The sequence below is a fragment of the Hemitrygon akajei genome, unplaced genomic scaffold (genome assembly GCF_048418815.1).
Source record: "Hemitrygon akajei unplaced genomic scaffold, sHemAka1.3 Scf000092, whole genome shotgun sequence".
Classification (NCBI taxonomy): domain Eukaryota; kingdom Metazoa; phylum Chordata; class Chondrichthyes; order Myliobatiformes; family Dasyatidae; genus Hemitrygon; species Hemitrygon akajei.
Genome location: NW_027331978.1, coordinates 2,023,756 through 2,095,844, shown reverse-complemented (window position 1 = coordinate 2,095,844; position 72,089 = coordinate 2,023,756). Strand labels below are relative to the sequence as shown.

Below are 72,089 nucleotides of genomic sequence, written 5' to 3'. Positions count from 1 at the left end.
ATTTATTATAACTTACTATAAAGTTGCGGATTGTACATTTAGACTGAGATATAACGTAAGGAATTTTGCTCCTTGTGTTTGTGAAGAGTGCAATAAAGTTAAGTCAGTTTAATAAAGAATATTTAATTTTATACCTCCGTTTTAAAATGCTTGATTCATGGAAAACTTGTCATATTTTACAATGTAGTTGTGTTTGGATATAAAGTAGTTACAAATGGACCAGGAGATTTGCACACATGCCCACCGCTCATTGCACAACTGAAAACACTTACAAGTTCTCGGGATCAATACTTTTAACTCAGCACGATCAGAGTGTCTGAGGTGCCTATAAAAGATAGTTCCATTCCCCTGTGGTTGGGCCATATCGCTCGAGGCCTTCCTTACCCATGCCCAGGAATTCTGGTAACCATGGCAGCCAAGGAAAATAGAACTGGAATATGAAAACAAACGTGTGAATCATAAGCAGATGTTGCAAGTGATCGGAAAGAAACTCATAGCAATAAAACACAAATGATTGAAGAGCTGACCGCAAAGTTAAGGCGATGAACTGCTATTCCGTTGTGTTTTACACGCGTGGGTTCGAATCCAATCCTAGTCGAGGCAGGTTTATCTGGGGGATGAAATATTGAAGTTATCACTTATTAGAATTCCGAGCCTTCACCTTTTGTCACATAGAGTGCTTGGCTGGGAATCATGAAAATCAACGTTTTTCTATTAACGTTTGTTAATCATTTGGCCATAATACCGGACGATATAGATGCAAAATTCAGCCATTCCGTCCGTTCCATCATGGCTGATATATTTTCTCTCAATGCCATTCTCCTGCCTTCTCGCAGTCACCTCTGACACGCCTCATAATCAAATACTTGTCTATCTCCGCTTAAGAATAGGATTCGACAGGTAATGTTACAGCTTTATAAGACCCTGGTCTGATCCCACTTGGAGTTCTGTACACAGTTCTGGTCACCTCACTACACGAAGGATGCTGAAACTATTGAAAGGGTGCAGAGGAGATTTACAAGGATGTTGCCTGGATGGGAGTGGATGCCTTATGAGAATAGGTTGAGTGAATTCGGCAATTTCTCCTTGGAGCGATGGAGCAAGACAGGTGACCTGATAGAGGTGTATAAGAGGATGAGAGGCATTGATCATGTGGAGAGTCAGAGGCTCTTTTCCAGGGCTGAAATGGCTAGCACAAGAAGGCACAGTTTCCAGGTGCTTGGGAGTAGGTACAGAGGAGATGTCAGGTTTAGGGTTGTTTTTTCGCAGAGAGTGGTGAGTACGTGGAATGGGTTGCCGGCGACGATGGTGGAGGTGGATATAAAAGGGTATTTTAACAGCCTCCTGGACAGGTACACGAAGCTTAGAAAATTAGAGTGTTATATATAACCACAGGTAATTTCTAAATTATACACATGTTCGGCTCAGGTGTGTGGTGTGATGGGCCTGTATTATGCTGTAGGGCCTGTATTATGCTGTAGGATTTCTAAGTTTCTAAAATATTACCAACTGAGTTGACTCCATAGATATCCCCGCAATGAAATCCACATATCGATAGCCTTCTGGTGACACAACTTCCTCCTCATCCCTGTCCTAAAGGGCGTCCTAATATTCTGAGGTTGTGCTCTGTTGATTCTAAACTCACCCACAATTGGAATCATCCTTACCATGTCCAGTCTACCTGGGCCTTTCAGTATTTGATAGTTTTCAAAGAAAACCCTGACTCCTTTTTCTAATCTCCAACGAGTACAGGGGCAGAGTCATAAAACGATCCTCATACATTAAAGCTTTTGTTCCGGGATCATTCTCGTCACCGTCCTCTGGACTCTTTCCAATGTCAGGGCATCAGTTCTTAGATAAGGGACACAGACTGTTCATCTTGTTCCAGGTGCGGACTGACCAATGCATTATACAGACTCAACATTACAGCCTCACTCTTGTACTCTGGTTCTCTCCAAATGAATGTTGGCATTGCATTTGTCGTCCTTACTACCAGCTCAACCTGTGTTTACCCTTTCGACAATCCTGCACAGGGTCTCCCAGTTGTCTTTGCACCTTCGATATTTGAATTTATTTCCCATTTAGAATCTTGTCTATGCCTTCAACAAAGTGTACAGTCGGAACTCCTTATCCGCGGATTCCGCATTCGCGGATTCAACCAACCGTGGATCGAGAAAACCCAGAAGTTCTCTCTCCAGCACTCGTTGTTTGAGCATGTACAGACTATTTTCTCTCCTCTTATTCCCTAAGCAATGCAGTATACCAACTATTTACATTGTATTAGGTATGAAAAGTAATCTAGAGAGGATTTTAAAGTACAGACAGTTCCTGGGTTATGAGGGAGTTTCGTTCTTGAGTCCGTTTTTAAAACGGGTTTGAAGTCGGAACAGGCATATCGGTTTATTTAGCGTCAGTTAGTCAAACGTTTGTCTTAGTATATGGTATATATTTTACCTTTCTATGCATATAGAACACTTAAAAAATGTTCTATTTTAAATTCATCAGTCCTAGGACTTGTTTCCAAAATGCATCAGGCTTGTTTAGATGTTCCTTTTGAAACGTCTGACGCTGAATTTTGTGGTGAGGACGCAGGAAAGGTTTTCTTCTGATGACTCTTCCATGACGGTCATATTTGTGCAGGTGTCGCTGCAGAGTAGAACAGTGCGCCACCACTCCAGAGGCTGCTACATCTTCCTGAAGGTCTCTTGTAGTCAAACGCGGGTTTTGTTTTGCCTTTCTAGCAATCCTACGAGCAGTTCTCTCGGAAAGTTTTCTTGTTATTCCAGACCGCTCCTGTTAACTGCCATTTATTAATTACATTACGAACTGAGGAAACGGCTACCTGAAAACGCTTTGCTATCGTCTTATAGCCGTCTCTTGTTTTCGGGCATCATTTATTTATTTTCTAAGCAGCTGCCAGGAGGAGCCCATGGCTGCTGATTGTTGGGACAAGGTTTGAGGAGTCAGGGTATTTATGAAGCTTTGAAATGTGCATCCCCTGGCCTTCCCTAACGACGACAGTAAACACGCCAGAGCCCTCACAAGCTCATAACGGTCTGAGACACTGGAAAAGCTTATCTGAGATCTCAAATCTCTTGGGGTGCCCAAGCTTTTGCTTGGTGCTCCTTTTATTCTCTTTCACTCTAAAATTGTACAAAACAAAAATATTACACTAATCTTGCTTAAAATGCAGAAAAAGAATGTTTCATCTTTAACTTTATGACTTTTGGAGATCAGTTCATCTTCTACTCACTGAACTATTCACAGTAACAGAAACTTTGACCAGGGCTGCCCGAACATTTGCGTGCCACTGGACATGAGGCACAAGATCCGGGCCGAAGAAGCACAAAACCTCAAATGTTGCCATGGAATTTTACATGCAAACTCGTGACTGCCGAGCAGGACAAATTACCACTGTCAATACACCATCCATCTGTTCCTTAACGTCCAAAGGCGAGGTGTTATTTTTCAACTGGACTCCACTGATATCCCTGGATACATTTTCATTGATCACTTTTCAGTGGCATACATTTCAAACGTTTCACATCACTGTGGAGATCCTGGAGTCAAGCATCACTGGTCATTACGTTGCCGAAATGTTAAACAATATAATTGTGGCCGGTTTGATCAGAATGACCGGCCGTAAGGTTTTAATAAGGTGATAGAGTTAAGAGTGTAACCGGGGAAAGATCGGGAGTTATTTCGGTGTAATTCTAAACGTTGAGTCAGGAGCGGAGCGTATTCCGAGATAAGTATTTATTCCTGATGTTCACATTGCGGAAGAAGCTCCATGGCCAGTTACTGACCCTTATGCAGGCGCGGGATATTTCGCCCATGCTTTAATTTTACAGGGAATCACAACAAATTCGATATATTGAAAAGTACAGTGATCCCAACTCTGCACCGATATGCGATCACCCACCGCCACCTCGTCTCAAAACTAAACAGTACCCAGTTTTCCTGTTCCACATTACCCTCATTACACAGGAAGGTTTTAACCATACTTTCGGCATTCCCGCAGAACCACGATGTCAGCGTTGTGATCAGTCCTTCCTCGCTGGTCCTTTAACAGGAATGGAATGTGCGATACCAGTGGTAAGATATTTGACCTGTCTGCGCTGCAATATCATCGGAAGATCGCAGATTCGAGTCCTGAAAATTTTAGGTGCTGATGTTACCGACTGTTTCCACCGCGGCTTAAACTGTACGAAGCACAGATATTTGATCGGTTGACGTGGGGTGGCTGTGGTGCTGCTCGCGACAGAGAAAACAAAGAGAAGCAGAGAGATTGAATGTGTGTGTGTGTGTGTGTGTGTGTGTGTGTGTGTGTGTGTGTGTGTGTGTGTGTGTGTGTGTGTGTGTGTGTGTGTGTGTGTGTGTGTGTGTATTTGAGTGTGCGTGTGTGTGAGAGTGGGAGAGATAGAGAGAGATGGAGAGAGAGATGGGGTGAGGCAAACTGAAAAGGTGGAACCTGGAATACTGTGGCGGAGAATTTGATCGGAGAGTCTGTATGGTGGGACTGGGAAAGCGTGGAATACAGGAGGGAGGCAAAATAAAGCGACTTCACATTTTAAAGTAGGTTTGAAATTTTGCAGCACACGGTTATTCTTCCCGATGTTTGTCTGGATGGGAACATTTCAGATGTGAGCTCCGTTGAAACCACAATGCATCCTCATGCGACAATACATGACAATAGGTTTGAAGGCTAATTCTCCCGTTACGCAGTGTACGTTATCCACGAACCTCCTTAGGTTTAAATCCGTTTATGTTCTCCTGTAAATTATATGTAATTTCTATTAATTCTTCTTTCTTTAATTTACCTTTGCCAGGTTTGAAATACAATGCGCTATTGCTAGAAAAGCGAATGTTCATAATATTTGCACCTGGATGCCCATGACAATACACTTGAACACAAACTGAAAAGTTGAGCCTCAAGTTCATTTGAAGCGCTGACGCCCAAACAATGTTTCTGCCCGGAATTGAACTGGGGACCTTTCGCGTGTAAAGCGAATGTGATAACCACTACACCACAGAAACCGTGCAAAGCGCTTAATGCTTTGCGCTCTTGAGCAATGACCCGAGGCACCCCCTCACCGCCCTGCTCTGAAGTACAGCAATAAGTACAAAACATTGCCCACTGTTCCTTTCCGTTTTCAGTAACAAGTATTACATAGGTTAGAGAGAAAGATTCAATAGTTTAGGACTTTATTCCATGGAGCGTAGAAGAATGAGGGGAGACTTGATAGAGGTATATAAAATTATGATGGGTATAGATAGAGTGAATGCAAGCAGGCTTTTTCCACTGAGCCCAGGGGAGAAAAAAAAATCAGAGGACATCGGTTGAGGGTGAAGGGGGAACAGTTTAAAGGGAACATTGGGGGGGTTTCTTCACACAAAGAGTGGTGGGAGGGTGGAATGAGCTGCCAGATGAAGTGGTAAATACTCGCTCACTTTTAACATTTAATTAAACCTTGGACATGTACATGGATGAGAGGTGTATGGAGGGATATGGGCCAGGTGCAGGTCCATAGGACAAGGCAGAAAAATGGTTCGGCACAGCCAAGAAGGGCCGAAAGACCTGATTCTGTACTGTAATGTTCGATGGTTCTATGGTTATGCGCCATATACAGAGATATGCATTAACAATTTCCTGTCGGATGTTGGTTAAGGCGCGACATGTGATAGTTAACTAAACTGTGTTGTATTAATAGGCAAGGAATTAAAACACCTTCTGTACTCTAGCTTCCAGTAGTCTCCACAGGGTGGCGCTCGGGCTCACGTGCGAAATTTAACAGTGCCTTTCAGCTTTCCCACCCTGTCTCTCTCGTCCGTTCTCTTCACCTCAGATTACAAGTTAATTGAAGCAAGTGAGAGAACCATGTGCCGATACACTTATATACAACAGGACGCGTTACGAGCCAGGGTTACTTGTGAGATGATGTCAGCTGTATAGTAACGAATCACGGCTAATCGTCCCACCGAGTCCGCACTGACACCAGACATACCGTCACACTGATATTTCATTAATGGTCACCGTCCAATCTGTTCCGTCGGATCGCAACCAAACCAAGACATCAACGGCCAATTAAACGACCTATCGAAGGGACATTATATCGGTAACAACAGCCTTCAGGAACGGAGCGGCATCGATCAGCTCTGAGGTCGCAGTGGAGTGATCACTCTCCAGCCGGAAGAACGTCAGCAGAATCGAGGGAGGGGTCGTTTCTTGAACAGAGGCTTGGTGATCTCGGGACATGTGAGAATTATTTTATAATTCGGCGCAGAAAGAATGCAGGTTCATGTTGAGAGAGCGGGAGAGTGATATCAGCATCTCGATACCATTTCCGGCAATTGAGGTTACGATTAATATCTCTTTTTTTTCCGCGTGTGCCTGAAGCTTATTGTGGACTTCAGGAAGGAGAGAGAAACCAATCCTCATAGAGGGATCAGAAGTGGAGAGAGTAAGCAGTTTCAGGTTCCTGGGTGTTAAGATCTCTGAGGACTTAACCTGGTCCCGACATATCGATGCAGTTATGAGGAAGGCAAGACAGCGGCTATCCAGTACTTCATTAGCAGATTAACGAATAGACTGAAACAACTTCTGGAGAACATTCTGACAGGCTGCATCACTGTCTGGTTTGGGGGAGGGCGGCGGGAGTGTTGTTACTCTACCGGAAGGAGAGATGGGGAGATGGGGAGCCTTATGATCATGCGGATGAGAACTATGAATGGTGGAGAACAAGTGAGCACTCAGTACTCAGTCGGTGAACTTTCCATGAGCGAAGGTAGCAGCGACAATTACAGTCTGATTCTTAAAGGAACAGTAGCATCTAACCATTCTCCGGCAGAAATCATTGTCGAGACTTGGATGACAGTGTCGCAAAGACGTGGCGGTGGAACGAACCCAAGTGCTGAACACGGGCGCGAAGGCCAAGTCGGGAGGTGTTACCGTCGTAGCGAGAGTGGAATGGGTACCAAAGGAGTGTTTACCCGGAGTCTTGGTTTTAGTAGAGAATTCAGAAACGATGCTAGACTGATAGTCCGAAGAACCATGGAACGAGGTTACTCATACACGAGTCGACTAACAAACTGGCAGCTCCAAGTTGTGGTCACAGGATTTTTACACTGCCTTTGCTGATGGAAAGCAGGTGTTTGTAGGTAGTGGAACCTGGGAATGATTGGAAACTAAACGATATGATTAAGGTACAATTTCTGAGCCTGGTGCCAGAGGGGTCAATGACAGGCATCCTTTGATCTGTTGGAATAATAACGCTGGAACTCTTCCCTGGTTGGGAACAGATTACTTGATGTTAATCTTCATCTTCTCCTGAATCTTTCTTCGTACGTTTGTGTGTCCAGACGCCACATTATGGCTGAAAATTTTAACTTTCATTTCAGTTGATTATCCGCTCGCAGTGCTACATTTTCTCAGGCAGATGATGTGAACGTTCACTTACCTTTCGCACTTGAGGTCCATCCAATAATATATCATCAATGCCGCTAAATCTGGGGCACCAAGTGAGAGACAGCTAGTTATCGAACCGCTAACTATTGGATCGTGACATTCAGTCAGCCTTTGTAAATCTGTCCAGTAATACTGAGAAAGTAATCTTTTCTCAAACTCCACAGTGCTTCTCATTGATAATCGCCTTGTCAATTCCGCTCCATCAAATTCGCAATATCTGATACAGCACAACCAGACAAAAACAGACAGCAGACGTCAGGCAGCAAGACAGACGAGTAGATAGACAGACAGATAGATAGATAGATAGATAGATAGATAGATAGATAGATAGATAGACAGACAGACAGACAGACATATAGATAGATAGATAGATAGATAGATAGATAGATAGATACATACATACATACATACATACATACATACATACATACATACATACATACATACATACATACATAAATACATACATACATACATACATACAAGCACTCAGACAGTTATGCCGACCGGCCCTGTGGTTCAGAAGGAGAGGGAAAGGAAGAGGAAGGCAGGAAGGCAGTAGTAATAGGGGACTCTATAGTCAGGAGTTCAGACAGGCGATTCTGTGGACACAGGAAAGAAACTCGGAAGGCAGTTTGCCTCCCAGGTGCCAGGGTCCGGGATGCTTCTGATCGCGTCCAAGATATCCTGCGGTGGGAGGGAGAATACCAAGAGGTCGTGGAAGATATTGGTACCAATGACATAGGTAGGAAAAGGGAAGAGGTCCTGAAAGAAGACTACAGGGAGTTCGGAAGGGAGTTGAAAAGCAGGACGTCAAAGGTAGTAATCTCGGGATTACCGCCTGTTCCAAGCGACAGTGAGAATAGGAATAGAATGAGGTGGAGGATAAATGCGTGGCTGAGGGATTGGAGCAGCAGGCAGGGATTCAGATTTCTGGATCATTGGGACCTCTTTTGGGGCGGGTGTGACCTGTACAAAACGGGCGGGTTGCACTTGAATCCCAGGGAGACCAATGTCCTGACGGGCAAATTTGATAGAGCTGTTGGGGAGGCTTGAAACTAGTTTGGCAGGGGGAGGGGAGGGAATCAGAATGTGAGTGCAGGGATTATGGTAGAAGGACACGAGCATGATGCTACGAGTTCTGAGTTGATGAGGAAGGGGACAGAAAATAATTGTAGCCAGTTAAAGGGGTTGAAATGTGTCTATTTCAATGCTAGGTGTATTAGGAACAAGGAGGATGAACTTAGAGCATTGAGTAGGATGTGGATCTACGATGTTGTGGTTGTTACTGAAACTTGGTTGGAGGAAGGGCAGGACTGGATGATGCAGGTCCCGGGGTTCAGGTTTTTTAAAAGGAATAGGATGGGAGGTAGAAAAGTGGGGTTGGGTGAGTGGCATTGCAGGTCAGGGATAATATCACGGCTATAGAAAGGGAGAACACTGCAGAAGGAGTGTCCACTGAGTCGGCGTGGCTGGATGTCAGAAATAGGAAGGGATCAATCACTGTGCTGGGAGTAGTCTGTAGGCCCCCAAATAGCCCGCGAGACACCGAGGAGCAGATAAGCAGGCTTATTTTAGAATGATGCTGGAAATACATAGTAGTAGTTATGGGTGACTTCAACTTCCGTCATATTGACTGGCACCTCCTGAGTACAAGGGGGATAGATGGGGCTGAATTTGTCAGGTGTGTTCAAGAAGGATTCCTGACACAGTATGTGGACCGGCCGACGGGAGAAGAGTCTATACTGGATCTAGTTCTGGGGAATGAACCTGGTCAGGTGACAGACTTCTTGGTGAAGGAGCATTTTGGTGAGAGTGACCACAACTCCCTTAGCTTCAGCCGAGCTATGAAAAAGAAATAAAATCAGACTAAATGGTAAAGTGCTTAACTGGGGAAAGGCTAACTTTGAAGGGATGAGGCTGGAACTAGCAACAGTAAATTGGAAACAAATGTTCAAAGGGGAAAGCACAGAAGTAATGTGGGAAATTTTATGGATCACTTGAGCTGGGTTCAGGATTGGTTTGTCCCACTGAGGCAAGGAAAAAATGATAGGAAGAGGGAGCCGTGGCTGACAAAGCATGTGAGGCAACACCTCAAGAGGAAAAAGGTAGCATATATTAGATATAAGAAGCAGGAAGTAGGAGGAGCTTATGAGAAATATTGTGTAGCCAGGAAGGAACTAAAGAAAGGACTTAGGTGAGCTCGAGGGCGGCATGAGAAGGCCTTGGCATGTAGTATTAAGGAGAACCCCAAGGCGTTCTATGCGTATGTGAAGAATAGGAGGATGACGAGAACGAAGGTGGGACCGCTAAAGTATAAAGAGGGCAACATGTGCCTGAAGGCAGAGGAGTTAGGGGAGGTCCTAGATTAATACTTTGCTTCAGTATTCACAAGTGAAAAGGATCTTGATCAGGATGAGGTCGAAGTTGAGAGGGCCTGTGCACTTGACAATGTGGAGATTAAGGAAGAAGAAGTGCTTAAGACTGATAAATCCCCAGGGCCGGATATGATACACCCCAGGTTGTTCTGGGAATTGAGAGAAGAGATCGCAGGACCATTAGCTATGACCTTTGAATCCTCTTTGGCTACAGGGGAAGTGCCGGAGGACTGGAGAATGGCAAATGTAGTTCCCTTGTTTAAAGAAGGCAATAGGGAGAAACTTGTGAACTATAGACCGATGAGTCTTACTTCGGTGGTATGCAAACTACTGGAAAGGATCCTTAAGGTTAGGATCTACGAGCATTTGGCGAAGTACATTCTACTCCTGGATAGTCAACATTACTTTGTGAAGGGAAGATCGTGCCTCAGGAGCCTGATTGATTTTTTTGAAGCGGTAACAAAAGAAATTGATGAGGGTAGGGCAGTGGATGTGGTCTACATGGACTTTAGCAAAGCATTTGACAAGGTCCCTATTGAGAGACTCATCCAGAAAGCCATGAGGCATTGGGATGTGGAACCTTAGCTGTTTGGATAAAAAATTGGCTTAAAGGCAGAAAGAAGAGGGTAGTTGTAGAAGTGTACAATGTACAGGGTATGTTAATTAAAATGGCTTCTTTGGTTTTCTAGAGTAGGAATGATTTTATGTCTGATAAGTGTTTTCTCTCGCAGTTGTTTGGATTTGGACTTGCTGATATGGGGATTGTATTCATTTTTTTAACCAATGGGGAATGTTATTTTGGCTTGTGGGGCTGGGAGCTTGGGGGTTTTCGCGGGTTTTCAGGGGAGACGGGAAAAAAACGCCGAGGAAGGTGGACGTGCGCTGCACTGCTCGGTCGACCACCGGGGGTGGTCCCAGGTGCGAGGACGTGGAGGTCGGAGGAAAGTGACGAGGGGTCGAATGGTTCGATGGTTGAGCTCCAACGATGTGCACTAAACTGACTGAACTTTGATAGGTTGGCGCCTTTTACTTTATTTTCTTTTCCATCACATATACTGTATTGCATAGTACTCTTTTAGTTTTAGTAAAATCTTTAAAGTGTATTCCATAAAGGTATCTGGTGTGAGTTTGATACTGTGTGTTTACGGGAGGCATAAACTTGATTCTCACAGCACCTGCGTGTACGGGAGGTGGAGTTGGTGAGTGGCTGGATCTCCTTTTCCCCTAGACATATACCGGCCTGTTGGGTAAGTGTTACAGAAGGAAAGTATTCTGCCTGGAGGTCGGTGACTACGGGAGTGCCGCAGGAATCCGTCCTGGGACCCCGCCTTTTGTGATTTTTATAAATGACCTGGATGCAGAGGCGGAAGGATGGGTGAGTAAGTTTTCGGATGACACGCAGATTGGAGGAGTTGTGGATGGAGCTGTAGGTTGTAGAAGGTTACAAGAGGATATAGACAAGCTGCAGAGTTGGGCAGGAAAATGGCAGATGGAGTTCAATCCGGACAAGTGTGAGGTGATGCGGTTTGGAAGCGCAAACCAGAGGACTGAATACAGAGTTAATGGTCAGTTACTTATGAGTGTGGATGAACAAAGGGACCTTGGGGTTCAAATCCATACATCCCTCAAGGTCGCTGCACAGGTTGATAGGGTAGTTAAGAAGGCCTATAGGATGCTAGGCTTCATTAACAGGCGGATTGAGTTCAAGAGTAGAGAGGCCATGTTGCAACTCTACAAATCTCTGGCGAGTCCGCACTTAGAGTATTGTGTTCAATTCTGGTCACCTCATTATAGGAAGGATGTGGAAGCTATGGAGAGGGTGCGGAGGAGATTTAGCAGGACGTTGCCTGGTTTGGAGAACAAGTCATATGAAGCAAGTTTAGCAGAGCTGGGACTTTTCTCGTTGGAGTGTAGAAGAATGAGAGGGGACTTGATAGAGACCTACAAGATTATGAGAGGCATAGATAGGGTGAATAGTCAGTACCTGTTTCCCAGGGCACCAATAGCAAACATCAGAGGGCATATGTACAAAATTAAGGGAGGGAAGTTTAGGGGAGAAATCAGGGGTAAGTTTTTTATACGAAGGGTTGGGAGTGCCTGGAATAACTTGCCAGGGATGGTGGTGGAGGCTAAAATATTAAGTATATTTAAGAGCCTCTTGGACAGGCACATGGATGAAAAAAAATGGAGGGTTATGGGGTGGTGTGGGTTTAGTACTTTTTTAAAGGATTACATGGGTCGGCACAACATAGAGGGCTGAAGGGCCTGTACTGTGCTGTAGTGTTCTATGGTTCAATGGTTCTATGGGAAGAAGTATAGTTCAGGTAATTGTGTGAGTCGATGGACTTATGATGTACGACAGTAGATGAGCTGGCTCAGAAGACAGAGAAAGAGAGATTGGAAATGGATCAGGTAAAACTCAAGGCGTGTTGGGAATTGGAGCTGGTTGATGAAATCAACGAGCAGCGTCCAGGAAGCAGCAGCAATGCTGTCGTCAGTGTCCCGCGGGAGATTTCGGGCAGTGACACCGCTGTCGGCTTGGAACACGGACCGTTCCACGTAGCCAATAAAAAGGCAGGAATAGCCGGGATCCATGCGAGTGCCTATGGCTACAAGGGTCTTCAAAGTGGGGGAGGGGTGGGTGGGCGGGGGATGTGAATATTTTTACAGGCACTGTACCTGTTATCCGTTCAGCGACAATTGCCAGTTCAACACATTTATTCGAATCTAATCTGAGTTGGGTCTGGATGACCACTGTCCTTACTGCCACAGATATCTGCGATTCATGTTTAGTAGTATGGTTTAGCTGACGGACGTGTTCGTATTCAGGTATTATCGTTATGTTTAAGATTGACAGGATAAGCAGTTTGATTCATGTGTGAAAATGTCACCACTAGTAGAACTATTTATGTGTCGGGAAAAGACCCGGTCACATCAGATCCCTCCAAGTATAAACAGGATACCATGTGATACTTAAAAATAAAACAGCGAGCTTTTTCTCTGAACATTTTGGGCTATCCCCGATATTATTGAGATCAGAATAACAACACATAATGTTCCTATCTCCCTCTGTCCGTGTGGGCACTCGATGGGGCCCTTGTTCAAAAATATCTCTCCTCCAAACTCGATAATATCTAGCCCATAACAACTTTCAGGACCATTCTGTCCGCGGCAACAGGGATTGTAAATGACATCAGTGATGACAATGGGTTTTTGACGATTGTAGCTGGATGGAATATCAGCATTTTATTTCTTGCAATACAGCGGACACTGGAAATGCATTTTTTTCGCCAGTGTGATCTCCGTTGTCCAGGAATAACCAGTAACTGCTGGAAATAATGTCTGCAGTACGGTTACAGGAACAAGGGAGACTTGTGCGGACCGCTGGTAGTCAATGGAGTCGCGCAGAGGACGATCAGCAGAAACCGGAGATGGGGAGGGGGGTGGAGTCGTGCCAGTTGGTGGATTGGCTATGGAGATGGTGGAAGTTACGGTAAAATATTTTGCATGCGGAGGCTCGTGGCGTGTTACCTGAGGACAAGGAGACCCACTCCTTTTTTATTATTCTGGGTGGGATGGAGTGATGGTACCTGGGGGAAATGCGTCAGAGAATGGTGATAGCAGCATCGATCGTGGCGGAAGGGAATCTCCATTGACTGTAAAATGTCCGGAGATGAAATTCTCATCAATGGAAATGATAGAATGGAATAGCACTTCGGCGAGTGTCCGTTTGGCAGAAAGTATCGTCAGGATGACTGTTGGAGTCAGTAGCATGACTTTGGAAAAGATGTCGGTAGATAATCTCTCCCTGGAGTTGGGAACAGAGAGATCGAGAGACAAGATTGGTGTCGGAACGGGTACAACCTGATCTGAGGGCGGTGTGGCAAGTTGTAGGCCGTGTAGATGAGACTGACGAGCTCAGCGTGGCTGCAGGAAGAGGCACCAATTCAGTTGTCAATGGACTCGCAGCAGCAATTCAGCCGCCACTGTCGGGAATGAACAGGTTGTTTCGGGAACACGGATGTCCTCGCAGGAATATGGCCTTGCAGCTGGACCAACGAATCGGGAGGACGGAGGAATGTACGGTGGAACCATGGGGCGAAATGCACGACAATCAGTAGAGCAGAGAATGGACATGAGCCAGCGAATTCGGGACCAGCATTGCAGCTGCATAAGGGGCTTGTCTATGCAATTTCCGCTTGTGAGGTGTGACAGGAATAAGGATATCGCCGGGCCAAGAGGGACAGAAAGTGCCCGCAATATATAGTGGTATCTGGAGGGCGACGCCGCTAAGTCACGATTTTTTCGGAACAATGAGGGCAAGTGGAGATTTTACCACATTCTTTAGCTGCTCCCTGAACTTGGCCTGTGTAACGGCGTAAAGGGCCGTGTTTGTACAACAGCTCAGAAGCTGCAGAATGATGCCCAGCTCTAGAAGGGAATCTGGCGGAAGCAAACGCATGGGAAGATAATTCAGCCGATCCCATGCGGAGAACACACTGAAAGGTGCCCACAGCAGGATGAAATTACCCGAGACCATCAGCAATAAAACAAGGGATTTCCTGCGTTTCTCCATCTCCGGGTCTCTGGCACTCTGTCCGTTACCGGGAACTCTGAGTCTCCTGCGGGCTCTGCTGGTGACTAAGACGTGCCTGACAGTGATTCCATTCGTAACCAGAACCAGCACAAATGGGAGCACAGGGGTGAGGAAGGAATAAAATAGGTCAATTTGATTCGTGAAATGTAAAAACTGATATCTCTGTTGACAAATGAATGGAGCAATTATCCATGTGTATTTCTCTGACAGTCGAAAATACCAGTAAATATTCTTTAAATTGCTGATCACAGTGACTGTCCCCAAAACCACGGACGCAGTTTTCCGCGTGCAATATTTCGTTTTCAACTTTTGGCAACAAATGGCGACAAACCGATCAAAGGTGAACGTGACGGTGAACCAGACAGAACAGTCGGTTGCGGTGTAAATCAGAGCAGCGTGGATATTACACCCCTTGGGCATTGAGCGGTCGAAAACGAAGGGATGAATGTACGTAAGTGGAATCTTGCTCAATATCAGGTCCAGGATAAGAACCAGAAGATCCGCCGCTGCCATGGCAACCAGATAGCACGTGACAACTCTGGAGAGGCCGCACTTTCCCCGAGACAGGATGAATATGGTCACCATGTTCACTGCGAAGCAGAATAAACAGTCAGGGCAAATACAACAGGAAGAGCTCTCTTAAAACGAGTGTAATGTGTGTCAATGATTGAAATGAGTGTACCTGACGGAATAATGTAATCGTAGCGATTACCAGTTGAATAAAATTGAACCATTTTGCAAAGTAGTGTAATCTTAGCGCAATCTGTTCGATCGAAAATCAGCAACGAAACGGAAAGCGAAGAACACAGGTAACGACGGCCGATGGTTGTGAAATTCCGTACATGCTGAGGGAAAAAGATCCGAATGATGCTCCGCGGAATCTCCGTGAAATAATTATCCTTGACACCCACCATCTCTGGCTGAGGCGCAAATTCCGGTCCCTGATCCTTAGCCAGGGCGGCTGAATTTGCAGATGTAGTCCAAAACCTTATTTTTGTACATCACTTCCTGTTTGCCAACATTGAGGGAGTATTACTTTGAAATCGTACCACGAGTCTCGCCAGCTCCTCCTTGTACTTCTGCCTTTACAATCCTATGCCAGTCATTAATGTCTCGAAAATGCCTTATTTTTTCAGCAACAGTGAAACTGATTTGTCACCAGAACAATACGTCATGGTCAGCATTTCAAGAATTTACTGTGGTCTATCATGTTCTCAGAAAAAAAATCATGTTTTCAGAAATATGTTCCTTAGGCTTTACACACGGTCAAATGCAGCTGGCGTGAAAATATATATTAAAGATCATTGCATTTTACAATTTTTGGGTCCCAGTCGGAAAATGCATTTGATGAACACAGTGGGCAGGAGGGTGGCCAGAGCCAGAAGATGCAACCAGCGATTATATTCCGGAGACAATGCTTCCTTTGCTTCAGCGGCACCTCGGTCAGCACATGGAAGTTGGAAAGGAACTAACGAATTTGTTAACTTTCTAATCCGACCGATGTTGTTGGAGATGATCAGAGAGAAACGGAGGAGGGGTCGTCACACTAACGTCATTCTTTCTGCTGGAAGGCAGATAATTAGATGATTTATCCAACACAATTCTGCGGCAGCCTCACGCTGCCAACTGAAACGATAGCAAAAGAAATGTGGATACAGAGCTGGCGAACGCAAAACGCGCGGAAGCGGAGCCATTAAGATAAATGTTCACAGTTTAGAGAACGTAATGCCACTGCTGAACGACAGCCAATGTGGAAACGTGAAGAACGAACGACGTTTTCTAAGGAACTCCCGCAAGCCTATAGGGCGAGATAGGAGCCAAAATGCGAAAGACACCTCGATAATGTGGTCGGCACGGCCGAAGGTCTTGACAGCGGAGGGACCTGGTTAAGTTCACGGGAATCTTGGACTACAGATGACCGATCAGACCGATTAGCCACGGAAAGACTAGGGGTTGGTACCCAGTTTATTTGCAACTGACCCTCAAGTGAGGGGAAACAAAATCTTGATTCATCGCAGACATTCTCGCGGCGAGGATAAAGTGAATGGAAAGCGGAGATCCATTTTTATATGCAATGGTTCAACGTCTCGGTGGTAGGCTGCTGTGCTGAGCGACTGTCAGTAAGTTTACTCGTCAGAAATTTAACCATTACATCAGGAGCATTAACTGAGCCAGCCTGACCACGCCACAGGACCATAAGCTACTTAAATCATGATTGACGTGTTTCCCTTCCAAAACTGTCTTCTTACCTTCTCTACATAAACGTTGATGTCTCAGTTAACAACAGCTTAAATTACGCAAATACGGGCACAGGGCCATCAAACGCGCCTCATACGTGAGATCGTTTAATCGCTGGACCATTCTCGTAAACCTGCTCTGTATCAACACCACTGCCAACACATACTCTCTTGAACAGAGATCGTCGGGACAGAAAACCACCAAAGTGCATAGGAAAAAGGTTTGTTTAATTAACAGATTGCAGTGCGACAGCATCATTAATTATTAGAATGAGAGGTACACGTGATAAGAAAAGTGCGGTGACGTATTAAAGAGAGACTCACCAGGAAGAGCAATAATGGCGAGGACGGGGAAGAAAACCACTTGAATGGCGACGAGAACATATGTAACTCGAAAATCTACCGGCACCCAATAGTCTGTAGAAATGTATGGAAACATCCAGAAGACACTTCTCCCATTTCCCGTTATATTCCAGGCTGCGCTTCCCGGATTCCGATCCATGACAGAACGAGGCAGTCCGTCCTCACTCTCCCTGACACTGCAGCTCCGGTTATCTGTCCGTGGCAGGGGAGGCTGCTCTCGCTGAAACTGAGGGAACCGAGTGATCGGGGCTCTTATTAAACAGAGAGAAAAATAATCTCCGGTGACGTCAGTAGCCTACCCTGAAAAGACTCTAATTATTTTCCGTAAAGCTACAGGAAGAGTTAACCCTTGGTCTACCAGGTGGCTGAGGAAGAAGTGTGTAGATAAATGCTGCTGTGGCCACATATCCTGAAATTACTAAAATAAATTTTAAAAATATCCCACTGCACTGGTTTAGCACAGTTTGAAGTGGAAATAAGTCCAAAATGAGCAGATATATGCATTTTCCTTAAAACACCTGGGTTAGCAAAGCGGTAAATTAGTCAAAAATCACATTTGATCCATCTTGGTTGGTGTAAGATGAATGGAAGAAAACAGCGGTTCTGAAAGAGAGCGGCATTAGTGTGGAAAGTAGAGGTTTTCTGAGACAGATAAGGACCGTCAGCCATCTGTGCAAATGTGCTCTCATGTTCGACAGGAGTAGCAGGTGGACAAGAAAGGTAGACAAGGGGAGGAAGGGAAGAGTGAGAGTGAAAGAGACAGTCAGAGAGGGAGAGAGAAGGAGGGAGAGAGAGAGAAAGGGTGAAAGAGAGAGAGAGAGAAAGGGTGAGAGAGAGGAGGGACAGAGAAAGACAGAGAGAGATATACAGAGACAATAACGATGGAGTTAACTGTCGGCAACTGGGTTCCTTCCAGCGCAATGCGGATCAGATCACTGAGTGGTCAATAAGTATTCTTTGCGACGGTCTTTCTGTGGTTTCACAAGAGGCTGATTATTATTTTTCATGTCATCCTGATATGCTACTAGATTACCAATCTTCAACATGGGCACTGCGTCTCACTTTCCTGTAAAATCCTGATGCTGTTGAACCAGAAATTAGTAAGAAAAATACAATGTTTTCCTTACGGTCCATAAGCATCCCCACATCGCATACAAAGCCCAGGCCGCAGACAAACAGAGATTTCCACTGTATGGCCGATGATCATAACCCTCCCCACACCGCATACAAAGCCCAGGCCGCAGACAGACAGAGATTTCCACTGTATGGCCGATGATCATAAGCCTCCCCACACCGCATACAAAGCCCAGGCCGCAGACAAACAGAGATTTCCACTGTATGGCCGATGATCATAAGCCTCCCCACACCGCATACAAAGCCCAGGCCGCAGGCAAACAGAGATTTCCACTGTATGGCAGATGATGCTGTTCCGCTGTCTGCAATGTGTCGGAGTGATCAGATGCGCTTTAATCCAGGCAGAATCAGCATTTGTCTATAAAGTGACTTTGTATTTGTTGGCAAGCAAACGTGTCGCTGTAACTTTGTACAATTTACCCTCGATTGAAGATCACACAGAAATAAACATCCACCAGTGCTCTAAATGTGTTATTCGGATTATTTTATTATTTGTTTTTTCCTCTTTATTCGGTTCCTTGGAATGTTTCCTCTCACTTGAGCAGTGTCCGCAATCCTATGGGATTTCAACAAAGTCTATGGACACTAGAATTGTTTTCATTTTCCACAGACATGGTATATTTGTAAGCCTGCAAAGGCTGAACTAAAACTTCTATTCCTGACTGTTATTTATCTCTGTTGCGTTTGCAATGAATTCCCTTAGAATTCAGCTTAGAGATCTAGAAGCAGCGGAACGGGCACGTTTATTCGAATTGTCGATAGCAATAAATTTGAAAAAGAATGTGTATCAAGCTGGGAAAATTTTGATTAAAAGTATACATGTTCTATTAAACATATTTCTTTGCCACAAGAAAAGTCAGGCAAGCACAGTCGTGTAACGTTCAATAAACCATTGCAGAGTAAGTGCCGAAGAAATATATCATTGCATGCTCCTGTAGGCACCCTTACGTCCAGCCACTGAATACAAACGGCAGATGATTATGTAACTTCAGCTTCTTTATATGCTAACCAACTGAACAGCAATCACATTTAGATTTGACGTATTAGTCCCAAATTTCTTCGGTGCGTGTGCAAAGAATCCCTTTAGTCCTACTGATGTGTAACCCTGTGCGATAAGAACATGGAATAGTACAGCACATTACAGGCCCTTCGTTGTGCCGACCCTCAAACCCTGCATCCCATATAATCCCCCCCGCACCTTAGATTCCTCCATATACCTGTCTAGTAGTCTCTTAAACTTCACTAGTGTATCTGCATCGACCACTAACTCAGGCAGAGCATTCCACGCACCAACCACTCTGAGTTAAAAAAAACTTTCTTTAATATCCCCCTTGAACTTCCCTCCCCTTATCTTAAAGCCATGTCCTCTTGTATTGAGCAGTGGTGCCCTGGGGAAAAGGCGCTGGCTGTCCGCTCTATCTATTCCTCTTAATATCTTGTACAACTCTATCATGTCTCCTCTCATCCTCCTTCTCTCCAAAGAGGAAAGCCTTAGCTCCCTTCATCTCTGATCATAATCCATACTCTCTAAACCGGGCGGCATCCTGGTAAATCTCCTCTGTACCCTTTCCAATGCTTCCACATCCTTCCTATATTGAGGCGACCAGAACTGGACACAATACTCCACGTGTGGCCTAACCAGAGTTTTATAGAGCTGCATCATTACATCGCCACTCTTAAACTCTATCCCTCGTCTTATGAAAGCTAACACCCCATAAGCTTTCTTAAATAACCTACCTACCTGTGAAGCAACTTTCAGGGATCTATGGACATGTACTCAGATCCCTCTGCTCCTCCACACTTACAATAATCCTGCTATTTACTTTGTACTCTGCCTTGGAGTTTTTCCTTCCAAAGTGTAACACCTGACACTTCTCCGGGTTGAACTCCATCTGCCACTTCTTAGCCCACTTCTGCATCCTATCAATGTCTCTCTGCAATCTTCAACAATCCTCTACACGACCAACCTGTGTGTCATCTGCAAACTTGCCAACCCACCAGCCTGCGCTTTCTCGGGTCTATTCGGTGTGCTACCCCTGCCCAATATAATGATTAAAATTAAACACAATAAACGTTCTTCCGCAACAACTTCAGTGTTTACTGATATTCTTGCGAAAAAAAATCAGCATATGATGTTTAGGGTACAGGAAATCCCATCAATGATGTAAATGCTGAGGTTTTGACTGTTGAGTTTGTTTCTCGCTGAACAAACAGCTTTTATATTTGCCGGCGTGTGAGCGGCCATTGATATTATGAATATTGTTACACCTGTCCTTCGTAACCTGTGACGATGTAATGTAGTAAATGCTGATTATGATTTATCCACTGCATATGTTTATGGTAGACAGGTAGAGTATTGCCTGGAATCCATCGTCTGCGTGGAAGCTAAAGTTGAAATGAGTATCGTGTCTCCACGAAACTGCATTACTGCGACCTTAAATCACTTCGCCTCGTCGCTCGTTCTGTAAAATAAAGCTATCTTTTGATGTGCATTTGATATAATTTCCAATCTAGTGCGCAGTGGATACCTATACTGCATAAAAACCAGACCAGATGCAATTTGACAAATTCAAATCTTTTAGCATTATGATAACGCTATATGAACTGCACTCTTAAGGGAAAATCCAGTGCACGGCGTAGGCGGTGATCCTGCTTTAGAGATTAGCGGTGAAGCTGCAGGACAGTAGCAGCTGGAATAATTCTCTACCTGTGCTGCTAGTTCCGCTGTCATTTTGAGCAGTATTGTCATTGCGGTCCACGCTGGTAACAACGAAACGAGTAATGTACAGAAAACAGGATTGCACTCTGCTGATCACTTTCATCTGGAGAATCGAAAATCAGCTGGCTGCAAGGTTCACAACAGCAGTGAATAAATCGCCAATTGTATTCTATGCATAGAGGAGGAATTTCAAATATTGGTGTCTTTGGAATGGAGTTCAGCGAGTGACCAGGAATCGCAGTGACATCATCACTGTCATCAGAGTTAAGACTCCAGACACAACAACATGATTAACATGGTCAAAGATGGGCGTGAAATAGTAATGACGTCATCCGCGAGGCCAGTAGTGAGATCATCATCTCAGTTCAGTCGGCTGAAGTTGAACAGCAGTGGCAGTGATGTAATTCAATCAATGATAACTTCAGTGTGAGCAGCGACCTGTTTGAAAGTGTAGGCCATTTTACTTATTGAAATAAAGAGCCCGTGATCATTCCGACGTTCCATTATTACACTCTGCTTCCCGCAACACACAGGAAATGCTGGTGGAACGCAGCAGGCCAGGCAGCGTCAGTAGGAAGAAGTACAGTCGACGTTTCTGGCCGAGACCCTTCGTCAGGACGAACTGAAAGAAAAGATATTAAGGGATTTAAAAATGGGAGGGGTAAGGGAAATACTAAATGATAGAAGACAGGAGGGGGAGGAGCTGGAAAGTTGATTGGCAAAAGGGAGAGGGAAAGGATCATGGGACTGGATCATGGGACGGGAGGACTAGAGAGAAAAAAAGGAGGAGGGAGCACCAGAGGGAGCTGGAGAACAGGCAAGGCCCGAAACGTCAACTGTACGTCTTCCTAGAGATGCTGCCTGGCCTGCTGCGTTCCTCCAGCATTTTGTGTGTGTTGCTTGAATTTCCAGCATCTGCAGATTTCCTCGTGTTTGACTCTGCTTCCTGTCCGCTGATCTGTAGTTCCATTCCAGAGAGTGGCTGTTCATAAAGTCCCAGAGATGAGTCTGATTGTGATCGGCGAAGATTTCGGGCAGATTGATCAAGACCGTGTTTCACATCCGTCCCCTTTTCCAGAGAACTCTGTCTTGAATGTTCACTCCTGTTGTAGCAAACATTTCTAATTGTTGCAAAATCATTATCAATAATGTGTTATTTCATTCTATACCAACCCGTGGCATGTTCTATATTTCTGCATGTGCTGAACTATAAAGGGTTAGCTAGATCTATTTCTGACAGTAATTAATCTGATATGTGATGTGCAATAATTCTCTTTCTTTTTGTGCATAGCCTGGTTGAAACAACATAAACATAAACATTTATTTGCAGTATTCACAATATGTTAAACGTGTTAAACGTATCTTTAGACGCAGAGAATATATGTTAACAATTATATATACTACATTATTGACTGCTTTGGGCATCAGAAAAAAATACATCTGAAGAAAGCTGAAGTAAACAGGATATTTTTATTTTTCCCGGTGTGTTCCATTATCTGCACCACTGAAAACAAGTTGCACCGTTTTCATACTTTAGGTTCTTTATCCGCTTCTCCGCTGGAAAATGCCCAGAGATTTCTTTCTGAAGATGGACCAAATAAAAGAGTTGTAGAGATCTCCCTTCCTCCGCTAGACTGCAGGTCACATTTGAGCAAACATGGTTACCCTCCACCTCACCGATCAGGGGTACATGCAGTTATGTGAGCTGGTGGAAGATGGTCGTATGAGCAGCTGGTGTCTATCACAGGACCCGGTTATGCGACCATCCACTAACGTCGGACAGATAATCTTTGAAGTGTGCTGATTGTCGCTGGGGTAATCGAACACAGGGACGATTTATTGCCGTTTTAGTCAATTGACATTGACGACTAGAATGAGATCGTGTTGCAGTTTCTGGAGGAGATTCTGGAGAGGGAACGATCTTTACCAAAGGGACGAGTTACTCTTGAATCAGAGGAGCCTGATGTGCTGGCGGGCAGGTAGGCTGGAATTTCCTGGGGGGGTTTAAACAAAATTGCAGTCAGTCGGATAAGATGGAGCGTAAAAGGCGAGAAAAATAGCAATGGGTGAATACTGGACTGAAGGCGTTCTATTTGAATGCACGTAGTGTACTGGACATGGTTGAAGAACTTCTCGCAGAATTTCATATGGGAATACGAGTATAGGATGTTGTAAGAATCACTGAATCGTTGCTGAAGGAAGATTATGACTGGGAGAATGTCAATGATATACATTGCAGTAAAAGGCTAGCCAAGAATGTAGAAGGGGCAGTGTTGCTCTGTTGGTTAAATGTGAAATTAAATCATTTAAAAGAGGTGATATGGGGTTGCAAGGTGTTGAGTCATTGTGGATAGAACAACGAACTGTAAGGATAAAAACCATTATGTGAGTTATATTTACAGACAACCCAAACCAGAATAAGGATTTGGTCTAAAAAATATAACATGACATAGAAAACGCCTGTCGAAAGGGAAGGACGATAATCGTCATGAGGGTTTAAAATATTGCGCAAGACTGGGAAAATCATGCTGATCCTGGACTCCAAGGGACAGAGTTTCGAGAATTCCTGCGCGGTGGCTTTTCAGAGCAGCTCGAGGTTGAGCCCATCGGGAGATACTGTGTAATGAGCCGGAATTGATCAGAGGACTTTGGTGAAAATGATCACGACATGATCGAACTCAACCTCAAAATTGAAAAAAAAGGATGCATCAAAATTACAGTGGAGTAGAGGGAATTACAAAGCCTTTTGAGAGGAGTTCCCCAGAATCGATTGGAAAAGAACACAGGCAGGCATGACAGCAGAACAGTCTGTAGTTTCCGAAAGGAATTTCGAAAGCACACAATATATACTTTCTAAATTGGAGATGCGTTATAAAGGAAGATGATGGAACCGTGGCACAGAACACTATTCAACGCCAACATCATAGGCATAGAGAAGGCATACAATACAATAAGTATTAGCGGGAAGTAAAATGATTGGGAAATTTTATATGCCAGCAGAAGGCAAAATAAAACTCATTGAAAAGTTAAAGAAGGAATGCTACATAATGCTAGCCAATATGATTAAAGAATATACCAAAAGTTTTTTTGTTCAGATACACAAAGAGTACGAGCGAGGCGAAAGAGGAAAGCGATGATCGAGAGGCAGTAATGGGGGATAATAAAATGGTGGACGCACTGAATAAGCATTTTGCATCAATTTTCAAGTCGAGTCAAGTCGTCACTTTTAAATGTCATTTCGACCAAAACCGCTGCTACAGTACATCGTAAACATGAGACAACGTTTTTCAGGACCATGGTGTTACATGACACAGTACAAAATCTAGACTGAACGACGTAAAAAACAACACAGAAAAAAACTACACTAGACCACAGACCTACCCAGGACTGCATAAAGTATACAAAATAGTGCAGGCATTACAATAAATGATAAACAAGACAGTAGGGCAGTAAGGTATCAGTCCAGTTTCTGGGTACTGAGGAGTTTGATAGCTTGGGGGAAGAAACTGTTACATAGTCTGGTCGTGAGAGCCCGAATGCTTCGGTGCCTTTTCCCAGATGGCAGGAGGGAGAAGAGATTGTATGAGGGGTGCATGGGGTCCTTCATAATGCTGTTTGCTTTGCGGATGCAGCGTGTAGTGTAAATGTCCGTAATGGCGGGAAGAGAGACCCCGAGTATCTTCTCAGCTGACCTCACTATCCGCTGCAGGGTCTTACGATCCGAGATGATGCAATTTCCGAACAAGGCTATGATGCAGCTGCTCAGGATGCTCTCAATACAACCCCTGTAGAATGTGATGAGGATGGAGGGGTGAGCGATGGACTTTCCTCAGCCTTTGCAGAAAGTAGAGACGCTGCTGGGCTTCCTGTGCTATCGAGCTGATGTTGAGGGACCAGCTGGGATTCTCTGCCCCGTAAACACACAGAAATTTGATGCTCATAACGATCTCTACCGAGGAGCCGTCGATGTTCAGCGGGGAGTGGTCGCTCCGTTCCCTCCTGAAGTCAACAACCATCTCTTTTGTTTTGTTCACATTCAGAGACAGGTTGTTGGCTCTGCACCAGTCCGTTAGCCGCTGCACCTCCTCTCTGTAAGCTGACTCGTCGTTCATGCTGATGAGACCCACCACGGTCGTGTCATCGGCGAACTTGATTATGAAATTCGAGCTGTGTGTTGCAGCACAGTCGTGGGTCAGGAGAGTGAACAGCAGTGGACTGAGCACAGCCTGGCGGGGGGCGTGCTCAGTGTGATGGTTTTGGGGATGCTGCTCCCGTTCCGGACTGACTGAGGTCTCCCATTCAGGAATTCTAGGATTCTGTTGCAGAGGGAGGTGTCTGAGGAATTGAATGCATGTCGGATTTTTTTACTGTATTCGTAGATAAAGGTTGGGAGGCGATAGTATTCGCTGCTATTTATATCAATGAGAGGAGACTTTATCCGCTTGTTTACATAAATGATTTGAGCGGTTGCTCTGAAATTAATGTTCAGAGTTTTTCCATCTGTCACTGATAAAAAAACGTTTGATGTAGGTGTAAATTAAAAAGCAGGAGTTTTTTTTGAATGTTTAATTCCGCAGAACACAGTCAGTTTCTTGACAGGCAGGGGAGTGACCTGTTGCAGGCTGTGCAGGCTTGGGCCGCTGAAATTAGAGTTCAGTTGAGATCAGAGAATCAGAGAATGGTGGAACAAGACTGAGAGGCCGAATGCCCTGCTACTAATCCAATATGCCAGCAGGAGCCTCCGCCAAATAAGAGACCCAGTGAATTTAATGTTCAGAGTTTTTCCATCCGTCACTGATAAAAAAACGTTTGATGTAGGTGTAAATTAAATGATATGTCAGGCAAATTCAGCAGCCGGGAAATGGTCCAAATTTCATATGATGGCGCTGTAATCCAACAATTCGTTTCCAGTCAGTGAACAACAAACTGAAGGAGAAGGGCATCCTTGTCTTGCTGTCGACTTTGACGAGTAGTTATCTCTGTAAGATGGTAATCTTGGCACAGCCGCTTCCGAGTTGCCCATTACCAAAATGTTACAACTGCGGAGAACTGTTAAAGATGGCTTTTAAAAGGACCAACTTAATATCAGTGCATGTCCAGGCTACGGGGGCACAGTTAAATCTGTAGAAAGGGAATGTCCGCTGATCGAAAGAGAAGATTATTTCAAATGCATAACATTCCATCAGAGTGGAGAGCGCCCTTCCTTCTGCTGTCTCTGTGCAATAAACCCGCAGCGATCTTTGCCCTGAGCTGTCGCTGGAGTTTATAATCTGACAATAATCTGGTCCCTGGGTGAACAATAAATTCAATGTGACAGCACCAACCAAACGGAACCAGGATGCGGGTTATGATTCCCCTATGGAGGTGGTAAAATGTCGCCCACTTCAGTATTAATTCTGCTTCGGACCACAAGTTAGAAAGACTAATTCAAGCAAGGTGAGTTTTTGTGTGGTTTAACACAAGCGTTGTGGAATAAGGTGTGGCGTTACATGCTGAATAGACTGAAGTTCAGGTTTATGAGCGTGTTATCAACTGAACATTGCTCAGGGTGTGTTCACTTACTGTTAGGGACATAAAATTCAGATACTTGGATTCGGTGAAACCAGACCCAGGTCTTCTGCATCAGGTAGGAACATGGACTGTATTCGGCAGTGTTATGATGTTTTAATAAGCCTACTTGTAACGGCAATATTTCTAATATTTCTACCAGATCAATATTATCATTGAAATCGTACGGCTTCACGGATCTGGGTGCTCGATTATTCTGTATGTGTGTGTTTTTAGGGAAGACGAGGAAGCTCTGGCAGTGATATATATATTAACAAATATTGTGGTAATTCTCACTGGCCGTAGATAAAAATAGCAAATTCTACACTCAGTGGGCACTTTACCATGAACCTCCTGTCCCTAATAATGTGGCCACGGAGTGCATGTCCGGGGTCTTCTCCTGTTGTTCCCCGTCCATTTCAATGCTGACCACTGCGCTGTATTCGCTGGTATTCGATTACGATGGGTATTTGATTGCATTCGCTGTTATTTAGATGGAGGTGAGGAGATTTTATCCGCTGGTGTTTACATAAATGAATTATGCTTTTGCTGCAGACATTGAACATCACGCGGATTCTGAACAGGAATATCGAGAACATGTTTGCTACTATAGAGTTAGCTGAAACAAGTGAAGATAGATGAGGTTATTTTTCTGAGGTGGAATTAGTACGTCTTTGGAATTCGTTTCCTCAAAGAAAAAGTGTTTAATGTGTTTAATTCCGCAGAACACAGATTATTGACAGGCAAGGGAGTGATGTGTTGCAGACGGTCGCGGGAATCTGTCACTGAGATCACAGTCCTACTGTGATCATAGAGAATGACGGAACAGGACTGACGGGGCGAATGTCCAGTTACTAATTCAATATACCGGACGGCCGAGCTCTCTGCGCTGTGGGAACATCGAGCCATTGGTGGCGCCGTTGGACCCTCGGAGATGCGCAGGCGCGCTGCCGACACCAAGCATTGACCCCTGTTGTACCGTCCGGGTGGCGCTGAGGAAGGAGCTATTACCGGGTTTGTGTAAATCGGGGGCCGATTGCGGTGTAAAGGGCCGGGACTGAGCTCTGCCGGACGGCTGGAGGTTCTGTGATATCCTGTCCCGCTGCCGCGGTTTTAGCTTTGTGATGGAGACCGGGCTGTGGGATCAGTTAGTTGTGGATCCCCAAGGGGTTTGGGGTAAAGGGGATCTGTCTGTGTGTGGGTAGAGGTTATGGGTGGACGTGTGTGTGTGGGGTGAGTAGTTGGAATGGTGTGTGGTCGTAGGCGGGTTGGGGTCTGTTGGGTGAAGGTGGGATGATAGGAAATTTCGTGACAAACTAAGTTGTAAATAAGGGAGGATCTGGTGAATTGGGACAGCCAGCTCAGCTCGCGGGTCCTTCCAGGAAACATCAATCCTCTCTTCATATTAATTACAGGTACCGTCCAACCTTGCTGTTAAGATTGTGTTTGTTACAGAGCACCAGAGTCTGGGAACAGATTCAGGAAACATCAATCCTCTCTTCATATTAATTACAGGAACTGTCCAACCTTGCTGTCAAGATTGTGTTTGTTACAGAGCACCAGAGTCTGGGAATAGCTGTCACCGTCATGAACAGCGAGTGCAGATTGGAAATGGGGTCACTGACCTCTGCATCAGAGAAGGACAGCCTCCTGTGAGATACCAATGTCCTTAGAGTGGATTCAGATCTGGTGGCATATCGGCAGTCAGAAAGGGAAAGGGAGTAGGCAAGGGGCTAAAGAGAGAGTTTTAATAGGGGAACATGTTCAGGGGTAAAGGGGTACAGAAGCTGTCTGATAAATTGTTTTAATTCCTTTTTATAATCTCACAGACGGTGACTGAGGAAGAAGCTTGTTGACGGAGGATACCCGGAGGTGAGCATGTCAGAAACGGAATCAGAAATTGAATTGAATGGAGTTCATTTCTTACATCCTTCACATACATGAGGGGTAAAAATCATCTAAATGTGAAATGTGCAATTATAGTAATTTATAATAGTTTAAAACAAATATAATAGTCAATGTAATCTAGAGTGTTCTCAAATCAGCGTGAGTTCATCAGTCTGATGTCCCAGTGGAAGAAACTTTCCCAGAGCCTGTTGGTCCTGGCTTTTATGCTTCCCGGATGTAGCACCTGGAATAGAGTGACAATGATTTTATTTCCTGTGTCACGGGTTTAGGCAGTCGTCTCAAGTGAGGAGTTGGTCTGCAGCAACACACACAAAATGCTGGTAGAACGCAGGCAGCATCGATAGGAAGAAGTACAGTCGACGTTTCGGGCTTCGTCAGCTTCAGCATGGTAATATTCCGTGGAAAGGTAGATCACGCGGGATCCAGGGAGAGCTGGCTCACTGGATGCACAGTTGTCTTGATGGTAGGAAGCAGACAGTAACGGTGGGAGGCTGTTTATTGGACTCGAGGCCCGTATCCAGTGGTATTCCCCGGGGTTACACTCATTGATCTCGTTATTTATTGCCATTTAATTATATTTGCATCGTTGCAGTTTGTTGTCTTCTATGCTCTACTTGATCTTTCATTGATCCTTGTACAGTTGCTATTCTATAGATTTGCTGAGTATGCCCGCATGAAGAGGAATTTCAGGGTTGTATGTGGTGAAATGTATGTACTCTGAAAATGAAATTGACTTTGAACTTTGAACACTGCAACTTGTCATCTCTACCAATAATTTGGTTGAGAGTATACAGGCAATGGATCGTGAATTTGCAGCAAGTAAGTTCAAACAATTACTATTTTTGAAAGATAGTCAGTATAAACACTTCCCTCCATTTCTCGCTCCTCACTCGACCACACCCTCCTCTTAATGTCTTCCCTCTCTGCCCCGTCTTCTCTCTCAACCCCGCAATGGGCAGACGTTCAGGGTGAAAGAAACATAGAAAACCTACAGCTCAATGCTGGCCCTTCGGCCCGCAAATATATGCCGAACATGTCCCTACCTTAGAAATTACTAGACTTACATATAGCCCTCTATTTTCCAAAGCTCCATGTACCTATCCAAAAGTCTCTGAAAAGACCCTATCGTATCTGCTGCCACCACCGTTGTCGGCAGCCCATTCCATGCACTCACCACTCTCCGAGTAAAAAACATAACCCTGACACCTCCTCTGTACCTACTACACAACACCTTAAATCCGTGTCCTCTTGTGGCAACCATTTCAGCCCTGGGAAAAAGCCTCTGACTATCCACACGATCAATGACTCTCATCATCTCTTTCAGGTCACCTCTCATGAATCCATCACTCCAAGGAGTAAAGGCCGAGTTCACTCAACCTATTGGCATAAGGCATGCTCCCTAATCCAGGCAACATCCTTGTACATCTCCTCTGCACCCTTTCTATGGCTTCCACATCCTTCCTGTTGTGAGGTGACCAGAACTGAGCACTGTACTCCAAGTGGGGTCTGACCAGGGTCCTATATAGCTGAAACATTACCTCTCGGCGCCTACATTCAATTCCAGTATTTATGAAGGCTAATACACCTTACGCCTTCTTAACCACAGAGTCAACCTGCGCAGCTGTTTTGAGTGTCCTATGGACTCGGAATGTAAGATCCCTCTGATTCTCCGCACTGCCAAGATTCTGACAGTTAATACTATACTCAGACATTTTATTTGACCTACCAAAATGTACCACGTCGCACTTATCTGGGTTGAACTCCATCTGCCACTTCTCAACCCAGTTTTGCATCCTATCATCGTCCCGCTGTATCCTCTGACAGCCCTCCACACCATCCACAACACCCCCAACCGTTGTGTCATCAGCAAGTTTACTAACCCATCCCTCCACTTTATCATTCAGGTCATTTACAAAAATCACGAGGATTAAGGGCCCCAGAACAGATCCCCGAGGCACTCCGGTGCTGACCGTCCTCCATGCAGAATATGACCCATCTACAACCACTCTTTGCTTTCGGCGGGCAGGCCACGTCTGGATCCACAAAGCAATGTTCCCGTGGATCCCATGCGTCCTTACTTTCTCAATAAGCCTTGCATGGGGTACGCTATCAAATGCCTTGCTAAAATCCATATACACTACATCGGCTGCTGTTCCTTCATCAACGTGTTTATTCACATCCTCAGAAAATTCCATCAGGCTAGTAAGGCATGACCTGCCCTTGACAAAGCCATGCTGACTATTAGTAATCATATTATACCTCTCCAAATGTTCATAAATCGTGCCCCCCAGGATCTTCTCCATCAACATACCAAATAATGAGGCAAGACTCAATGGTCTATAATTTCCTGGGCTATCTCTACTCCCTTTCTTGAATAAAGGAACAACACCCGCAACTCTCCAATCATCTGGAACCTCTTCCGTCTCCATGGATGATGCAAAGATCACCGCCAGAGGCTCAGTAATCTCTCCCCTCACCTCCCACAGAAGGCTGGGGTACATCTCATCCGGTCCCAGGAACGTATCCAACTTGATGCTTTCCAAAAGCTGCAGCACATCCTCTTTCTTAATATCTACATGCTCAAGTTTTTCAGTCTGCTGCAAGTTATCACTACAAACACCAAGATCCTTTTCCTTAGTGAATATTGTTGTAAAGTATTCATTAAGGACCTCTGCTATTTCCTCCGGTTCCATACATACTTCCCCACTGTCACTCTTGGTATTTCAGGGTGAAAGGTGAAATATTCTTGGGGAATCTGAAGGGGAATTCTTCACTCAGAAGTTCGTGAGAGTGTGGAATGAGCTGTCAGTGCAAGTGGTAGATGTGGGTTCGATTGAGACACGGAAGAGAAATTTGGGTAAGGACATGGATGGGAGGTTTATGCAGGTAGTTGGCAGTAAAAACAAAAACTGGTCGGTATTGACCAGAAGGGCCGAAAGGCCTGTTTCAGTGTTGCTGGGCTGTGTGGCTCTAATAATATTCTGATTTGTAATTTTCACAGTCAGTGCTTTGCTGCTAATGACCGAACCCGGTAATTTACAGAATGTGTGAAGAGGCTGCCCAGTGACTCTTCCTGTGCTCAGTGTTACTGGGACGTCCCATCACTGAGCAGATATAGTCTTCTCCATTCTCTTTCACTAAGTCTGTCACTCAACACGTTCCATGTTTACAGGAAATCACAGAACTCACAGAGAAGGAAACCGCGACAGAGGATTCCCCGCACTTCCTCAAACCTGGTGATGGGGAAAGGCTCCCAGTCCCAGGGAGTGATGTGGGAATCCTTTGTGGAAATGAGCAATAAGTTAGCAAAGTTGGACAAAATGCTGAAAGTAGTTCTGAAGTTCGGTACGGTAAAACAACACACAGAATTGGGAATCACATTGAAACATCTTTGGCGTAAGAAACAACGTCAACAAAGTTCGGCCCATAATGTTGTGCTGAACCAAAGAAATTAGGAACCAAATGGCCACTAAACTGATTCTTTGTGCCAGCATAATATCCACCTCTCTCCATTTTCCTCACATTTATGCGCCTGTCTTTCTTTCTTTAAATATTTTTATTAATTTTAAACAAATAAATGAAACATGAATACAGAGAGTCTGAGATTACATAATTAATAGGTTAAAATACAAATAGAAATAGATAATAATCCATATTTAATAACCTCCCAAACTCATAGTAATTACGACAAATGGAGTAAATAAGAAAAAAAAACAAAAAATGAAGAAACCTAACCAACATGGGCCGTTGCATTATGTCAAATATACACAGTAGCGTCAATAACTCCGCACCTCAATCCAAATAATTAAGGATAATAAAAGTAAGGTTCAGGGAAAGTCAGTTACCTCATATGAAAATGTTGAATAAATGGTCTGCAAGTTTCTTCAAATTTAACTGAAGGGTCAAAGATAACACTTCTAATTTTTTCTAAGCTCAAACAAGAGATAGTTTGAGAAAACCACTGAAATATAGTTGGAGAATTAATTTTTTTCCAGTTCAATAGGATAGATCTTCTAGCCATTATTGTGACAAATGCAATCATCCGCCAGGCTGAGGGGGATAAACAACTATCATCCACCACTGGTAAACCGAAAATTGCAGTAATAGGTTGCAATTTGATACTCAGAACTGTTGAAATAATACCAAAAATATCTTTCCAATAATTTTGCAAGCAAGGGCAAGACCAAAACATGTGGGTCAATGAAGCAACTTCAGAATGGCATCTGTCACAGGTTGGATTAACACAAGAATAAAATCGAGCAAGTTTATCCTTGGACATGTGAGCCCTATGTACAACCTTAAATTGTATTAGGGCATATTTAGCACAAATAGACGAAGAATTGACTAATTGTAAAATTTTCTCCCACTGCTCAGTGGGCATAAGACAATGAAGTTCTTTTTCCCATTCCTTCTTATTTTTTTCTGATACTTCTGGCTGTATTTTCATGATCATATTATATAGGGTGGCTACTAAATCCTTCTCACAAGGATTCAGAGCTAAAAAAAAAGTGTTTAAGGTAAATTATATTTATTAGATAGCTGTTCAAAGGACATAAAACTATTATCTAAAAATAGATCACGAAAACATGTTATACCTTTTATTTTCCATAATACAAAGGCTTGATCCATAGAAGAGGGCCAAAAAAATGTTAGATATAATAGGGCTTGATAGGACAAACATATTCAAGTTAAAACATTTACGAAATTGGAACCATATTCGCAATGTATGTTTAACTATAGGGTTAATTATTTGTTTATTCAATTTAGATAATGAAAAGGGAAGTAAAAATCCTAAAATTGAAAACAATGAAAAGTCTTGTACAGATTTGCATTCCAAATTAACCCATTGTGGGCAAGATGCTATAATCGATTGTTGTGTCCAAAATATTAAATATCGAATATTAACTGCCCAATAGTAAAATCTTAGATTTGGCAAAGCCAAACCACCCTCCTTCTTAGGCTTCTGTAAAATTTTTTTGCTTAGTCTGGGATTTTTATTCTGCCACACATACGAGGATATTTTGATGTCAATAACATCAAAAAAGATTTAGGAAAAAAATATAGTAATGGTTGGAATAAATATAAAACATTGGGTAATCCTATCATCTTAATACCATTAATTCGATCAACCAATGACAAAGATAATGGGGACCACCTACTAACAAGTTGCTTAATTTGGTCAATTAATGGTAAAAAATTTACTTTAAATAAATCCTTATGTTTCTTGGTAATTTTAATGCCTGTTATGAAGGATGAACAGTTCTGAAGGGCAGAAGGGTGCAGAGCTGCCCATGTCCCCCCCCCTCCCGGTAGAATCACAAACCGTTCCTGTTGCTATGCTGCTCATGAGAGAGAGAGAGCTGGAAAAGAAAACATGCAAGAACATCTGCTACAGATAAGAGAGAGATAACAGAGGGGAGAGAGACTTGATTCACCGTGTTATGACTTCTGAGAGACTTATGACTTCTGAGAGGGTTATTTATCTTGTACCATTCTGTTCATTAACGTTCCTCAGTGGACAGCCGGAGTGGGCTGGTTTGATGGACACAGCCATTCAAAATTGATTGACAACTGAGACCCCGTGAGTAGGGATAAAAGTCAGGTCTGGAGAGACACCCTTCAGACACACCAGGAGACACACTAGTGGACACTGTTTGAGTGTTGGAATCGACGGGAAGGTGTGGGGCATCGGAGACCGAACCAGGAGGTCGGTCAGTTAAACTCACAGTGTTATAGCAGGGCCGGTGGGGACTTGGGTGTGTCCACTCATGCCAGAGTGACGAGTCCACCACAGAAGAACGGTCTAGCTGAATGACAGAGGGCTCATAACTGAATGGCCACAACGATACGACGGATCAAGAACGCAAAGGAAGGTTTGCCTGACTGTAGCTGGTACATCTCGCTCGCTCTCTCTCTCTACTCTCCAACGATTACAATACAACAACCATATCTACCTCAGCACGTATGAACTGAACTGAACTTTATACTTTTCGATGTCAAATCATTATCCCCTAGACATCGATAGAGCTTGTTTATTATTGCTTATTATTATTCCCACATTTTTAGGTTTATTATTGCTAACGTGTATTATCTATATATTTGCATTATTGGTATTGATTTGCTTATTTTACTAATAAACACTTTTGAATATAGTACCACCAGACTGCAACGGATTCTTCTTTCTCTTCTGGTCAGACACCCAGTTACGAGGTACGTAACATACCCAAATAAGTAAAATGATCTGTGACAACTTTTAATGGTAAATGTTTATAAATTGGAACTTGCATATTTAATGGTAATAATTCACTCTTATTAAAATTCAGTTTGTAACCAGAAAAACTACTGAACTGAGCAAGCAAGGACGAAATAGCCGGAATGGATCTCTCAGGGTCGGATATGTATAGTAACAAATCATCAGCATATGATGATAACTTATACGTTCCTTCCCCACGAGTAATACCCAAAATATTAGGTGATTCACGAATAGCTATAGCTAAAGATTCCAAAACAATGTCAAATAGTTAAAGGACAGCCTTGCCTTGTACCACGGAATTACTGAAAAAAGGAGATCTTTGATTATTGGTAAAGACCGAAGCCAAGGGTTTATAGTATATTATTTTAATCCATGATATAAATTTCGAACTAAAATTAAAATGCTGCAACGTATTAAATAAATACGGCGATTCAACTCTATCAAACGCTTTTTCAGCATCTAAGGAAATAACACATTCTGGTATTTTGGATGAAGGAGTATAAATAATATTAATTGTCAGATATTAAAAGATGAATAACGGTTTTTAATAAATCCAGTCTGATCTTCAGAGATAATTCGAGGTAATATATTTTCTAATCTAGTGGCCAAAACTTTGCTAAAAATCTTAGAGTCCGTATTCAGCAAGGATATGGGCCGATAGGATACACGTTCAGTGGGGTCTTTATCTTTTTTAAGAATTAAAGAGATAGAGACATCATAAAAAGATTGTGGCAATTTACATAAAATTAACACATCCTTAAAAATTTTACAAAGCCAAGGGGAGAGTACAGAGAAAAAGGATTTAAAAAAAATCTGCAGTATAACCATCCGGACCAGGGGCTTTACCTGAATTCATTGAAAAAATCGCCTCTTTTATTTCGATTTCCGTGATAGGTGCATCTAGAAATACATTATATTCTGTTGTTAAATTGGGGATACTCAATTTTCTTTTAAAAATCATCCATTATAGAAGAATCTTCAACAAATTCTGATTGATATAAAGAATTGTAAAAATCTTGAAAGGCTTTATTTATCTTTTTAGGATCAATCGTCAATGAACCATCTCATTTACAAATCTTAGTAATTTGTCGTTTAACCGAAGCAGTTTTCAATTGATTAGCCAATAGTTTGCCAGATTTATCTCCATGTACATAGAACTGGTTTCTAGATTTAATTAACTGATTTTCACTCGAAGAGGATAATAACAAACTATGCTCCATCTGAAGTTCAACTCTTTCTTTATAAAGTTCGTTGCTGGGGGTCACTGAATAAATCTTATCAATTGCTTTAATTTTATCAACCAATGTTGATATTTCAAAATTAGTTCGTTTCCTAACTCCAGCAGCGTATGAAATGATCTGTCCACGAATAAATGCTTTAAAAGTGTCCCACAAAGATCCACTAGAGATCTCTGCAGTAGAATCTGTTGAGAAACACAAATCAATTTGTTGTTTAATAAAATTAAGAAAGTCTGAGTCCTGCAATAAAAGAGTTGAAAATCCAAGATTTAGCGATAGAAGATGAATCCATTCTCTTAATAGATAGCTTCAAAGGGACATGGTCAGAAATGGTAATATAATCATATTTACAATCAATAACATCGGTAAGTAAACGATGATCAATAAAGAAGTAGTCAATTCTTGAATAATTATGATAAACATGAGAAAAGTATGAAAATTCTTTGTCTTTAGGGTGTAAAAAACGCCAAATTTCGGAAATTGCTTAATCAATCATAAAGGAATTAATAAGAGAGGCCGATTTATTCGGAAGAGCTTGGGTGGGCTTAGATCTATCTATCGAAGGGATTAAGCAGCAGTTAAAATCCCCACCCGTCATCAGCATGTACTGATTCAAATTAGGAAAGGATGTAAATAGACACTTGAAAATTAAGGACAATCAGCGTTTGGAGTATAAACATTAACTAAAACAACTCTTTGATTAAAAAGTAAACCAGTAATAAGCAAAAATCTACCTTGTGGGTCCGAAATTGTTTCATAGTGTATAAAGGAGGTTGAAGAATCTATAAACATGGAAACGCCTCTTACTTTGGCTTGGGAATTCGAGTGATACTGTCTACCTTCCAAAACCTGAAAAAAAGTTCACGATCCACCTTCCTCACATGAGTCTCTTGTACAAAGACAATATTAGCGTTCATTCTGTGGAACACTTTGAATATTTTTTCCGTTTGATCGGATGATTTAAACCATTAGTATTCCAAGAAACAAAATGAATAATCTTATCCATATTGCCAATATTTATTACAATTAACACATAAGGTTAAAAAAAAGATGAACTCATGAATCCGGAAGAGGGAAGTAAGTTCAAGGAGGAACCGGAACCTCAGACACTGCAACCATTTTTGTAGTTTCGAGTCAGCCCATGAAGTACAACTAAGCGTGAAGCAAGCAAAAAGAAAGATCCCCCTCCCTCCACCCTCAAAACCGCAGGAAAAAAAGCCAAAAAGAGGTAAGCAGGCAATCTAATACTAAATTTATCCCCATGTCTCAAGACGGCAACTCAAACACAAAAGTAAAAAAAAAGACACAAACCACCCATATTTTAAGAAAGGGTTAGTATAACAAAGATTAAACTATAAAATTATTATTCTATATATAAAAAAAAGATTTAAAAAAAGAAAAAAATTAAAACGTTAAAACTCATAAATGAATAATATTGTATTTGTGTTTTAAAAGAAAGTCCATAAACTCATTCAGACACATCAAAACGTATGTGACGTATCCCAGCACTAAGGTCTTTGGGGAAAAGAAACGACATCTTGGAAAAGTTTTTTATTTATAAAAAAACCTTAATATTTAAACATTCAAAGTATAAAAAAGTGTATATAAACTTTAAAGAAAAACCTAATGAATTACTTTCAGAACTAACAGAATAATAATATTAAAAGAACGAACTCAGGATAAACCAAAAAAAACGGACCTTTACCGTTGGTAAGAAATACACTGTTAACCATCACGTAGAAAATCATCAAATTATAAAAGATCCGGATCTATAGACTAATTATTACATTAGTCAACCCGTAGTAAAAGAAAAGTACTATTCTTCAAGGAATCTTTGAGCATCCGCTGGAGATTTGAACAGCCGATAGGTCCCATCTTTGAGAGTAACTCTCAGTTGTGCTGGAAATAACAGCGTTTGCTTGTAGCCGTCCTGATGAATTTCCGACATAACCGATTTAAAAGCCATTCTTGCCCATAAAACTTCCCTAAAATATGAACCACATTCTGATTTAATTAGAAAGCGAATGTGGATCATCTGTACATGATTTAAGAAAATCAATTTGAAAAGGAATACACCGTGTGCTTATTTATTAGTTTTCATAGAAGGTACTCAAATATTTAGGCGTTGATATTTGACTTCTGTAAGGGCTGATTTCCGTAACCAGGCATATCGCGGGGTAACATCGAATATAATGTCTACATGATAGGGAATAGAAGATCGCCTTCTATTGCTGAGGGGTGGCTGGTCAACTGAGGAGGTTCTGGTACAGCTGTGTGGCACTGCCGATCAAGAAATAAATGGAACGACACAACGTAAGCTAAAATAACACAGGATCTTTTGAAAGGTTATGTAACGCCTTTCCAAAATTCGTATTCTTGTACTAATTATTGAGAAAGAATATTTTCTATTCTCAATATCTGCTGAAGTTTTTGGAGGCCGTTGTGCAGCATTCGAAACGTTTTTGCCCCTCTTTTTCGCTGTTTCAGATGATACAGCTTGGCAGATCTGGAAATATGGAATAAGGATGTTATTGACCGTAGCTCTCTGCTGCTTTACTGAGATCCAATGTTGATTGCAAATAGTCTGGTCTCTTTATCATTGAAATGACGCTTGTCCTAATTCAATACAGTGTTCCATCCGGCCCATTCCACGCATTCATACATTCTATTCCTACCTCGAGCTAATTCTTATCAGATACGAATGTGACACTTTCAGTTACCAACATCGGGATGTTTTAAATGATAATTTTTATTTAATTATCAAAATAAAAGCGCGGATCTTCTACAAAATGTTGCCTGTTGTAAGACGTGTGCGAGCTGGAACTGAGTTCTACTGAGGGGAGAAAGCCTTAGGTGAACTTACATTTCTCCTGATCAATTCCCGGATAAGCGTCCAAGGAGACAGTATCAACGTTTTCAACTCTGCCCTGAAGTTAGTTTGGGTGGCTGCATAAATACACGTGTTTGTACAGGAACTCATGTTCGTGAGCAGAGCCCCGGTTTGAGCAGCGATATATCGGGCAGAGTTATAGTCGCGATCAAAATACATGTTTAGGCTGGCGATAAAATCGGTCACTGCCGACGGCAGCCAAAATAGCATAAAGCTGCCCGATACACAGAACAGTAATATGATGCCCTTTTTCCTGTTCTCCATTTCCGGGTCACGTTCAATCTTACTCTTATGGGTTCGGAAGCTCCTCCGGGATTTGCTGGCCACAAAGATATGCCTGGCCGTCAAGATATGCCTGGCCGTCATCCCATTAAACAGACTTATTAAACCGGATGCGCACAGGTTTTGAAATGATTTGAATCTGCTGAGCCCGACAAACGTTGGAGAGTTGAAGATGTCCAATTTCGGGCGAATACCCCACGAAATATTTCCAATTATTCGTTGAGGCTGAAATGCAAACAAGAAGGGTATATTCTCCAGGCAAAGCCCCGCCAGTATTACTGCTGCCAGGATCCTGGCTGTCTTCACTCTGCAGTATTTTGTTTTAAACTTCTGACAACATATGGCAACATATCGATCACAGGTGAAGGCCACCGTGTACCGCCGTGATAGTTCCAGAGTGACCGCCAGCACGTAGATCGTGGCTTTAAGGACTTCCGTATAATGCAGAAATGAACTTGACAGGCGGAGTATTAAAATCTCATAGACAAGGACATTGATGAGAATGACCGATAGATCTGACACAGCCATCATCGTCATGTAGGCAGAGATGCATTTGGAAAACCGCATTTTCCCCGGGACAGAATAATAATTGTTAACAAATTGGCTGCAACAGAAAAAAAAACAACAACAGATAAAAACTGAGAGTGAGCATAGGCAGGACGGAAAGGCACTTCGCAGTGTGATCTTCACCAGCTGGAAACGGGCTGAGAAACAGCACGTGTAATTTACTGGGAGCCTGGGTAATGTGCCGCCCTGCAGGAGGGTAAACCAGGTTACCATTGCATGGTGAATGGTAGGTTGTGAGGTGCTCCGCATAAAAGAAACGGAGCTGTAAATACAGATCCGTCATTCATTTAAAGTAAAACACTGGGTAAACCGGGTGGCACAGAGATCATTTTGCACATCGGCGATCACAAATCAGGACTCTGAGCACTGGGGTTGAGTTATTCAGTGGAACTTGTACAATACGTAATTGAAGCCGAATTCGTAGTATTGTTTAAATTTCTACTCACTTTAGTACGGGAATTATATCAAAATTTGCGACAGTTCACAATATTTACAAGGATATTGATAGGAATGAGAAATCTTTGTATACATTAGGGGTATAATTCGTGTGAATGCATTTCAGCCTTTTCCTCTCAGGTTGTGTGAAAGTATTTTGACCGATCATAGGATTCGCGTGAAAGTTGAAATGCTTCGGGGGTAATCTGAGAGAGGTTATTCACTCAGAGGTTGCTGCGAGTGCGGAAACAGCTCCCTGCGGAGCGGACGGTGCGGGATCTGTTGTTCCACGTAAGATAAGTTTGTAAAGGGCCAAGGTGGGAGGGAGGTAGAGGAATATTAATCAGGTGCCAGTAGATAGGACCACAGAGGTTCAGGTCGTCATGGCGGGCCGATTGGCCGCTTTTTGTGTTGTAGTACACTTTTATTCTCTGACAGGCACGATGAAAAATACATTACCTCCTGAGCGAAACACTTCTGCTATTTCAGCGATGGCATCCCTCCGTTCCCTTTGCACCGGTCATGAGGAGACGGCATCCTGTGTCCAGAGGAAAGTCTCCTCACCGGCCGTGTGGACAGGGAACAATACAGCGCCTATTGAGCAGTTTGTATAATGGACACATTGCGGCGTATCTTCTGATCATACTTCATAAAAAATAACAATATCCTGCCGAAGGCCAGTAGCTGTCTGACAATGTATTAATACGACTTACCGGGTAAACCAAACACCGCTAGAACAGGGTAACAAACGTCTTTCACCTGTAGGATCGCCGGTCGACTCATGTTCGATTGCTTGAATTATCTCCCGTTGTGCAGTTCACATCAGCGTGTGACTCGGACCGCGACACCCTGCTAATTGATAGGGAACACGAATTCTCCGTCACGGGTAGGCGGGTTGTGCAATGAATGACGTTACTTACAGCCAATGAACAAACAAGGGTTGATGTTCCGTTCCGGTGTCACCTGTTCCCCAGCTGATGGACTGAGCAGCTGGATCATGAAGCTCCTTCATTCACATTCCACAACAGAACACCCCCCCCCCCCCGAGGGAGTGACGTCAGCGCTCCCCTCGCCCGCGGAGAGCATCGCTCCGGGAGGGTCCTTTCGTTGTCCCACAGTAACTCAGTGAAGAGGTCCCGCTCCGTTCCGTAACTGCATTTGTTACACAGCGTTCTGCTGATTCCCACTGACAATAACATTACTGATGCTGCGCTTGCCTTTACTTTTCACAGAATAATCCTTCAATAACCTTTCTCATTGTGCATCCAGTCTAATGTCAACCCGTCAGTCTTTGTCTAACCTTACAGGCTGTGATTCCTTCCTGAATGTGACGTCATTGAAACCAAACAATTGATGCAGCAACCCGGCAATGGGGTAGTGACGCGACTCTAACGTCACTGATGATATATTATGTTATAGTTGGTGGAGAGTCACTGTTATATATGATATGCTTATGAGAATGATTCCGGGAAGGACTGGACTGGCATATGGAGAGCGTTCGGCAGCTTTGGGTGTGTATTCACTGGAATTTAGAAGTATACACTGGGATCTCACTGAAACCTAACGTATTTTGAATTGACTAGATAGGGTGGATGTGGAGGGGATGTTTCCTATAGTGGGGGCACCCAGACGAGGGCACATCCTCAAAATTGATAGACCACCTTTTGGAACAGAGACAAAGGGGATTTTCTTTATCTGGAGAATAGTGCCTCTGTGGAGAGCTCAGCCACAGACTGAGGTGGAGGCCAAGTCCGTGGGTATATTTTAGACAGAAGTTGACCGTTTCCTGATAGACCAGGGCAACGAAGGATGTGGTGAGAAGGAAGATTTATAGAGTTCTGTGGAATCCGGGTTCAGCCATGATGTAATGGAGAAGCAGACACGATGGGCTGAAGGGCCTAATTATGCTGATGGTCTTATGGTCTAATGATCGCGTCAGAGTGAAATATCGAAACTGTCCAATACTCAAGTCCAATTTAAAGCCGAAGTTCAGATATATTTGTATTGATCTGTACACATGTAAGCAGCGAAACGAAACAGTGACCAAGGTGCAAAACACAGAACATATATCACATACAGCACATAAAATAATATCAAAGCAATACAATAATATTAACAGGTAGAATATGCTGTAGATATACAAGTTGACATAAAGTTCATATACGACAGGTAGTTTTGTTGCGGATACATCGCAGGAGCAGCAGACAGAACAAATCAGGCCGACTCAGAGAATCGTTTCAGCCTAAAGGACTTTATTTATACGTGATATCACGGAGAGCCTCTTTACCTAAGAGCGGTGCTTGTAGGTTCTGTTTGTCTTGCAGACCCGCTTCATTATATAGACACAGATTACGTGACTGAAAGCACTTAACAAGAGCATTGCTTGACTTCGAACGGAGGACTAAATTTGAACGAACATCGTGACTTTGATCTTAGAACTAGATTGCAACAAACAAGAGCTTTACGTAAATGCGGGGTCACAGCATCTTCCTTGTAAGGACTTTAGCTGAATTCCAAGACTTGCAAAGACCTTAGCTAAATTTGAAGAGCAGTCACAAGCGATTAGGGTAACCCCTACATATCCAAAGAGTCTTAAATTCTTCCATAATTCCCTCGTTATTGATCCTTTCAGATCAGCACTCCTCTTCTTCCTCATAGGAGGTTCATATCCCTCTGGGAAGGGTATTTTTTTTTGCCATGATGTACCTCCTCTGCCCACCAGTTTCGCTTACTGCGCAATTCTCTCACCATCTGGGGTATCATAGGGTCATTTTCAGGCCCGAGTAAGGCTCTTTTCATTAACTGGTCACAATATAATCGTAATGCTCCACATACACAGCACCCAAAAACACATAATATACCGCTATAATTATCCCATGGGTAATCCAGCTTCCCCAGCCAGAAAAAAACATCCCTCTACTATTTCCCACCATTTCGTCCCAAAATTCTTAAGCTGCTTCCCTATCTTCCTAATCTCCTTAATCTTTCCCACTATGTGTTGACTAAGTTCAGTTATGTTTTCTGAGGCATCGGGAATAAAAGTACAACATTCCTGCGCTAACGCGGCTCAAGTCCCTCCTTTTTCAGCTCAGAGCAAGTCCAGGGTCATTATATTTTAGAAGGCTACCATTCCAAGGGCAACTACCTCTGCTGTTAGGTCTTTCACTTGCGTCACTTGCACGTCAGGTAGGGCATCGGCAGTGCCATTGACTAATTTCTCTAGAGCGGTTGCCATATTAATAATTTCTCGCGAATTTCGGGCCACACCATATGAGGGAAATACTATCATCCAAAACCTTTCACTTTCAGTCATCCCTCGCTTACTTCGCCTTCAATAAGGATGTTGCGATATATCTTTTATAGGATGCATGGAAGGCAATATATAGGCCAGATAACAGCAGCTCGTCCAGTTTCCTGGGGACATATTCCCACTTTCGCCTGGCGGCCTTGGAAGCCAAGGACAAGCTCTTTCCCCACATACCCAGTAAGGCCCATTAGGAGTAAGCGGAGGAGGACCCACTCTCCGTTCAGTACAAGAACTACGACCCCAAAATCTCCCATCTACCCCCGCCGTACTGCAATAACAAATTCTATTCACAGTTTTCTGTGTATTTACTAACTCGAAGGAGCGCATTCTTTTTCCCTCCGTCGGGTAGGGTGGTACCATCCACAATCCCCTTCGCTGACATCACAGTCCTTCTGCCAATCTCTCTCTAAAGCTGGAATAGGATGTGTCAAATAGTTTCATAAGTTGCACAGAAAGCTTTTCGCTTCCGTTCATGGGGACCCCTTCCAGGGATGGGCGGCATGCTGAGATATCTTTACACACACCCAACAAGAGTCCAACTCTTCACCTTAATGACTGGCACAAGTGTGACATAAAGACAAAGAGGTATTTCTGGACAAAGCCACACTAACTCCCCGCAGTATCAGTCCCCATAAATGCGTCTGGCTTGTCAGCTCCATGCATTCTTGCCTTCCAACTCCTGGTGCCGTTTGCACCTAGTAGCGTGAATCCATTCTCCGTTCCCCTCAACCTTCACCGCGGTTCGGGTTATTATCAGCACTGTGTAAGGGACCTTCCACCTAGGAGAAAGACAGAGCTTTTTTAGCTCCTTTACATATACCCCATCACCGGGTTGGGAAGGATGCATAATCTCGCTTCCCACTGCGCCTGTCGCACTCTCTCATACAGGTCAGCTGCCGTTTTGGACAATGCTTGCGCATGCGCTGGGGTCTGTTCATCATTCCAGATCCGGGCCAGTCTCTCGGTGGTGACAGGGTATAGACAAAGTGAATGAAAGCAGGCTTTTTCCACTGAGGCCAGGGGAGAAAAAAAAAACAGAGGTCATGGGTTAAGGGTGAAGGGGGAAAGTTTAAAGGGAACGTGGGTGGGAGTTTCTTCACACAGAGAGTGGTGGAAGTGTGGAATGAGCTGCCAGATGAAGTGGTGAATGTGGGCTCACTTTTAACTTTTAAGAAAAACATGGACAGGTATGTGGATGAGAGGGGCTTGGAGGAACAAGGCCCAGGTGCAGGTCAGTGGAACTAGGCAGAAAAATGGCTCGGCACAGCCAAACAGGGCCAAAAGGCCTGTTTCTGTGCTGCAATGTTCGATGGTTTGTAAATCTCACAGATTTGTTCTCGACGACTGAGGAATGCAGCCGGCCTTTTTAACGGGTTAGGGGCTTCAACCACAATATCCGGGTCCTCAGAGGGAGTCCAGGGTTTGAGTATGGGTACGTATCCAATCATGATTTTTGGCGCTTGCAGTATCTGCGAGTCTGGCACAAGCTGAGATTCCCCGCCACGGCGCGTTCGCAAGCGCGTGCTGACTTGAGATCCAGTCGCCCCATCCCTTCCACCCCCTGTCTCAACCTCTGTCCTGTCCCCCTACAGCTCCTGCCCCTGCTCCTCCTTCTCTTTCAGTTTGGGTGAGTTGGTGCTTCTTGGCCACATCCATCTATTTTTTAAAACATCCCATCATGCTCAAAATCCCAATTAGGGTCCCCATTCCCGTTAACCATTACTTCCCACTAACTCTGAATCAGGGGGATCTTAAATCTGCCCGCATAGCGCCAGCCTCCTTGAGACCACCCGTAGAGACCACTGCTAAAGGTTACAGCCTACCGGTTATCCCCGGTTCCTCTTACTACGGTGTCCGCTGGCGACCCTGGGGGCACCAGAGTGTTTCTTACCTTCTGCCGGGTCTTTTTCACAGTTTTCATTCGTTTTTCCACCTTCTCTCTTGCTTTCAAGGTCTTTCCTTGCGTTCCCAGCCGTCGACGTTTCGCCGCAGGAGCAGCCGAAGACGCTCGACTGCTGGCACTTCCCATTTTCCGCAAAAGAGAGTAACTATACCGAGCGCTCGTATTATGCCACACGGAATCTTACCGAGAGCGCTCACCGGTGTGTTTCCTCTGTCTTTCCACAGGTCTCTGAGTTCGGTTATGGAATTGATCGGTAGCTACCTTGGTACCAATACGAGCACCCCTTGCCGTCCCCTTTCAGCTAGGACTCAGGGCACCAGTCTCCCCCTTTCAGCTAGCAGACTGATTTCCCTTCCCAACTTGGTCGGCGCCTTTTAGTCTTGCTTTTCCTTTTCCGCTTAGGGTTCCTTTTCTGGATCCCGCTCTTCCAGCCTCCCCCTTTCAGACAGGAGACTAAAGTGAGGATCCCATCCACGTCGCCAATCTGTTGCAGATAAATCTCTGGAGCAGCAGACAGAACAAATCAGGCAGACTCAGAGAAATGTTTCAGACTAAAGGACTTTATTATACATGATATCACAGAGAGCCTCTGCACCTGGGAGCGGTGTGTAGGGGCTCTGCTTAGCTTGTAGTAATGCTTCATTATATAGACACAGAGTATGTAACTAAAAACACTTAACAAGAACATTGCTTGACTTTGAACTTAGACCTAGATCACAATATTTTGGCTGCATTCCTCCCGGCGCTGCAAACTCCTTCTTGCTGATTTTAGCTAAATCTCAGGAACATTCACAATCCCTATATATCCAAAGAGTCTTAAATTCTTCGATAGTGTGTTTGTAAAAGTTACTGCACTAATGAAAGAATTTCCCATTCGGGATCACTAATAATAGGGATCCGTTAGTCTCGTAAGACGATGGATTTGCGCCTTAGAAGGTTTTTCCGGGGCGCAAGCCTCGGCAGGTTTGTATGAGAGACCGACAGATGCCTAGGCCGCAAGCCTTCCCCTCTCCACGCCACCGATGTTGTCCACACGAAGGGCACAAGGACCCAAGCAGCTTGGCACCGGTGTCGTCAGAGAGCAATGTGTTGTTAAGTGCCTTGCTCAAGGACACAGACACAAACACACAAACCCTTCAGGTTTCTAGTCCGATGCCTTATCCACTAGCCCACGCGGGATCACTGAAGTATTATTATTATTATTATTATTATTATTATTATTATTATTATTATTATTATTATTATTATTATTATTATTATTATTATTATTATTATCATTATTATTATTATTGTTGTTGTTGTTGTTGTTATTATTATAATTATTATTATCTGCAATTACGCTGTATTAAGTGCGAAGACACGTTTTTGCAGGTTGAATTAATTTACTAACGTGCCACAACTGAATTAAAACGAAACATGTCAATAAATGTATTTTCAGCTGTACTAAGCAAATGACAGGCTCTTCCCTATTGACATCAATCTACCTGGGTTGAGGGGTTGTACAGCTTTAAGTTGCTCGGCATAAACATCACCGGGGAACTCACGTGGTCTGTACATACCGGCTGTGCGCCTCTTTCACCTCAGACGGTTGGAGAAATTTGGCGTGGGCCCCAGATCCTAAGAACTTTCATTAGAGGCACATTTGAGAGCATCCAGACTGGCTGCATCACTGGCACTTTTGGGAACTGTACTTCCCTCAATCGCAGGACCCTGCAGAGAGCGCTGCGGAAAGTCCAGCACATCTATAGATGTGTACTTCTCACTATCTAGGACACTTACAGAGACAACTGTGTACAAAGCGTCCGAAAGACCATTCCAGACCCGAGTCAACCCAATCACAAACTGATCCAGCTTCTACCATCCGGGAAACGGTACAGCAGCTTAAAAGCCAGGACGCACGGGCTCCAGGACAGCTTCTTCCACCAGGACATCTGACTGTTAATTTACGCTAACACAACTGTATATCTATGTTGTATTAACTATAGCGTTGTACATATATTTATTATAACTTACTATAAAGTTGCGCATTGTACATTTAGACCGAGATATAACGAAAGGATTTTTGCTCCTTGTGTATGTGAAGAGTGTAATAAAGTTAAGTCAGTCTAATAAAGAATATTTAATTTTATACCTCCGTTTTAAAATGCCTGATTCATGGGAAATTTGTCATATTTTACAATGTAGCTGTGTTTGGATATAAAGTAGTTAAAACTGGACCAGGAGATTTGCACACCTGCCCACCGCTCATTGCACAACTGAAAACACTTACAAGTTCTCGGGTTTAAACTGTACGGAATCGATACTTCTAACTCAGCACGATCAGAGCGTCTGAGGTGCCAATGAAAGATAGTTCCATTCTCCTGTAGTTGGGGCATATCGCCCGAGGGCTTCCTTATCCATGCCCAGGAATTCTGGTAACCATGGCAGCCAAGGAAAATAGAACTGGAATATGAAAACAAACGTGTGAATCATAAGCAGGGGTTGCAAGTGATCGGAAAGAAACTCATAGCAATAAAACACAAATGGTTGAAGAGCTGACCGCAAAGTTAAGGCGATGAACTGCTAATCCGTTGTGTTTTACACGCGTGGGTTCGAATCCAATCCTAGTCGAGGCAGGTTTATCTGGGGGATGAAATATTGAAGTTATCACTTATTAGAATTCCGAGCCTCCACCTTTTGTCACATAGAGTGCTTGGCTGGGAATCATGAAAATCAACGTTTTTCTATTAACGTTTGTTAATAATTTGGCCATAATACCAGACGATATAGATGCAGAATTCAGCCATTCCGTCCGTTCCATCATGGCTGATATATTTTCTCTCAATGCCATTCTCCTGCCTTCTCGCCGTCACCTCTGACACGCCTCATAATCAAATACGTGTCTATCTCCGCTTAGGAATAGGATTCGAGAGGTAATGTTACAGCTTTATAAGGCCCTGGTCTGACCCCACTTGGAGTACTGTACACAGTTCTGGTCACCTCACTACACGAAGGATGCTGAAACTATTGAAAGGGTGCAGAGGAGATTTACAAGGATGTTGCCTGAATGGGAGTGTATGCCTTATGAGAATAGGTTGAGTGAACTCGGCAATTTCTCCTTGGAGCGATGCAGCATGACAGGTAACCTGATAGAGGTGTATAAGAGGATGAGAGGCATTGATCATGTGGATAGTCAGAGGCTCTTTTCCAGGGCTGAAATGGCTAGCACGAGAGGGCACAGTTTCCAGGTGCTTGGGAGTAGGGGCAAAGGAGATGTCAGGTTTAGGGGGTTTTTTTCGCAGAGAGTGGTGAGTACGTGGAATGGGTTGCCGGCGACGATGGTGGAGGTGGATATAAAAGGATATTTTAACAGACTCCTGGACAGGTACATGAAGCTTAGAAAAATGGAGGGCTATATATAGCCACAGGTAATTTCTAAATTATACACATGTTCGGCTCAGTTGTGTGGGCCGATGGGCCTGTATAATGCTGTGGGATTTCTATGTTTCTAAAATATTACCAACTGAGTTGACTCCACAGATATCCCCGCAATGAAATCCACATATCGATAGCCTTCTGGTGACACAACTTCCTCCTCATCCCTGTCCTAAAGGGCGTCCCAATATTCTGAGGTTGTGCTCTGTTGTCTCTAAACTCACCCACAATTGGAATCATCCTTCCCATGTCCAGTCTATCTGGGCCTTTCAGTATTTGATAATTTTCATAGAAAACCCTGACTCCTTTTTCTAATCTCCAACGAGTACAGGGGCAGAGTCATAAAACGATCCTCATACATTAAAGCTTTCGTTCCGGGATCTTTCTCGTCACCGTCCTCTGGACCCTTTCCAATGCCAGGGCATCCGTTCTTAAATAAGGGACACAGACTGTTCATCTTGTTCCCGGCGCGGTCTGACCAATGCATTATAGAGACTCAACATTACCGCCTCACTCTTGTACTCTGGTTCTCTCCAAATGAATGTTGGCATTGCATTTGTCGTCCTTACTACCAACTCAGCCTGTGTTTACCCTTTCGGCAATCCTGCACAGGGTCTCGCAGTTGTCTTTGCACCTTCGTTATTTGAATTTACTGCCCATTTATAATCTAGTCTACGCCTTCAACAAAGTGTACAGTCGGAACTCCTTATCCGCGGATTCAACCAACCGTGGATCGAGAAAACCCAGAAGTTCTCTCTCCGGGACTCGTTGTTTGAGCATGTACAGACTATTTTTCTTGTCATTATTCCCTAAGCAATGCAGTATACCAACTATTTACATTGTATTAGGTATGAAAAGTAATCTAGAGAGGATTTTAAAATACAGGCAGTTCCTGGGTTATGAGGGAGTTCCGTTCTTGAGACCGTTTTTAAAACGGATTTGAAGTCGGAACAGGCATATCGGTTTATTTAGCGTCAGTTAGTCAAACGTTTGTTTTAGTATATAGTATATATTTTACCTTTCTATGCATATAGAACACCTAAGAAATGTTATATTTTAAATTCATCAGTCCGTAGGACTTGATTCCAAAATGCATCAGGCTAGTTTAGATGTTCCTTCTGAAACGTCTGACTCTGAATTTTGTGGTGAGGACGCAGGACAGGTTTTCCTCTGATGACTCTTCCATGACGGTTATATTTGTTCGGCACCACTCCAGAGGCTGCTCCATCTTCCTGAAGGTCTCTTGTAGTCAAACGGGGGTTTTGTTTTGCCTTTGTAGCAATCCTACGAGCAGTTCTCTCGGAAAGTTTTCTTGGTCTTCCAGACCGCTCCTGTTAACTGACATATATTAATTACATTACGTACTGAGGAAACGGCTACCTGAAAACTCTTTGCTATCTTCTTATAGCCTTCTCTTGTTTTGGGGCATCATTTATTTATTTTCTTAGCAGCTGTCAGGAGGAGCCCATGGCTGCTGATTGTTGGGACAAGGTTTGAGGAGTCAGGGTATTTATGAAGCTTTGAAATTTCCATCCCCTGGCCTTTCCTAACGACGACAGTAAACACGCCAGAGCCCTCACAAGCTCATAAAGGTCTGAGACACTGGTAAAGGTTATCTGAGACCTCAATTCTCTTGGGGTGCCCAAGCTTTTGCTTGGTGCTCGTTTTATTTTCTTTCACTCTAAAATTGTTCAAAACAAAAATAATACACTAATCTTGCTTAAAATGCAGAAAAAGAATGTTTCATCTTTCACTTTATGACTTTGGAGATGAGTTCAGCTTCTACTCACTGAACTATTCACAGTAACAGAATCTTTGTCCAGGGCTGCCCGAACATTTGCGTGCCACTGTACATGAGGCGGTGGAAAAGCGGCACAAGATCCGGACCGAAGAAGCACAAAACGCCAAATGTTGCCATGGAAGTTTACATGCAAACTCGCGACTGCTGAGCAGGGCAAATTATTACTGTCAATATACCATCCATCTGTTCCTTAATGTCCAATGGCGAGGTGTTATTTTTCAACTGTACTCCACTGATATCCCTGGATACATTTTCATTGATCACTTTTCAGTGGCATACATTTCAAACATTTCACATCCACTGTGGGGATCCTGGAGTAAAGCATCACTGGTCATTACATTGCCGAAAAGTTAAACAATATAATTGTGGCCGGTTTGATCAGAATGACCGGCCGTAAGGTTTTAATAAGGTGATAGAGTTAAGAGTGTAACCGGGGAAAGATCGGGAGTTATTTCGGTGTAATTCTAAACGTTGAATCAGGGGCAGAGCGTATTCCGAGATAAGTATTAATTGCTGATGTTCACATTGCGGAAGAAGCTCCATGGCCAGTTACTGACCCTTATGCAGGCGCGGAATATTTCGCCCAAATTTTAATTTTACATGGAGTCACAACAAATTCGCTTTATTGAAAAGGACCGTGATCCCAACTCTATAGCGATATGCGATCTCCCACCGTCACCTCGTTTCAAAACTAAACAGTACCCAGTTTTCCTGTTCTACATTACCGTCATTACACAGGAAGGTTTTAACCATACTTTTCCACATTCCTGCAGAACCACAATGTCAGCGTTGTGATCAGTCCTTTCTCCCTGGTCCTTTAACAGGAATGGAATGTGCGACACCAATGGTAAGATAGTTGGCTTCTGTCTGCGCAGCAATATCATCGGAAGATCGCTAGTTCGAGACCAGAAAATATTAGGTGTTGATGTTACCAACTGTTTCCACCGGCGTTTAAACTGTACGAAGCACACATATTTGCGCGGCTGACGTGGGGTGGCTGTGGTGCTGATCGCGACAGAGAAAACAAAGAGAAGCAGAGAGATTGAATGCGTGTGTGTGTGTGTGTGTGTGAGAGAGAGAGAGAGAGAGAGAGAGAGAGAGAGAGAGAGAGAGAGAGAGAGAGAGAGAGAGAGAGAGAGAGAGAGAGAGAGAGATGAGAGAGAGAGAGAGAAAGAGAGAGAGAGAGAGAGAGAGAGGGAGAGGCAGACGGAAAAGGTGGAACCTAGAAGACTCTGGCGGAGAAATTGAACAGAGAGTCTGTATGGTGGGACTAGGAAGGAGTGGAACACAGGAGGAGGAAAAAGAAAGCGATTTAACATTTTAAAGTAGGTTTGAAATTTTGCAGCACACGGTTATTCTTCCTGATGTTTGTCTGAATGGGAACATTTGAGATGCGAGCTCCGTTGAAACCACAATGCATCCTCATGCGACAATACATGGCAATAGGTTTGAAGGCTGATTCTCCCGTTACGCAGTGTACGTTATCTACGAACCTCCTTAGGTTTAAATCCGTTTATGTTCTCCTGGAAATTATATATAATTTCTATTAATTCTTCTTTCTTTAATTTACCTTTGTCAGGTTTGAAATACAATGCGCTATTGCGAGAAACGCGAATGTTCATTATATTTACACCTGGATGCCCATGACAGTAAACTTGAACACAAACTGAAAAGTTGTGTCTCAAGTTCATTTGAAGCACTGAAGCCCAAACAATGTTTCTGCCCGGGATTGAACTGGGGACCTTTCGCGTGTAAAGCGAACGTGATAACCACTACACCACAGAAACCGTGTGAATCGCTCAATGCTTTGCGCTCCTGAGCAATGACCCGAGGCTGCCCCTCCCCGCCCTGCTCTGAAGCACAGCAATAAGTACAAAACATTGCCCACCGTCCCTTTCCGTTTTCAGTACCAAGTATTAAATAGTTTGGACTTTATTCCCTGGAATATGGGTATAGGTAGAGTGTTACAAGGACGTGGCGGTGGAACGAACCCAAGTGCTGAACACGGGCGTGGAATGGGTGCCAAGGGAGTGTTTACCCGGAGTCTTGGTTTTAGTAGAGAATTCAGGAACGATGCCAGACTTAGAACTGATAGTCCTAAGAACCATGGCACGACCAACGAACTGGCACCTTCTAGTTGTGGTCACAGGATTCTTATACTACTTTGGTTGTTGGAATGCAGGTGTTCGTAGTTATTGGAACCTGGGAATGATTGGGAACTAAACGAGGTGATTGAGGCATAATTCCTGAGGAACATAGCCAGGTAGGCGATTGTCAGAAGGGATCGAGACAGTATCCCCTCCCCCCCCCCCCCCCCCAACAGCAGACTCCCGGCGATCCTCCAGGCCTGTCTGGATGGTCCCGATGAAAGTCCTGGATGAGGGAACGGTGGAAGATGAAGGAGCGGGGGACCCAGGAACACTCTTCAGGACCGTACCCCTCCCAGTCCACCAGGTATTGGAGACCCCAGCCCCGACCGCACACATCCAGTAGTCTTCGGACGGTGAATGCCGGATGGTTGTCGATGAGACGGGCAGGTGGGGGAGTCTCAGCTGGGGGACACAAGGAGCTGACGGAGACTGGCTATAACTGAGACACATGAAAAGTTGGGTGAATGCGCATGGACCTTGGCAGCATTAGGCGGACCGCTGTGGGATTCCCAATCATTCCCAGGTTCCAAGGTTGATAATCCTTTCAACCTTGAATGGTCCCAGGAAGCGAGGGGCGAGTTTCCTATGTTAGGTTTTGAGCGGGATGTCTTTGGAGGAAAGCCACACCCTATGCCCAGGTTGGTACTCCGGTGCCGGAGTCCGGTGTCAGTCGGCTCTCTTCGTATTTGCATTTGTTGATCTGAGTAGGGCCGTGCGTGTTTCCTCTCAAACCTTCCGACACCGATCAATATGGTCCCGAACCGACGGTATCGCAATCTCCCCTTCTTGCGCGGGGAACAGCGGGGTTGGTACCCATGGGAGAACTCGAACGGAGACCCCCCAATGGCCGAGCTCACCAGGGAGTTGTGGGCGTACTCAACCCACGGGAGGTGGTCGCTCCAGGTCGACGGGTTGTTTGCTGTTACACAACGTAACGTCGCCTCCAGGTCTTGGTTGACCCGTTCCGTCTGCCCGTTCGTCTGGCGGTGGAAGCCGGATGACAGGCTGGCCGATGCACCTAAGACTCGACAGAAAGCCTTCCATAGCTGCGAGACGAACCGGGGACCTCGATCTGATACTATGGCATTCTCCGTCTTCCGTGGAGGCGGAAGTCGTGGAGGACGAGAAGATCTGCGGTTTCTTGAGAGGAAGTGAGTTTAGGGAGAGCCACAAAGTGCACCGCCTTGGTGAATAGGTCTACCACGGTGAGAGCAGTGGGTTTTCCGCGGGAAGGGGTAGACCGGTGACGAGGTCTAGGGCGATGTGTGACCAGCGACGACCAGGTACAGGTAGAGGACGAAGAAGACCCACAGGCGGTAGATGAGAGTCCTTTCCCCGGGCACAGATGGAACAAGCCGAGACATAAGAACGGGTGCCCCCTCCGTGGACGGCCACCAAAAGTGCTTCCTCAGGAGAACCAGGATCCGATCACTCTCGGGGTGTCAGGTGAACCGGGATGTGTGCCCCCATTGGAGAACCTGAGGCCTGACGGACTTCGCACGTACAGGCGATCGCCGGGTGCATTCCCTGGGGCGGATTCGTCCCGCTAGGCTTTGTTTACCTTAGCCTCGATCTCCCAAGTGAGGGCGACCTCCTCGCAGGATCGTCTCGGGAATGGAGGTGTCATCCTTGGAGTCATGCTAGCGGGATAGCGCGTACGGCTTCCCGTTCTTGGATCCTGGACAGTACGTGAGGTTAAACTTGAACCGTCCAAAAAAAAACAATGCCCAACGGGCCTGGCGGGAGTTCAATCATTTGGCGGTCTGAATATGCCCCAGGGTCTTATGATCAGACACACTCGCAGAATAAAGAAATCAGGGACCATAACTGTCCTCGACCCCGTCACTCGCGGAAATAAAAACAGGGACGATAATAGTCCTCGACCCGTTACTGGCAGAAAAGAACAGCGACCTCAGTCTGGAGCGGGCCAGGTGGATTGGAAAGGGGCACCAGCATGACTGACGGAAAATCCACAATGGCTGGTGTTTGTTGGGGGCAATTGGAAAGGTGCATCCCAAAGAAGAATAAATATTCGAAAGGGAGGATGAGGCAACCATGGCTGACAGTGGAAAGTAAAGACAGCATAAAGGCAAAAGTGAGGGCTTAGAAAGAAGCATTAGAGGGAAGCCGGGGGTTTGGGACGCTTTCAAAAATGGCTAACACTGGAGAAAATACCTTTTTTCAGACATATGAAGATTAAAAGGGATGCGAAAGTGGGTATCAGAAACCTGGAAATGACGCGGAAGAAGCAGTAATGGGGGAAAAAGAAAAGGGACGAACTGAATGAATATTTTGCTCTGTGGAAGACTCCAGCATAATGGCACCGAGAAACACGTGTCAGAGGGCACCAGTGAGAGTGGATGCTGTGACCTGCAGGAGGTGCCCGTGAAGCTGAAAGGACTGATAATAGATGTCATCGGGATCAGTTGGACGACACCCCAGGATTCTGAAAGTGGTAACTGGAGAGATTCTGTAGGCACTCCTTCACGTATCATTATATGTACAACAGCGCCATAGCAAAGAAAGCCCAGCAGAGTCTCTACTTTCTGCGAAGGCTGAGGAAAATCCATCTCCCACCCCCCATCCTCATCACATTCTATAGGGGTTTTATTGAGAGCATCCTGAGCAGCTGCATCACTGCCTGGTTCGGAAATTGCACCATCTCGGATCGCAAGACCCTGCAGCGGAGAGTGAGGTCAGCTGAAAAGATCATTGGGGTCACTCTTCCCGCCATCACGGACATTTACACTACACGCTGCATCCGCAAAGCAAACAGCATTATGAAGGACACCCTGCACCCCTCATACAAATTCTTCTCCCTCCTGCCTTCTGGGAAAAAGGTACCGGAGAATTCGGGCTCTCACGACCAGACAATGTAACAGTTTCCTCCCCCATGCTATCAGTCTCCTCAATACCCAGAACCTGGACTGACATCTTACTGCCCTATTGCTTATTTATTATTTATTGTAATGCCTGTACTGTTTTGTGTACTTCATGCAGTCCTGTGTAGGTCGGGAATCTACTTTAGTTTCTCTGTGGGTTTTTATCTGTGTTGCTTTTTACGTGGTTCAGTCTCGGTTTTGTACTGTATCATGTAACACCATGGTCCTGAAAAGAAACGTTGTCTCATTTTTACTATGTACTGCCCCAGTCGTTATGGTCGAAATGACAATAAAAGTGACTTGACTTGATATTCTGGAATAGATCCTGATGGTTGGAAAATTGCGATGTGTCACTTCACTCCGAAAGAAGGAAGTTAGGCTGAAGAAAGGAGAATATAAGAAAGGTAGTCTGACTTCAACGTGTTAAATAATTCAAAAGATTCGAAGCACATTGAAGATCAAAGACAGTTGAGGAGAAAGAGAGAAGATTTGTCAAATAGATCAGCGTGTGGTACGGTGATGCACCTTGGAAAAAAGGATAAAAAAGTCTCTGAATGGGGAAGGTTTTCTGAAATCAGAGGTCAAAGAGACCTTGTGCAATATTCCCTAAATGTTTACTTCCAGGCTTAGTCAGAGGTAAAGGAAGGCAAATGCAATTTTAACATTCGGTTCAGGAGGGGTAGAATATAAAACAACAATGTAATGTTGACATATGTCCATCATTATAAACCTGATTCTGATCCTGACCTTTATCCCCAACAGTTGAAATCTCCTTCATTTACGAGACTGACGCCAGTGTTATCCCTCCACCCTCCCGTTCCGACCCAACGGTGTTGAAACAAATTCCAAAGCTGTCCAATTTTTCTATTTGTATCGGAATGATGAATCACCTTTTCCGTTACTAGAAATAAATCAAGTACAACCCTCGCTTCAGGTGCAGTGCTACGGTGGGTGCTGAACATTGATGGAGCTGCGATGGCCGAGTGGTTAATGCGTTGGACTTGAAATCCAATGGGGATTCCCCGCGAAGGCTCGAACCCTGCTCGCAGTGCTCACACTACAGGCACCAGGGAATAGAAACCTCGCTGCCAATAAAAAATTAACACCGTGGCTGCTGACAACTACGTACCAGCCGGCAGATTTTTAGATTTTTACACCCATTGGGCAAATGTCATTTCTATTACAACTCTGATCAATCCCCTTTGGGCAGCTTAAACTCTCTGTAGTTTGGAGCTTTGTAAAACTAAAAGAATCAAATACAGAGAACGGATATTTCAGCGTCAGTGTAAAGAAGTGGACTTCGTCCTTTCGCATTAGTGGGTAACACGGTCTCTGAACGCGAAAAGCTTTCGCCGTTTCATATCACTCACTCTACAGACTCCCCATTCTCTCTTGTCTAGCGAGCGATCCAGCCTATTGCCATAGACAAATCGGTTCGCTGACCTTCCGTCAAAATCACCCTCGCCAATTGTCACTGACGCGGTGTAATGGTCCGACATCAACCAATCTAATCAAAAGGCGTGCAACATACCTTGCTCCCATTCGTGTATGCAGATGTCAATCCAACGTGTTATCCAATTGGGGAAAGGGTTTCACCCAAGAGCTGTTCCCTCCCACAGACTCTGACTGCTTCTGTCTCCCCAAAGTCCCGTCAATACTGAGCAAAACTCAGAACAATGTCCCATTATATAACATTCATATCCATATGCATCTGATCGAAGCTGGGGACGCTGTCAGGGAGTCGAAATAAAGGCGGGCGACAGAAGTTTATCTCCTCTCACCTGGGGAGCCGGTAGAAGATTTGGTGGAGGACACCGGCCGACTTTTGTCCGGCAACTGCGGTATGGGGAGGGGGGAGGATGGAGAAAAAGTCTGGGCCAGCCTGATCTTATAAAATGGCAGGGCTGGCTGAAGAGGGCTAGAGACTCGCCCTTCTTTCTGTTGACTGTCTGTTTAAAGAAAAGGAATAAACAGGCCATTCTTGGGCCTGGATGCTCCACCGTGGATATAATAGTTCGCAATCTATGTCATCAGTTTGCCTGAGGAATCATTTCCAAGCCTGAAACTGGCACAAGATTTATATCTACCGTTTGTTAATGATGCAGAATTGTACAATTTATGTTTTGCGTACTGTCTGTCTTTTCGAGCCTGCAATGACGCTGCAAGTGTTTCATTGTACCTGTCCCTCACCGTCCCTGTGCACACGGCAATAAACCCGACCGGACCTGACAATACTCACTGAGATTTGAGCAGTGATGACCCCGGGCAGATGAGTCAGGGTGGTGTCGGCAAACTGAGTGAGTAGGACCAGAGTCCAATATGGGAAATGTATGGTCACCCTGTTCTACAGAGAGACAGCATCTCTGAGTGGATTGAGGTGCAGTGAGGAGTGAAGAAGATCAAATCTACATTGTATCGATTGCAGGGTATTGTCTGTAAGACGTCGCACAGTTATTTCCAGCTTTATTGAGACTGCACCTGCGATATCTATTTTTCAAAGTCATGTTTTCATTGTCTAACAAGTGTCATACAGAACAAATAACGAATCGCTGCCGAAACAGTGTATAGCGGGTCAGGCAGCATTTGTGGCCGGAAAGAGGTAGTACACACGGTAGAAAGCAGGAGAATGGGGCTGAGAGGAAATGTCGAAGCAAACCCGATGGGCCAAACGGCCTAATTCTGCTCCTGTATTTTGTGGTTTTCTGGCGCTGAATCAAGCGGATGCTGGTTAAACACAAACAGGAATGGGGTTGTTGTGGAAGCAATGAATACACAAAATAAATTAAAATCAACACATTAATTTACAGCAGGAAATATTTTTATTCCCAGACCGGGAATCGAACCCGGGCCGCGGCGGTGAGAGCGCCGAATCCTAACCACTAGACCACCAGGGAAGCTGATGATGCGTTGCATCACAGCAACATACACTATCAAATCAAAAAAATACAAAACAAAATCAATGGATAAATAATAATAATAATGAATGAATGAATGTGATGAATATTGTCACGAATCTACTGCTCATCACTTTGCATATCTCTTGTTCACCCAATGCTTCTGGTTAAGGAACACTCTGGACTGTATGAATCGGTGGGAAACACTCGTTCTCCAGTGTCTTTATAAAGATGGTAACATTCAGATTCTCTTATGAGCCCTGGGTCATTTTTGTTTCTGTCCTCGCCTCGAAACAATTCAGTAGTCGGCCCCCGATTCCCGTGACATTGTCGCCGATACATCTGGTGTCTTGTTCCTCACCCTCCGCCTGGGTAGAGGTAGGAGAAAGAAAACCAGACGTTCAGAATGAACGAAATATGTTCTGGGGATGGAATGCTAGGCATTTTGATCGTGCTCTAACAGTGGTCGAGAGTGCGGGAGCCCCTGGTACTGAGAATGACGTGCTGATGACAAATAAGCCCAGAATTCTTTAAATAAGCCTGATAGAAACCCCGCAATGATTTGAAAGTCCTCAGGGTAGGCAGTTCCTTGCTTGCTGGTCGCGGCACTCAGTACATGGTATGCTTGCTTAACATCTCCTCTGGCGGTATGTGAAGTGCCGTCCGGATCAATGAGGAGAACCTCTCGGTAAGCAGCACCGACAGGACTCAATCATTGGATGTTGTGATTGGGGGAACAAGGGTGCGGCAAGACCGCTATGTACGGAGAGCATGAAGAGTTAGTCATGAAACAACACCGCCGTTCCACCGCCCCCCACCCCCAGCACCACAATACCTTCTTATCTTCTCCGAACGGTGGATCGAGATTCCTTCCGGCTGTTCCACCGAACTGAGCCATATCTCCATGAAACAGAGAAGACAGCAGCACCTCATTTCCCTCCGAAACTGCAATGTTGCGCTGATGTAATGCATCGTTTTCAAGTCATTGGCCTTTCGCGAAGAAGATGCCGGGTAAAGGATGCTTCATAACCCGTCGATTTAGTCTGGCTTGAAGTCTTCCGAACCGACCTCTTTTCCGGCAATGGTAATGGCTGACCTTCGCTGATCGCTGAAAGGTGCCGCACCTGCATTCCCGAGAGTCAAGTCCATCTGGTCCTTCAGCAGCTCGTTAAACTGCTGAGTAATTTAGACAGTTCAACAGTACGTTTCTTAAAGGGAAATTAGGGGTTTCACATTGCAGCTACAGTGGGTCAGCAGAAATACATCGAGACATTTTGCGAGCTGTCCGCAATACGTCGCGTGAATCACCAGTGCCATCGTGGATCCTTGGATTTATAAACAAATCTCAAAATTCCTAAAGTCTTGTCAGGTTTCCGTGTGGGAGGATGCTCGGGAAGGATCAGACGCTTGGCTTTCACAATGAGGAAGTAAATTGGATTGGCCTTTCGGTACGTTGGGGAAGCTAGAGTGTGGTAATGGAAAGTTGTCTCTCTGACTGGGGACCTGTGATGAGTGGAGTATCCCAGGGATCGTTGTTGCGTCCGTTGTTGTTTGTCATCTTTATCAATGATCTGGATAATGATGTCGCTAACTGGATCAGCAAATTTGCCGATGACAACAACATTACGGGTGTAGTTGACAACTAGGAAGAGTACCGGAGCATGAAACGGGATCTGGACCAGCTGGAAAAAATGGGTTGATAAATGTCAGATCGGAATTAACGCAGATAAGTGTTAGATGTTGCACTTGGGAGGGCCAGCCAGGGTTGGTCTGACCCAACGAGAAATAGGGCACTGAGGAGTACGATAGAACAAACGAATCTGGGAATGCAGAACCATAATTCAATGAGAGTTGCGGCACAGTTAGACAGTGTCGTAAAAACAGCTTTTCGCACATTAGCCTTCATAGATCAAAATACTGAGTACAGGAGTTGGGATGTTACGTTGCTGTGGTTTAAGGATTTATTGGGGCCCAATTTAAAATATTGTGTGCGGTTGGGCTTAACTATCTGCTGGAAAGATGCAAATAAGACTGAAAGAATGCAGAAAAAGAATTACACAGCTATTGCCGGGACTGAATGTTTTTAATTAAAAGGAAAGATTAAATATGTCAGCACTTTATTCCCGAGCGGGTAGAAGACTGAGGAGAGATTTGATAGAGGTAGTCAGCATTATGAGGCGTATAGAGAGTGTAAATGCAAGCGGGCTTTCTCTACTGATGTTGGGCGAGAATACAACTGGAGATCATGGGTGAAGGGCGAAATGTGAAATGTTTAAGGGAAACATAAGGGGAAACTTCTTCATCCAGTGGGTGGTCAGAGTGTAGACAGTGCTGCCAACACAAATGGTAATTGAGATTCCGATGTCAACGTTTAAGAGATGATTGGAGAAGTACACGGATGAGAGGGATATGGATGGCCACTGTCCGGGTGAGGACGATGGGAGTAGGCAGTTTAAATATTTCCTCACTGACTGGACGGGCTGAAGACCCTGCTTCTGTGCAGTGGTTCCCTATGGATGTCTGACTGTATATCTGGGTTAGAGCTTTAGTGTCCCACAGCACCGACCAATTTAGAAAGCCGTTGATACTGTTTTGTCCCTCTGTCCTTGCACACACTAAAGCAGGCAGACTGAGTTAATGGATGGTTACAGTAGAAGAAGATGGAAGCTTTTGAAATTGTTTATTCTGTATTCTCCAATTGCCTGAGATGCTTTTGAAGGAAGACAAGTGTGAGCCGGGATATTTGCTTTGCTCTCGCTGCGTTTTCAGTTTGTGTAGTTTTGCATGTTACATTTATTATTGATTTCAGACGGAGACACGGATTCCACACCGGCCATGTGGATTCAGGGTTAAATGGATCGAAATATGAGCGTATCTACACCCGATACGATAAAACCACGATTCAGAGGTAAATTAGCTTTAGGATAAATTGGTGTGTACTTGAATTGGGAATTTAGAATTGACATTTTGGAAGGCTGGTTCTTTTAATAAGCGCCAGAAGCTGCTGCTGAGCACTTTGAAATGCTGGTTTAAAATTGTAGGGCTCCACTGGAAAAGGTGTTTTGCAGACGTTGTAGCATTTGCCCTGTAATATGTAAATGACAGGTCAGTTCAGAAAACGCGCTGGTGCGGTCGATAGCTCAGCCATTTGCTTACGTCATCAGCCCTAATTCCATTAATTATCCGGGTGCCGCTGTGTGGTCAGATTAAAAAGATTAATTACTCAGCCCTATTTCTCGGAGTACTGTAACTGCAGACTCGCAATAGAGTTGTAAATTGTACCGAAGTTTCGACTCTCCATGCGGAACACGGCTGCCATTTGTCCTCCAGCCAGAATTTATTCTGTCTACTACATCATCTGCCTTCTGTTAGGAAACCAATTCTGAATCAGCGCAGCCAGGTTTCCCTCGATCCCATGCCTCCTGACTTTCTGAATGAGTCTACTATGGGAACTGATCAAACGCCTGACCATAATTAATGCACCCACATCGACTGTCCTCGTTCATCCGTTAGATTTATTTTCACTTTTTCAATTAAATCAATCTGGCTCATTAATGACAACATACCACGCTTTCTCTCCGTAGCCAGACTACGTTTCTCCAAATACTCATTAATTCCCTCTTTAGTAATCGTCTCCAGTAGCTTACCCACTACTGATGTAAGAATCCATGGTCTATAATTCCAAGAAGTATCCCTGTTATTTTTCGTCAACAAATGAATAACATTTTCCACGCTCCAATCTTCTAGTTCTACTTCCGTGGCCAGCGAAAACACAAATATCCTGTCCAAAAGCTCACCAATATCTGAGTTCGCCTTCCAAAATTAGCTGGACTATAACTCTTCCGGCACCCGGGAATCATCTATCATAATGTTTTCCCAAGTTTCCAGCACATCCTCTTTCTCAGCGTCGGCACGTTCGAGCATATCTGCCTTATTACGTTGTGGGCACATTGATCAATGCATTCAGTAAGGATCTTCACTGTTTCCTTGGACTCCAGACACAAGTTTTCCTCTTTTACCTCTGATTTGCCCACACTCTCCGCAGTCTCCTCCTGTTCTTCACAGTGCAACTCGTCAAGGATTTCTCAAATCCCCCTATCATTCCTTTACGTCCACTGTTATATTCCTTCCTGTCTACATTGTGACTCGCTATAGCGATAATTGATCCTTTCTTCCTGTTCTGTAAGTATCGTTCTTTCTTCCTCTTGACGTGTTGTCCAACTTTCTTGTCTCCAAGGGTTACTTTACTCTGTCAGCCTTTCCCTGCGTCACAGAGACAAGCCTATACTGAACCCCGTGTAAGTGCTCCCTAAACAATCCCCACATATCAGTTGCGCAATACCCCGAGTGCACCATTTTCCAATGTACCTTCCTAAAATCCTGCCAGCCAGCACCATAATTCGCAGAACCCCAATTAAACACACTCCATACTTTCTGGTCCTATCCCTGGGTAAGGTAAGTGGAGGGGAGTTCTGTCCTATTGTTCTGAAATGCTGACCCACGGAGAGATCTATCACCTGACCCGTTTCCTTTTCTAATATTAGATCCGGTACGGACTGTTCGCTAGTGCGCCTGTCTTCTTGTAGTGACATGAATCCTTCCTGGATACTATCAAGAAATTATGCCATAATTAAAACTTTTACACTGGGGAGATGCCAAATAACATTATGGATGTTTCAGTTACTCATGTAAATAACCTAGAAAATGTCCAAGTACCGCTTCACGATCGGTTGCTCACTTTTCGAGTTGCAGTTACTTTGTTAGAGGGCGGCTGTACAGAATACTCCAAATGGGGTGATTATGTTACTGTGTTCGTCTCACATTTTATTAACAAACGAACGCTCCACGTTGTCCTCCTTTTCTGCAGTTGCGATACTATCCCTGGTTAGCCATCGCACTCCCTTTTCAGGGGTGTCAAACTCATTTTAGGTCACGGGCCGGATTGAGCAAAATGCAGCTTCATGCGGGCCGGATCAGTCGGACGCGTGCGAAGGCAGCTTTCGTTGCCTCCGTTTTTTCAGCCTGCTCTCCTGTGTCTCAGTCTCTGCTATAACTACAAAGTGTTTCACTTTACAAATTCCGTTTCTTATGAAGAAGACTGCCGAATAAACACTAAAAACCCTGAAAACCTGTACCTGAATAAACTCAGCATTAGCCATATCATAAGCCATATGCGCTTCGATTACTGGGGCCAGCTTCAATAGTAGTTAGATATTATCTCGCGGGCCAAAGATAATTCCACCGCGGGCCGGATTTGGCCCCCGGGCCTTGAGTTTGACATATATGCTTTACATTATGTTAAACGACCCTGTCCATTTTGAAACATCTAAAACACGGAAAGCCCTGAAGCCATCCCTGCCCTTGTAACAGTCGAGTGTCTGTGATAGTTTGGAACATACTTCAACCAGTGTAATATTCACGCCAGCAGCAATGAGCGCTTGTATTGCCACCAACCTGAACTTATGATGTGGGCGATCTTCCACCAATTCTGCAATTTCCGGGCGACCAGGCACATGATTGTTTGAGTTTATGACATATTTGCCAAACCTGTTCATTGTAAAACGGTTTTATTTGAAAACTCCGCTGAATCATCAGTAGACACGGGCATTATCTACACAGCTGGCCATTTAATGTAAACACATACTTCATTCCATTCCTCAGCTCTTCTCTGAATTTCCTCTGTGTCAGTGTATAGATACAAGTATTGGTGCACATGCTGAGTGTTTGCAACATGAACCTAAATTGCTGTAGGATGTATACCGGGGAACTCAAATATCTGTCCTGGTAAAAATAGTTTTGCATTTGCCATTTCAGGGTATGGGCTACAGAGGGCATCCACAATAATATGAAATTAGCTGAAATAGAAAACAGCAAAATCATCGATTTTCTGCGATTTTCCACCTCGGCATCTTTCTGATTGTCGCTGCTGTGCCGAAGCCTTCTGCGGACTCTATTTGCCACAACGATATGTCTTACGGTTAACCCGTTAAACACCAGGATTAAGCCTATTGGTAGAAATGGTGTTAAAATACTGAGCAGTAATTGGTATCCTCTCCACACGGGTGAAGTAGCGTATTCATATGTGCCGGTGCACCGCCACGGCGTGTTGTCAATGATGACGTAAGGTTCAACGGCAAAGTATAACGGGACCCCTGTCCCGCAGCTCACTATAGCCACGGTCACCATAACCACCGTTGCTGTTCTCTCGGTGCAGTATCGCTCCCGCAGCTTTCGGCAACATATGGCGATGAAGCGATCGAAGGTAAAACTGACCGTAAACCAAACAGAACAGTCCGTCGTTACGACCCGAAAGACAAGTGTCAGAGCGCACACAGGAGTGATGAGCAGGGATCTGGAATAAATGTAGATATTGTTGGTCTGTTCCACTAAAGCAACAACGATAACCACCATCAGATCCGCTGTTGCCATTCCAACCAGGTAACGGGTGATGCATTTGGAGAGTCCGCATTTTCCACGGGAAAGGATCACAATCGCCGTTAAGTTAACTGCAAGAAATTTAGAAACATAATAGAAATACGGTCAGCTCCCTGAATGCCCCCATTCTACCGATGCTATGGTGGGTATGGTCTGTTTGGAAGTGGAAAGCGGGAATACAGTGTGTGAGGTCTCCGTCGCTGCACTCCGGCTGGAGGACAATGACGGATGTCAGTCTCAGTGGATTGGCGACCTTCCGACAGTTTTGAACAAGGCATCCAAGTTCCAGGACTCACGTACCGGTGGGCACTCGATCACTCCTGTTAGCAAAACCATTTCCATTACTAGTGGTGAAAGAACTGAAGGGATTGTTTGCAGCCGTGACAAAGTGGAATCTAAAGATACAAAGCACAAGTTATCATTTCAAGAACAGACCTACGTGTCGAAAATAGACTGGACCGTCATTTAAATAAGCTGCCACGTTGTTATAAGTCGAAGTGTCTGCACTGATAGAGACACGGACCTTGAAAAGCAGTGACCAGCATCACTTCCGAAAACCCAACGAGGTGAAATTATGAAACAGTGACAATATCGGGACCAACTTAATTGAGAAAAGAAGAAAACTCTGCGATCAAAGTATGGAAAATAGAAATAAAACCATTAGATGCCTGAGTCCTCCATTTTCAGCCGAGGGTAGCATCTGTGCTCAGTAACAGTGCGGATACCGCAGCAGAGTAACGACGACACCATACAAAAAGTAACCAGCTCCGGCATCTTACCGGGGACACCAACCGCTACAAGTGTGGGATAGAAAATGGCCGCAATGTAGTAAATCGCCGGATATCCCATATTCCGTCAGAAGCAGCGTTCAGTTGTACGGAGCGTTTCAGCTGCTCAGATGGACTGGTGATCGGTTAACAGACTTTTATTGAGCAGAGAACAATTCCACTGAGGCAATTAGCGTGGCTAATACGTCAGGGACATTAGTGAAAACCAACTGCACAAACACTTATCTTAAACTATTTATACTCACTCTGTCCCCGTGTCATGAATTTGACTCCTCAATAGAGTCCATTACTGTAAAACAAAATAGAATGTGCCTTTTTCCATGTTATTTTGCATGATACCTGGCTTCAGCTATTTAAATGGCATTTTTTATATCATTATTGCTTTAAAACAGGCATTCATCTTGAAGTTGATTTATTTTGTAATATTTGACCGTGCACATTCGCTTCTGAAATTGAGTGAAGGAGTTTGTTCTGGCGGGCGAAATGAACAACACTTCCTTATTAAAGGGGAACATTCCTTTGTTCTTTTCTTTCGTTCGTTCCAGTCATTTCGGTCTGTTTGTGTGTTGGAAATCACAGTTACAGCTGACATAAAATAAAATACACTGCACGTATACCTGCAAACACTGTAAAGATCCACAGCGATATTCCAGAGACCTGTGATCAAAAGGGGAGTGTGTCCTCGGGAAATTAGCGAGGGCTGTGGACAGTTTGAAGAGCAATGTTTTCCAGCGCACACATGGGTCGTTTGGTAGGAACCTGATCTCTGCCAGTGAATGACTTGATCACCTCACACCCGTGACGTGCCATGCAGTCGATTTAACCTTAAAGATATTCTCAAACCTGCCGCTATTCTCCCGCAAATTTTCCATCCATTCTCTGTTTCAGTAAATACAGTAAGTAAAATCTATGGACAATCCGCAGGTTTTCAGGCTGTTCTGTCATTTTCCACGAAGTTGTATTTTTTTCTCCTGATTTACTGTCAGGTATATTGCCTTTCGAGCGTCACTATGATTATATGCAGAACAGCAGATGTGGTCAAGCTCCCTGTCAATCACACTTCCTTCTGCAGTGCACCGCTCCGTGGCGGTTGTGATACTCGTAGCGATGAGCAGCCCTCGACTTATTGGAGAGAGTTTCATCACTCCGTTTCCATTGCTGAACTCGTACTAATGTGCGGCCCTCGATTGGCTCAAGAAAGTATCACCTGTCCCTTCAAATTCTTCCTCCCAAAATGGATCACTCCGTAACCTTCCGGGTTGAACTCCATCTGTAACTACTCAGCGCTGCTCTGCGTCCTGTCACTGTCCTGTTGTAATCTGTGACAACCTTCTATACTATCCATAATCCCACCAACTTTCACATCACTGGAAATACAATAAACCATCCTTCCACATAAAAACACAAAAAAAAAACCCTGGGTCTCAGACAGATCTCTTCAGGACACCTGTCACCAACATCCAGAGAGAAAACGCTCCATCCACAATTATCCTCTGCCTTCTGTGGGCGTCATTTCTGAATCTGGCAGCTAATTTTCCATGGATACGAAACCTTCTGACGTTATAGATGGTCCTACCATGACTAACCTTAACGCCTTGTTAAAATCCGTTCATATCATATCAATTATCTCCCACTTTATTTCCAGAAGACCACACAACAAACACGTTCTCCCATCTGTTTCTCTCTTCCATTGACTCCACCTTAGCTCGGTCGAGTGCAAAGATGTGACCTATCCTCATCCTACGGGAGCAAACTGGAAGTAGGTGCCCAAGTCACTGAGGGGGCAACTGCTCCTTCATCCCCATCACCGTCGATTGCCTGAAACATAAATCTAAGAGGATCACTCATCTCGGTCCATAGCATCCAATTGGCAATAGGTTTTCTGGAACTCAGCTACGAGAGGACTTTGACTATCTCCAAGGGGTTTGAGGTCGTTAACATGATACCATCCCAACTTATTTGTAGCAGTCTGAATTCGATATACTGATCTACCGGTTCTGTCAGCGATATCATATGTCCCTACAAATCGCGAAGCTGTAAAGTGGCTTGGCTGATTTAGAAACATGATAACCTTCTGTCCTATTTCCAACACCCGCGGTTTTGTTCGCACCTCGAAATAAGCTTTGCTCTTCTGTTTCTTCCGTCTCCTGTTATAGGTGGCAGCAGAATGGGCCTCCTGAATAGAGTCAATTAATTGCTGCTTGCATTTGTTCTACCCAATGCCACCACACTCGGCTGATGATAAATCTAGCCTAAACAAGGATTCTAACCCTTTCATTCTAACTAACATTGTCCTTAACGTTGTGTTCATCCATTCAGCAATTGCACTGTATTGTGGTCGATAAGCGATACCAACTGTGTTTTCTCCCAAACAGTTTCATTACATTTTGTATCACATGTGCGGTGCAGCGGCGACCATGACTGATTCTAAAGTGCTTGTCAATCGCCATCGGGTAAAAACTCTTTCAAAAACAAAATCGTGGCTGAAACGTCAGCGGTTTTCATTATCTATTTGGGAAAGCCTCTATCCACTTTGAATCGGGCGAGTGCAAAGATGTGACCTATCCTCATCCTCAGGGTACAAACGGGAAGTGGTTGCCCAACTCATTGAAGAAGCAACTGCTCCTTCATCCACGTCATCGTCGAAACATAAATCTAAGAGGATCATCTTATCTCGGTCCAGGGCACCCCATTGGCAATATATTTTCTGGAACTCAGCTACTAGAGGACAATGACTATCTCTAAAGGTTTGAGTTTATTGATATGATACCAACCCAACTTGCTTGGAGCATTCTGAATTCGATATACTGATGGACTGACTCTGTGCCGACAAATCTGGAAGGTGTAAAGGGTCTCGGCTGATGTAGTGACATCATAACCTTCAGTCCTATTTTAAACGCCCGCGGTTTTGCTCGCACCTCGAAACAAGCTTCGCTCTGCCGCTTCCTCCGTCACGTACTATGGGCGGCATCATAATGGGCCTCCTTAATAGAGTCAATTAATTGCTGCTTGCATTCGTCCTTTTCAGTGCCATCATACTCGGCCTGTGATAAATCTAGCCAAGAAAGAATACGAACACTTCCATGTTTTTTCTCCCAATTGTCAACTTAAAACGTATAAATGCAGGAGAGAATGCTTTTGTGGTGAACACTATCATAAGAACATAGAGTAAGACAGTGACCCATGAGCCGTTTAGTCATTTTGGGCAACATTGTTGTTAAAGTCCAGTTCATCCGTTCAACAATCGCACTGCATTGTGGTCGATAGGGGATATGGAATCTCTATTTTACCCCCAAACAGTTTCATTAGATATTGTATCACCTGTACAGTGTAGCGGGGACCGTGATCTGATTCTAGAGTCCTTGGCAATGCCCAACGGGTAAAGACGGGTAAATCTTGGCTGTGACGTCAACACATTTCATTGTCTAGTTGTGGAAGCCTCTCTCCACTTGGTGACCGCATCCACTATCTCGAGGATATATTTCAGTCCTCCAGGGGATGGATGCGAATATCCAACAAAATAAACCTGCAAATCCACACGTGGTCATTCTGCGGGACGTGTCTTAAAACTGCTTCTCAAGCCGATTTATCTGGGTTAGATCAACATAGATAAAACCCAATTACTTTCATATTGCTATAGCCCACCAAGAGAAAGTAAAATTCGATACCCTGGGCATGGCACACAAAGTCTTTCAAATATTTGGGCATTATTATGCCAAAAGATTTGGCAAAATGATCACAATGTAACTATCAGGCTTTATATAAAAAGGAAAAATAAGGAAGATGTGGCAAGATGCAGCCTGATTCCTTTTCTTAGTCTCAGTTCAAGGATTGAGTCTATTAAAATGAATATACTGCCCAGACTGTTATATCTCTTTCAGACCCTACAAATAGTGATTAATCAAAATCAATTCAATGAATGGAACAAGACGCTATGAAGGTATATTTGGCAGGGTAAACGGCCTAGAGCTCGTCTCAAAACTTTGCAATTAGCATAGGAAAAGGGGGGGTGGGGCTTGCCTTCTCTTAGAGGTTATTATTTTGCAGCACAGTTGAGAGCTGTGATATGTTGGTGCAACTCATCATCTGACGCTCAGAGGAAAATCATGGAGGAGCGGGTACTTCCCATTCCCCATACAAGCAATTTTGGCTGATAACAACCTGCAAAGGTACGTAAATACTATTGATAACCCATGGATGAAATTGACTCTTAAAATATGGAAAACAGCTATAAAAGAATATAATCTAGAGGGAGATATTGCAATTCTTAACTGGTGTGCCTATGACTTGGATTTTACACCGAATAAACTGAATGCTAGATTTAAGGACTGGACAGCTAAAGGAATAACAGTTCTTTGCAACATAATGAAAGAAGGAACACTGTTCACTTTTGAAATGCTTAATGAGTAATACATTAGAAAAACAAGATTTTTATCGGTATTTACCGATGCGACAATATGTTAATAAGACGCTTAAAAATGTAACCATGCTTGACTGAACTCTTTAGAAAAGCATATAATTCAGATAGTTGTAGTAGAATCATTTCAAGCATGTGTAAGGGGTTGTTAAATCTCAAAACACATTTGACTTCATACGTTAAAACAAACTGGGAGAAGGAAGGAGGGATAATTATATCTGAGGAAGAATAGACAACAATATGGAGGTATCAATGGAAGTGTACCAGTTCACAGAAATGTAGGGAGTTCGGATGGAAAAACTTGATAAGATATTTTATTACACCCTCTCAGAAATACCATTATGATAGTAACCTCCCTGTTTGCTGGAGAAATTGTGAAAATCAAAATGCAAATCATTATCATATTTTTTGGCACTGCCCCGTTATCAAAGACTATTGGAGGGGGATACACGATGCCCTACAAGACATCTTTAAATGTGAAATACCCTTAGAGAGTAAGACTATATATTTTCTGTACATAGCGGAAGAATGGTTGAAAAGAGATAAATATTTAATGAATATACTGTTGGTGGCTGGTTAAAAAGACTCTTGCTAGGAAATGGTTATCACAGGAGAGCCCAACTTTAAATGCATGGATGGAAATTACAATGGACATTTACAAAATGGAGAAGAGAACAGCATCTGTTAATCATAAGCTGGAACAGTTTGATTCATACTGGGATAAATGGCTTAACTATATAATGCCTCATAGTCCTGATTTTATTCTCACAAATCAATGAATCTGTTGTAAAAAAAAATGATGACGCCCTACTTATACATAGTTCGTTCCTTTTGCTTATTTTCTTTTCTTTCCACTCTTTTCTATAAGTGTATACCTTAGATCAAGTCATCAAGTCAAGTCAAGTCAAGTCAACTTTTATTGTCATTTCGACCATAACTGCTGTAACAGTGCATAGAAAAAATGAGACAACGTTTTTCAGGACCATGGTTTACATGACACAGTATAAAAAACTAGATTGAACTACGTAATAAAAAAAACACACAGAAAGCTATACTAGATTACAGACCTACACTGGACTGCATAAAGTTAAAAAAAAAACAGCATTACAATAAATAATAAACAGGACAGTAGGGCAAGGTGTCAATCCAGGCTTCGGTTATTGAGGAGTCTGATAGTTTGGGGGAAGAAACTGTTATATAGTCTGGTCGTGAGAGCCCGAATGCTTCGGAGCCTTTTCCCAGATGGCAGGAGGGAGAAGAGATTGTATGCGGGGTGCACTGTCCATTCATAATGCTGTTTCCTTTTCAGATGCAGCGTGTAGATAAATACTTTGTGGAGATTTGTGATATATATGATTATATGGTATATATGTACAATGTCTGAAATACATCTTACGGAAATGTTTGTTTAATGATGAACCAATAAAAAATAAATTACAAATCAAACAATTCTTACAATAATATTGTACATCTTCTCGCGATTTCGACCTCCAACACAGATTTTTCAACTGTTCCGTAATTCTGCCTGCTCCTTGATACCCACAAATGTAATGGTGACAATCCATCACCTAGTTTCTTTCACATTCTGGCACAAAAAAATACCATTATTAAGTACAATCCGATTCCGTGCCTATATCCCTCGATATTTGTCAAACGCTTCAGAATCCTCGCCTCTTTGTAGCTTTGCTAACTCCTGACCCTGTTAATGAGTCATGACTAAGTCTATATCTGTACAGTTTTCTGGTTTCTCTGTCATCCCTACCTCTACATCTGGATTCCCTTTCACCATACAGCTTGATTCTAGTTTGGCGACCTCACCAGCCTTCCTGCTCCCTTCCGGGGAAGTCTGTAACTGAGCCTTCACCTTTCAGTTTAATCGATAAGTGTTTCCACTTCCCTTCTCAAATATTTGCTTCAACATGGGAGCTGATGGTACTGGTTTGTCATCTTTTGAGATATAACCTCTAGATTCCCATAACGGTAAATATTCATCCAAAGCACATGAGTATGCAGTGAATAAAGGGAGATGGGTCAGGTGCAGTCATCAGAGTTTAATCTCATTCGAGTTGTTGTTCAGCGCAGAAG

The 72,089-nt window shown here is 43.9% G+C and overlaps 3 non-coding genes across 3 annotated transcripts; all 3 read right to left on the bottom strand.

Annotated features, from left to right (window-relative positions):
* Positions 1–4,964: 4,964 nt before the first annotated feature.
* Positions 4,965–5,037, bottom strand: trnav-uac (transfer RNA valine (anticodon UAC)). The gene has a single exon. It is a non-coding gene; the product is annotated as a tRNA-Val (tRNA).
* A 47,115-nt stretch (positions 5,038–52,152) lies between these two features.
* trnav-uac (transfer RNA valine (anticodon UAC)) lies at positions 52,153–52,225 on the bottom strand. Its single transcript has one exon. It is a non-coding gene; the product is annotated as a tRNA-Val (tRNA).
* Positions 52,226–58,292: 6,067 nt separating this feature from the next.
* trnae-cuc (transfer RNA glutamic acid (anticodon CUC)) lies at positions 58,293–58,364 on the bottom strand. Its single transcript has one exon. It is a non-coding gene; the product is annotated as a tRNA-Glu (tRNA).
* Between the last annotated feature and the right edge of the window lie 13,725 nt (positions 58,365–72,089).